General features: G+C 44.3%; 3 protein-coding genes across 6 annotated transcripts; 2 read left to right on the top strand and 1 right to left on the bottom strand.

Moving 5' to 3' along the window:
• The first annotated feature begins 14,912 nt into the window (after nucleotides 1-14,912).
• On the top strand, nucleotides 14,913-32,530 carry UBE2L3 (ubiquitin conjugating enzyme E2 L3). 2 transcript variants are annotated; one of them, XM_053993655.1, is made up of 4 exons: nucleotides 14,913-15,009; nucleotides 23,356-23,451; nucleotides 26,654-26,840; nucleotides 29,830-32,530. In XM_053993655.1, exons 1-4 carry the CDS (start codon nucleotides 14,983-14,985, stop codon nucleotides 29,982-29,984), a joined length of 465 nt encoding a protein of 154 aa, XP_053849630.1. In that variant the 5' UTR covers nucleotides 14,913-14,982; the 3' UTR covers nucleotides 29,985-32,530. The 2 variants fall into 2 exon arrangements, with proteins under 2 accessions (XP_053849630.1, XP_053849629.1); XM_053993654.1 differs by lacking the exon at nucleotides 14,913-15,009 and adding an exon at nucleotides 15,602-15,658.
• An 878-nt stretch (nucleotides 32,531-33,408) lies between these two features.
• YDJC (YdjC chitooligosaccharide deacetylase homolog) lies at nucleotides 33,409-55,032 on the bottom strand. 3 transcript variants are annotated; one of them, XM_053993653.1, is made up of 6 exons: nucleotides 54,915-55,032; nucleotides 46,192-46,364; nucleotides 38,204-38,363; nucleotides 37,398-37,497; nucleotides 36,311-36,488; nucleotides 33,409-34,899 (listed from the first exon to the last, which is right to left on the bottom strand). In XM_053993653.1, the coding sequence occupies exons 2-6, from the start codon at nucleotides 46,347-46,349 to the stop codon at nucleotides 34,590-34,592; spliced, it is 906 nt and encodes a 301-aa protein (XP_053849628.1). In that variant the 5' UTR covers nucleotides 46,350-46,364; nucleotides 54,915-55,032; the 3' UTR covers nucleotides 33,409-34,589. The 3 variants fall into 3 exon arrangements, with proteins under 3 accessions (XP_053849628.1, XP_053849627.1, XP_053849626.1); XM_053993652.1 differs by lacking the exon at nucleotides 54,915-55,032 and adding an exon at nucleotides 46,958-47,094; XM_053993651.1 differs by lacking the exon at nucleotides 54,915-55,032 and adding an exon at nucleotides 46,448-46,754.
• A 239-nt stretch (nucleotides 55,033-55,271) lies between these two features.
• SDF2L1 (stromal cell derived factor 2 like 1) lies at nucleotides 55,272-58,989 on the top strand. Its single transcript, XM_053994202.1, has 3 exons — nucleotides 55,272-55,496; nucleotides 56,227-56,423; nucleotides 57,622-58,989. The coding sequence occupies exons 1-3, from the start codon at nucleotides 55,328-55,330 to the stop codon at nucleotides 57,898-57,900; spliced, it is 645 nt and encodes a 214-aa protein (XP_053850177.1). The 5' UTR covers nucleotides 55,272-55,327; the 3' UTR covers nucleotides 57,901-58,989.
• Nucleotides 58,990-69,775: the final 10,786 nt, after the last annotated feature.

Below are 69,775 nucleotides of genomic sequence, written 5' to 3'. Positions count from 1 at the left end.
CTCGGCTCTGCGCCCTGCTCTGGACAGAGGGACAGGGCCCTGGGTTCATCCACAATGGAAAACAGCATCCCCAAGATGATTAGGAGGAAGTTATAAAATTTACAGAAGGCTCTGATAGCGATCTTTGATAAATATGTTCATATTGCTAAAAGATTCAAACCTAAGAGGTTTTTAATTAAAGACTGCGGCACTCAGAGCTAACTTACCAAGGAGGCAATAAAATTATTGACTAAGTCTCTAGCAAAGGCAACTGAAGCAAGGAGTTTAAATGATTTCCAGAGACTGTTGTCCAAGTGAAGGTTATAGTGAGGGAGCCAGCAGTGCAATTAAACCAAGTGAGGTCAAGCATGTTGGTCCTTAAGGCCTCTGCCTGCTCCTCAGATTTCTTTTGTTCATATAATTCAATTATAAAGACCCCCACACAAGAACCCACAAGAACCATTTAACTGTCTCGTAAACCAGTTTGTAAACTTTTTTATTTTTCTGTAAATTGTCTCCTAAAAGTGGCTTTCAGTACTTTAGGCAGCATGGAGTGTACCCATGTTTCACAGTGCCTTTTGTTCTCATTTGAGCATCACATGCCCCTGGTTGTTCATCCAGGCCAGGGCTCTCCCAAAGCATCCCATGCAAAGCATCCATCACTGGAGATGGTCACAGATAAAAATGATATGATGAGGAACTGGAACAACTATGATCGTTCTGTCTCTCATTCCCTCTTGCTCCATCCTCTTCCCCCCACCAGCTTTTCTTTATCCTGTTTTTGTGTGAGTCAGAAAGAGGGCAACTTGTGTGTGTGCCTAATTTCCTGCCCACAAGGTCATGTATCCCAGCCCTTAACATCATGAATGAGGAAAGTTTCTGCCCAGCAGATGCCTATTAGATCCACTAAATACCTTTAAGGTATAGGGACTTTTTTCTTTTTACACTTTTTTCCAATTATTTTTTGATAGAAATATAATTGTAGAATATGGTTGGGTGGAAGTTAGGGAGCATCCAAATGCAAGACTTTTGCAGACTGCAATTCTGCTGTTGACAGTGTCCACTGACCAGAAGAGAAACTCACATAACTTGGAGATCTCATGGGACTGTGTCTCATGATGCAACTTCTCCTATTTAAAGAGACAAAACCCAGTTACTTACTCCTTTCAAGGAAGAGAGCATTTGAAGTATGAAACCATTCCTGATTCACCTATAGGAAGATTATAGAAATCCTGAAGTGATTACAAATTCTTCTAAGCAATTTAAGCAAAAAACTTTTGTTCAAATCATGGCTTTAGAGAGTCAAGGGTCTTGGCTTTCTGTCTGCATCAAGAGGAGCTTTCATGCCCAGGGTAGCTGTCTTTAAATGAGCCACAAGTGAGATCCTAAACCTCATACCTACAAGTGTTCCCTTGTAAACATTCATACCCACAAGTGGCAGCATTCTTTCTGTCCTATGAAATTCCAAGTGGCAGATCTCTGCTTGGAGATTAATTGAATGCTAGAAGTGACTGTTGTAGTAGGGAGAGAAATATTTATTCCTCATTTCTATTTAATTACAGCTAAGACAGTTTGGTTGAGACACTGGAAGTAGGACTGACAGCTCTGCTTTCTCAGGAAGGTCCTGCAGAGATGGTGTGGTCTGTTCCTGTGGCAGCAGCTCTCTGGCCACAGAGAGTAGGCACAGACTTTCCCAGGCATTTTCCTGGGGAGATCAGAGAAAAGAACGAGAAACAATTCTTATCTCCACTTGCTGCACCTGCTCTTGTGCACATGTGGAATGTGTCATGGAGATTTGTTTACCAAAGGGTGATTTCTTAATTGGCCACTGGATGGTGCTTGGATTGATTGACCAATTAGGTTAAAGCTGTATCGGACTGGCTGTAAGGGTTACTGAGTTTCTTAAGTATAGAATAATATAGTATAGGATGATATAATAATAAAGCAATTGATCAGCCTTCTGCAATCATGGAGTCAATGCTAATTATTATCCAGCTGGTGGCCTGCAGCAACATGTTCCCTCACTGCATATCAGCAGGAGCTGGGGAGCTCAATGGTCTGAAATCTGTCAGCCTTCACTCTGTGGGTCCTCACAGATTGGCCAGCCTCTGTTCCCAAAACTGTACAAAAGTGGAGTTTACTGGGGTGATTGCTCATCTCCTGGAGAGAGGAACACTGACCCTGTTAACAGCAATACTCAAATGACCACTGGTGACAGAAATGAACTTGGAACCCACTCTGTGACTGATCCCTCTTACAAGGTTAACATCTTCTTTCTGTGTTCATTAAAATCTTATGCTTCCTTCCCCAAAGGAGAGAAATGTCAATACATGAGAGAGGAAGATAAGTTAATGCTACATTCAGGTTGCAGAGCTAGAGATTTTGGAACTGCTGAGGTAAGATGCCTGTGTTGGTGCTAGCTCAGCCACATTGCACACAGACTGCACAGCAGCCTTGTTTCACTGGTCATGTGCATAGATTAGTGCAATTACCTTCATCCAAATATATCCCAAAGTAATGCTTCTTGCTAAGCTGTCACACTGTAGGTGGGGTCCATGTTTGTACCATGGTGGCATCTGGATGTGCTCAGGGATCTCAATGCCCAGGACTGCAGCTGCCTTCAGTCACGAGACATAGATTTACTGAGTAGGAGTCTGGAATAGCTGCAAGCTCAGTGGCACTTCCTGGATGGCAAAGGAGATTTTAGCTGAGAAAGTGCTTTTATTATTGTAAAAAATTAATGCAAAATGTCAAATATTTCACACCCAAGCCGATACTGGCAAAATGCCAGAAATATTTGGGTTTCGCTTGGGGTGGGAATATAGTTGATCATCTGTAATTCAAAAGCTTTTATTTCAAAGGAAAAAGACAGTGTGTTGCAATAGACTTTGTAGTGATAAATATCAACTGTGCCACTTCTCTCCCAAAAGGGATTTCCCACAGTTCTATAGTAATATACAGTTCAAAAGGCCACACTGAGATTTATAGAGCTATACATTCAAAAACTGGCATCCGAGGTGCTTTGCTCAGCTAAAGTAGATTTGACTTGCAGCTTTCACAGTTCTGCACAACTCAGAAAGCAGCCACAGGTGCAGGGTGCCAGCAGGCCTGAGTGATTGGTGAATGTGTGGTGGCTGGGTCACTCAACTCTCTACAGGCACTTAATCTAGAGTGTCCTCAGTTGTGTGACCAGATACTCTGGAAGCTTTCAAATGTACTTGGCCAGCATATCTGGTCATATTGGAGTTAATGGACAGAAATTAATTTAAATCAAGAGAGTTAGAGCAACTGATAGCAGCAGTGAATTTAGCCCTCTCCATGTATATGTTTTAATTATAAAATGACCTATTTTTCTTCTTTTCTATTCTATTCCTGTTTATTCAATCATCTAGTCCGTTCTCTTTAAAGCCCCACCCACATTCTAATCCACTTGCATAGCAGTAGTTTTTGCTTGTGAATGTCCTCTGGATGCCCCGAAACACTTTCTGTGAAGACATAGGAAAATTAGAGAAAATTACAAAGAAAAAACACTTTATAAATTTGCCTGAATTCTCAACTTCATATAATGAATATACATTGACCCATTAGTGTTCTGCATAATTTCCATTGTTTAAAGGTTTAGAGATAAATGGAGTATCTGTCTACACCATTTGCAGACTTCCCATCTAATTTTAACTCTGTGCTCTGAAGGACCTTGAGGTGTGGGAATTTGGGAGCCATGTGGAAATGTTAGATTTGTTAAATGGATGGGCAATAACTTTCAATAGCAAATATGTGAATTCAAGCATCTGTAAACAAAAGCACCTAGACTTTCAGTCTGTAGATTTTCAGACATTGGAACAACATGCAGAAGAGCAATAGGAGTTTTGTTATTTAAGAACTTCACAAGAATTTCATACATAAAAAACAAGATATAAACCAGGACTGCATAACATCTGACTGAGAGTTTGTGTTGCCTGCCAAGAACTTTGTTTGACCCATCATGATGCTCTAGCAAACAGCTCTCTCTGGACTGCCTTCTTACCAACATCAACAGCTGGGATGGCACCGAGCCTGCTCAGCACTGGCACACATGGAAATCTGGTAACTCTCAGCCATTTAATTAGCTGAAAATCAAGAATGATTTTTCCTCTTGGTTAGTAGCTGCATGGCATGAAGAGTTGCCATCCATCCCAGACCAAATGTGTCTGCAAAAGGCACATATGGAAATAGGGGGTGGCTGCTCTGCTCAATTTAGCACTTGTGAGACTCGAGCCAGATTGCTGGATCTCATCTGGACTCTGCAGTCTGAAAAGAGCAAAAGTGGGGAGGCAGAGAGAGAGAGCTAAAGAACTAAGAGATTGAGAAAACATGACCTGCAAGGAAAGGCTGAGAGAACTTTCTTCATTAAATTTAGGAAAGTAATGAAGGAAGCTGCAAGACTCCAAACATGTAAATGGTGCTTCTATTTTATATTTGTATTTTAAAATCATCACTCCTTAGGTACACTAACACAGGATAAGAGATAGTGGGCTAATTTATAGCAAAGGGTACTATGTTAAATAGTGAGGCTTCATTTCTGAGTGTGTGGATATTTGGTGAGGATAAACACAATCTCCTGCTTCCATATATATATCTTTATCTCCTGAAACTGGTAAGGTCTTGGTTTCTACCATTATTAATTAAGCCTTTCATGAAAACTCCAAAGAAATGAGACAATTTGTGTTCAAAATTGTGCTTAGAAAAAGACATTTTAGACGCATGTCACCCTCAAACCCACAGTAAGTAATTCTTTATCTGCATTTGGCAGAAAAATCAGATTATCCGATTATTTTATGAGAGTGTCAGTGTTGTGCCATTTCACCTCTCACATATCTATTGGCTGATCTATTCTGATTATGCCCTATCAGAATCACAATAATACCTTGTTTACAACATACATGGCACCACTTGAAAGATACACATTGATATTGGGAATAATGTGTAAAATGGTTATTGTCATAAAATTGAGCTTATTCCCACTCCTCAGCAGCAAACATTGTAAAAAGTACTTTCAAAAAGTCTATCAAACAGCTGAACATTTCAAGTTGGGAATTGAAATAAAAAATAAATTTCTTACAAAATTTGCTTTACAAAAGAAGTCTGGCATTTTTATTCAGTCTTTATTAAAAGCCATCCAGATAAATACCAAGAACCTAGCATTGCAGGATAAATCATATTGGGCACAGATGAGAAATGTGCAGAGATTAAAACCAATTTGCCACTGTTCCAGGCACAGAGGATAAATCCTGGTCTGACTGAACTTGCAAATAACAGGCCCCTGGATTTCAGTGAGATTATAATTTGATCCATGCGATTGCTTCTGTCTCTTTCTTTGATATTTCTGTAATTGCCTCTTCTTCTTTTAATCCAAAACAACTGAGATAGAAAGGAAAAGCCACATATGTTTTTGTAAGAAAAGGGCAATACATAGCATGAAAAAAATGTTTCATCAAAGGTGCAACCATTTAAAATGCAAAACAGAGACTAGAGAGGTGACAAATTCAAGTTCTTAGTGTTTTTATTTAAGATCTTTCAAGTATTCATTTGCCAGGGATACTTGTTTAATTTTTTTAATGTATTCAGTTAGTCATATTTGGTTCTCTTTTATGTCCACTTCTCATGAATCACTTGACAGATGGACTTCTACAAGCACATCCCTTTGGGGAAAGTAAATTTTAAGTGATAATGGGAGCATAAGACATGCCATCCTGGATCAGAGCAAAGGTCTATCTAGTCCATACCCCAGATCCATCAGTAGCCAAGAGCAGTATATTAGATTTTAACAGTAATAACTTTGATCTTTCAGTGAGTATTAAGCAGAAAATCAAAAGAGATCCCAAGAGCAGAACACTCCCAAACTCAGGAGAAAGAGCAGGTGAGGCCATTTCTGGCTGTGTCTCACAGGGAGCAGGCCCAGGCTGGCTGGGCACAGCACAGGGCAAACGTGTGGTGCCCCAGTGGCACCCACTTGTTTTGTTCTCCTGCCCAGCCAGGTACAGGCTTGGGGAACTGGGCAGTTGTTCTGCAAAATGGAAATGTATAATTAAACTCCAGCAACAGGAATGAAACATGGTGGAAAAAGAAATGGCTGGAGGGGGAACAAGGCAGGGTAGACACCAGGAGGCCAGGGCAGGGACAGGTTGATGCTGGCATGGGGAGTAGTTTTACCAAAAGGGACGGTTTGGGTTTAGGAACTTGGACTTGCCCACAGTACCAATATTGGCAATGCCTAAAACCTGTTCTCTCATTTCCAGAGTTAGAGCTCCACTTGTTCCAGTGAGATTGTAGTTAAAAGTTCTCAACATTTAGCTCATCTTTAATTGCTGCTGTCTCAATTAAACTGCATCTGTGAAAACAACAGCCCCCCAGAGCCCCAACAGGAACTTAAACACACTGTGAATAAATTAAGTAATTGTGTAAATTATAAAGTTTATATCTACTGATTATTGCATTAAAAACTATATATAGAGCACATACTTCTTATAAACTTTCTACTTTAGGAGATCTTATAAAAAAGGTGTTTAGCCTGCCAAAAATCTGTAAGGATCACTAATAATTTGTTGATCAGCATAAGGTTCATTACATGCACTTCATTATCTGATTAATTCAGAGGCAGGTTTGTAATCAGTGATGAAATGTTTAAGATTCTACAGCTCTGGCCTCCACAACCTCCTGCAACTCATTAGAAAGGGTAATCAGACAGAATTTTCCACCATGCTGTTTATTGTAGCCCTAATGGAAGACAATCACTTTAAAATTACACACTTAGCAGGTAATTTCTAAAAGCCATAAGCCATGGAATCTCTGTTCTCCCTAGGCTCTTTGTCTTTCTTTAATAGGGTAAGGTAAGCAATGGAGAATTCTGTTAGAATTTGGAGGCCTATTTTGCAATATAGAATACAATGTAAATGCTGCTGAAAAATTATTTTTGACTTTATCATGTTTTTTGTCACCTGGGAGCCCTTTCAGAGATCATGTTTGATGGCTTGATTTAAAACTTAGATGGTTTCCTACTTTGTGATTTGATTATTTGAAGCATTAAGAACTTTCTTCATGTCTTCTTATTTTGAGATGAATAGCATTAATAAAAAACCAACAACTTCTTGATCTTGGGGTTTCACAGATCAGTTATAGACACTGTTGTGCTGGAGCTTTCTGAAGTCACTGGTATGATCTGAAGGAAAATGATGACAATATTTAGTGATGAAGAGCTAGAAATTAACGTGACTTAAAATGTAAAGTATTCTTAAATTTTTAATAATTAAATCTCTGGGAACTATGAGAAGAAACAGCAGAAGTTGACAGTCATCACTTGCTCTGGCAATACTTCTGCCACTCCTGTTTTTCTGAGGGGGAATTGGGGAATGCAGAAGGAACAGTCAACACCTGAGAAACACTGCTGTTCCACCTGTTATGGAAAAGGTCCTTTAGGTAAAGCAAGTGTGAAGAATCAGGGACTGGGAGCCAGATGCAAGGTAGCAGAACAATTCCTCTGACTCGTTCCATGCTTTCTCAATCATGTGGACAAAAGTGCTTTGTCTGTCCTATGTGTTACTCCCTTATTTTAACACGTGAAAGGATGGGCTCCCTGGGACTGGAGAGGCACCAATGGAGACAGGGGCTGGAGGCATTTGTCCCCTTGCACATAGCCAGAATTGAACCTATTACAGAATGGAGGATGCCATTTTGACTGGGGACATGCTTTTGGTCATGTGGGGGAAATAAGTCACATAAGGATTTATTTTCTTTAGTGATTTATTGTAAGATCCAATCTAAACTTTCCCTGCCAAACCATGTTCATCACATCTCTACCTATTAGGCAATAAGGAGTAAAGGCAAATCCACTGAACACCATAAAGAAGACAAGTATCTAATACAAATTCACTCTTTTGCCAACCAGCATGCTCCAAATTTGCCAGCTTGAAGGGCTGGATCCTACTCTGTGGCTCTGTCTTCTTGTCACAGTCTATGAATAAGCAGTGAGTTGCTAATGCCAGCTCTAAGTACTCCTTCTGCATGGATGTGACAGCTTAACAGTTGTGCTTGGGTCACAGGAACAAAATGTGCTGTGCAGGAAAGGTCAGGGGTAAAAGTCATAGCAAAGTGTATCTCCTTCAGTGGGTGACACTCCTGCTTCTTGGTTAGAACAACATTAGGGGGGTTGAAATACTGGAACTATAAAACTAGACTTGGGTTAATGTTACGGTTTTCCACAGGGTCTGCTTTGTCAAACTGAGCTAAGAACAGAGGAGAGAAGGGCACCCATCAGTGCATCCAGCCTGCGTCAGCTTTGCTGTACAAGAGCATTTCTTGCAGTGGGGCAAGCAGGAGTGTGTGGGCTCCGGTCCCGGGGTCACCTCGGGAGCACCCTGTGCATTGTCGTGTGCGCGTCTGGCAGAGCCGCTCAGCCCTGGTCGTTTTGCAGACCTGCGATCCCAATGGGCTGGACACATTGGCAGCAGGGGAAAGTATTGTAAGGACTGGAAACTCTCTAGAATTTAAATGCTGTAAGAAGAGCTGCAGTGTATCACATTGATGAACAGCAAGTGTTTTGCTTTAAGAGTTCCTTTATAAAATTCCCTGAAGGCGACACTGGGGCCATGGAGGAGAGAAGGGACATTGTGGCACGGCCGGACTCGAGGGACGCGGGGGGCTCGTTCCCCGGGCTCTGCTGCCACCTAATGGTGTCCCCACAGCCCCGAGTGAGCCTCGGAAACCGCTCCCTGCCTGGGCTCCGGAACAGCTGCTCCCTTTTCCCCTTTTTCGTTGATAAACAGGGGCTTACGGCTATCTCTGAGACAGCCGGCAGTAAGGAACAGAGAGAAGGTTTATGCCAGCTGTAAGGTGAAGTTTCCTGTATTCTGTACCTCGCTTTAAAACCACCTAAGGTTCACAAAATGAAAAGATTTAAAAACACCTTCTAAATTACTGATAGAGCTTTAGGCAGGCCAGAAGCCAGACCAGTTCCTGGGCAGTGTGAATGTGCAGGATATCACTGGCACTGAAGTGTCCCCCCTCTGGGAGGGACAGACTGACTTCTCCACAGGTATCAGTAGAACCCACACTGGACCTTGTCACTTTTCATCTGCAATATCCCCTTCTCATCAAAGAGATTCATTCATGAGTTAACTGTGAAACTAAACACAGTGCAAGGGCAAGATAACTCACATAAGGTTTTACAAGTTTATCCTTCACTAAATAGTGGAGCAAATGCAAATGCTGAAAAACTACAAGAAATATGTTGCTTTAAGTAAGCCTGTATCCCAAGAAAGCCATCTCCAACATCCATGTTTGCAAAAGCCAAACATGAAAAACATTTGTATCTCAAACCAAATATTGAGATAGATACAAAAACCAACAATGCTTCAACAACCAGTAAATCTTCCCCTGGTCTAAACAAATAAGCATATTAAATAATGTTATTTAAATACTTGAATGTTCACTTATTTTAAAATACTCCATATATCATTTAGCTGTGAGCCACCCTTTATACCATTCCTTTGGAAGATCCTTAGGCATTGTTACCAGCTGATATGCAAAATGTTCACTGATGATGCATGGATGGAGTAACAAATCCCATTGGTGCTGAGTTTTGCTCCTGCTGCTCTTGGTTAATGTGTCATATAACATCTTGAGGTCACACTTCCACTTTTACTCTCTCTGAGGGTTGGGTTGCAAGCTTTGGAACACAAACCAGTGGACCTCTGCCTCACGGCATGTACCTTTCATTAGGGTACACAGCATGTAAATAATTGCTGCTTGGCATCCAAGTGACCTCTGTTGAAACAAGATGATGCTCCTAAGTGTTAAATATTTTGGACCTGTTTAGAAATTTCTCCCTACTAGGATGGTGTGTTGCCTCTAACAGTAATTTCCTTTTTATATTACTCATTGAAGTAGAATTTGGTAGGTATGACTTTTCAAAATCCAAGTCTTCAATCACTGCTTGAGTCTCCAACCTGACTGTCTGGCTATAGAAACCACATTTAATATCTACACAGGCAGCACAAGTGGAGGCTCCCAGCCAACAGCAATACTTCTTCCAAATTGACTAAAGTGAAATTTCTTGGATAAGGTACTGACACATGATTAAGGGGAAGCTCTGTATCTCCAGGTCTATCAGCCAACACAATGACACAGATTTCTTTGTCAAGACCATCCCTTTTTCCTCCATTGCTCATGCTTCTGCTGCAAAATCTCACTTCCTGATCTGCATTCTGCAAGAACTCCCTTGGCTATGGAGGCTCAATGCTCACCATGTCATCCTTTGAAACTTCTGTCACACCAGAGAGGACCTGCTCTCCTCTGCCATCTGTCACCTCTCCCTCAAATCAACCATCCTCATCCAAGTCTCAAAAGCTGTAAGCCACTTCTCCAGTAGTTAGAGGAAGTTCTACTTCAGAGTGCTCCTTAGGTCCATCAAAAGGGTCAGAGCCATGTTGAGCTAAGAATACTCCAAATATTGCAGCCTATTGCCTTGGAGACTCTAGGGTTAAGGAACACTTGTCTGTTTCTGATTCCTGTGTCTCAGTGGCCTCCTGTGAAAGAAGCCAAGACCTAATTGCCTTGAAAGTGATCTCCTGTCACTACCTGTCTCTTTCTTCCAGTTGCTGGGCAGTAGAAGCAGTTCAGTGTCCTTGTGCTGCTTTGCCTCCTGCCTCATTTCCAGAGAGCTTCCCGCCCTCCAAGGCAGCTCTTATTTTGAAGAATACTCCATAGTCCCTCCAGGTCCTTTAGGTCTCTCTGGGGGTGATTGTCCCCAACTACCACAACTGCTCAGGGTTTTTTTCAGAGAGAAATGGTCTTTTTCACTGTGATATTCTGAGTTTCTAGCATCATGGGACCCTGTCTGTGATTCAGGCTGATAGAAGCTAATGAAACATGAATAGAAAGGAGCATAAAGTTCATGGTATTATTCTTGTAATACTTTGTGCATTCCCCTCTCCATCTCTAGACCAGTTTCCAGCATCAAAGGAGAGTTAATGCATTTAGGTTTTGATTAAGAAATATTGCATTCAAGGGGAAAGGCATCTGTATAGGACAGAATCCTTTTAATAAAGTTCATGACACACAAAATGCAGGAGGAAGACAATGTGTTTATAATTCTACAATAGATATTTACTAGACAGAACAAATGTCAGATGACAATCATCATACATAATTAATTGCTTTAAAATGCTTGCCATTAGAGATCTAAGAGACTGAAAAGACAAGAAAATCTACACAAAAACTTTAAATTGTTGGCCAGGAATAAAGGATGGAGGATTGTCAATAGAATAATAAATTATGTCTTCTTTTTTTTTTTTTCTTTTTTTTACCCATTTTATATTTAACAATTCCAATGGAAAGGCATATAATTATTTAAGGCATTAATTATATTTTAATCTTATCTTTTTACCTTTTTCCTTGCTCCTAGAGATTAATTTTGCCCTTGTGGACTACAGGTCCCTTTGATGAATTTTCAAGGTATTGGAACCCATTTGAGATCTGAATTCTGTCTATATTCTGGAAATCATAATATCCAAGGAATCCTAAATATCTGAAGTGTCCAGCTGGACCAGAACCGAGGCCCACCTATGCCACCCCTCTCTCACTGTCCACGGCAGGGGAGGATGGTTTATTTAGGGACCACCGTGCAAGCCTTGTGAGGTGCAAGTGTCACCTCACACTTCCAGGTATCCATAATTATGACCAGGCATCAATTGGACATGTTAGATGACTATTCCACACCTATTCTCTTTTTTAATTCATGTATAGACCTGTAACCCAGTTTGACTAGTTCCTTTTAGAACCTGCTGACTGTTGCCTTTACCACAGCCTGTGGTAGGGAGTTCCAAACATCAATTACCTGCTGTGGAAAAAGGCCCTGTCTTTGGGCAGTTTGTAATGCCTGATCAGTGTCTGTGTGTGTGCCTTCATTCCAGTCTGACAAATAACAGCCTCATATTCATCTCAGCCCCTGCTTTTATGATTTCATAAGCTTTTCACATATTTTCTCAGACTCCTCCCCTACAGGTGGAAGAGCCTCAGTCACTTTAATCTCTCTTAGTACATCACTGTTGCACTCTCTTGATCACCACCTCTGTCCTTCTCTTTACCTTCCCTGGTTCTGCTCTGCTGTTCTTGTGGTGTAGTGACATCTCCCACCCGTAGGCACAATGTGGGGGTACCAAGGTTTCTTACTGCAATCAAATTATTCTTATTCTTTCCTCTTCCCTTCAGTTTTCATGAGGGTTTTTGTTTTCTTTCAGATGGCCATTTCATAGCAGTAAAGTAGCCAAGAGAATTTTTTCTAAAGTTTTCAACAGTTGGGCTCTTGTGGCTCACTTGTTCACAAAGTCTGTTTGCACAATTTTTTTTTTAGAAGTGGAACAGTTATGCTGCTTTAAAAAGTGGAAATGTGATAGAAAGTTCTATTTGGCAGAGGGCAGGAATAAGTATAGTGTCCAATCTTTTGAAGATGTTACAGGATAAACAGTAAAACCTGCATTCTGGACACTCTGAAGTGTCAAGTAAAATAATGGATACAACCTAGAAACCACACCAAAGGCAAGTTTAAAAATACAGAACCATCTTCCAAACTATGTAACAAATGGCCTGGATTTTGCTGCTGACAGAAGAGTATGAGGTATAATTGATGATATTCTGTCTGAAAAGAAATTCCTGCTGCTTCTCCAGGACTGTACAACAGCGTGTCCTGACTTAGTAAGTGGCGCCCAGGTGAGATCCAGCACTGCAGTCCTTGGTCATGCACAAGATGCACAGGAGTGTTGGCACCATCAGATCTGCTCTGGATCCAGCCTAGCCCAGGCACTGAAAGGATCCAGGGTACTGGCAGCAGGTGTGTGAGATGTGCCCAGTTCTGTGTAAACTTCTCAAACACTGCTGTAATAAAGGATTTCAACATTAAGTGTCAATTTGTGAGGACAGCTACACTCAACACCAATTAAGAGCTGGCTGGGCTGTTGTGAGTGTGGGTGGTATTTTGGTCTTGTTAAAGGAAATGCGGATTATCTTATAATTACCCCAGCTACTTCTGACACTCTCTTACAAGCTGTAAATTCATGGATTAAAATTACAGATAGTAATTTCAGAATTCCCTGTGGTGCTTCTAATACTCTCTGGTGTTTAATGGCTCTGTGTCTCAATGCAGGTATAGAAGAGGGACAGAATAATTCTATTTTGGGGAAAAAGTTCTTTAGAGAACATGCGAAGACATATGGTAGTCTTGGAAAACTATGCAGTCAAATAAAGATGAGCTGAAGATATAAATAGAGTTTTGGCAAATAAAGAAATCAAGATAGTATCTGGAGCAGCTTGTTTTTCATATTTGTAGACATCTGGATAATCAGTTGTAAGAACTCTTCTTCCAAGTTACCATGGTATCAGATTTAGATATTTCTACATTTCACAATCATAGAATCTGATCTAGTTCTTTATCAGATGTCAGCATTTTTAAGTCTTCATCACCAGCATCCCACTTGAGCAGCACATCAAGAATCCTCAGAGAGCCTCTGCAGCTTCTGGTTTCTCACAGCCTGTGCCTGCCTGGCACGTGTGTAACTTCACCCAGTCAGCACAGGCTCTCTTTGCATCTCTCCACTACTTCCCCACGAGGGTCTGCCTCTTTCACTTTCCTCTGAGTCCATTTTCCTGGAGTAAAATGAATGCAAAAATCTTTACATAGCTAATAGAATAAAGTTATCATGAACATCAAATATATTTAATAACTATTTACAAACTATTTCATAATATGCATATGAAGTAGGTGAGGATTAAGATGCTTCCTATGGGTGCAGTATAGCTTATTTCATTAACAAATATTGATTGAGTTTTGTAGCAATAAGCACTATATTAATGTAAATATTGATTAGCAAATAGCTTATTCAAGGACTAATTTCAAGATTATAATCCTGTGCTTAATAATTAAAAACTTCTGTTGCGTTTTTACAAGTTTTTGAAAGCCAGTTGTAATAACCACAACATTTCCTTTTTCAGGTTGTATGAGTTTGTAATGTTTATTTTTGACCTTAGAACTTTGTTGGTGACTTGTTCTGCAGAACAAGTGTTAGATCAAGTCAGGACATGAACCTACACAAGGGTGGGGGAAAGGGGAATTGAGGCCATACATCCAGCAGTCCTGGAGTAATTCCTGAGTACATTGGGTCAATGGAGAAGGTTTTAGGAAGCAAGTCAGGTACCTGAACACGGATGTTTGGTGGCATTTTAGATGTGATGTAGTAACTTATGTCTCATGTCCATGTAGTAACTTAAATCTGCCAGCCCTGTGTCTCAGATGTCTGAGGACACCTGCACTGCTGCTGGATGCTGTGGATCAGAGCTGGGGAGCAGCTACAGCAGGAGCTCCGCTAACGGGCTAAACAGCACATGGCAAACGCCAGCCTTGCCTCGTACTGACAGGGCATCTTCTCCTCTTCCACAGCACTTTTCTCGCAGAGATCGCGGCAGGGCGCTGGAAGCAGGGGTGCGGCTGGACTGGGCTGCTCACGGAGAGCTAGGGCCAGGGGGGTTTCATCTGAGACCAGCGGAGCTGAGGATGGATCTGTGGTCAGATGCCTCTTCGAAAATCGCCCTTCCCTCTCCCTCCAGAGTGTTAGAAGAAACTAAGAAGTAAAGCTTCTGAAGGGCTCTGAAGAGGACGTGGACTTGTTTGAGAAAGCCTGTGACTACAGGTGGTTGTCTCTTCCCCGCCGAGGAAGATGGTACCGAATTTGGGGGATGCACAGTAAATAGAAAAAGGCACCGCAACACTTTTAAATCAGTGACTGGCGATTGAAAAGGCACCACCGAGACCTCGGGCCGAGCCGGGCCGGGCCGGGCCGGGCCGAGCCGAGCCGAGCCGAGCCGGGCCGGGCCGAGCCGAGCCGAGCCGGGCCGAGCGCACGCCCCGCCCCAGGAAGCGCAGGGTTTAGCGGCCGGCCCGCGCCGCGATGCATTGTGGGGCGCAGCAGCAGAGCCAAGATGGCGGCCAGCAGGAGGCTGATGAAGGTAACAGCGCCGGGCAGGGCCGCCGGGCGGGCGGCCCAGGCTCCCGCCGCCGCCCCTCCGCCCCGGCCCCCTCCGGCAGCGCGGGGCCGCCTCCCCCGCCGCGCCCCGGCGGAGCGGCCTCCCCCGCGCCCCGCCGCGGCGCCCCGCGCCCGGGCGGCCGGAGCGGGAGCAGCCGGCACTTGGGCCGCGGCCGTGAGGGGCCGCGCCGCCCCCCCGCCGCCGCCGCCCCGCGCTCCGGCAGCGCCCCGCGGACCCGGCTGCCGCCCGGGGCTGGGCGGGGGCGCCGGGCGGGCGCCGCGGGCCGCCCCGACCCCCTCGCTCGGGGGGCTCCAGGGTGACTAAGCAAAGAGGAAGGGACGGGGGGGGGAAGGAAACGCCGCCGCCCGGGGCCGGGGCATCCCCGGGGCGGCGGGAGGGCTCGGCGGCCCTGCCGGGGCAGGGCTCGGCGGGGAAGCGCCCTCTCCTCCCTCCCTGCGTGGGGAGGTTCGCCGCTCCCCCGCGCTCGCCCCGGTGAGGAACCGTCCCCAGGCGCCCGGGATGAAATAATTTCGTGGTTTCGGAGAGTAACCTCTTCCTTGTATGAGTAAGAGGTTTATTGCACAGAAACATGGACCTGGGTTCAGAAGTTTCTTCATTCGCTGCGGACGTGGTAATGTTTTTGTCTTCACTCTTACTTGTTCTGAACCCAGAACAGTGGATGATACTTGGAAATGGAAACTGGGCCCCAGCTGGGCTTAAACCAAGAGCACGTATAGTTTATGGTTAAATACCATTCGCGATTATGTTCCTCGTTATTTTCTTTGAGGAGGAAGCTACTTCTTAGGAGGAAAATAGTAAGCATTACCCCCAAAGCACACAAATTTATTTTATGTGCTGTATATAATTGCCAATTAACATTATAAACTGTAAGCAGCAAGGTTTGCCTAGGACACACTACACAGTGGCATAAAATTTATTCATCTGGAAAATGCTGTGGCAGAACCCAGATTTGCATGCAAAGTGCCTGTGAGGAAATCAATGGACTTTACAGGCCAGTTCTGGGAAATGGAGGGGAAAGACCCTGTAACTGTTGAGCACTGTTTCAGCTTATTTAAAAACCTGCCCCTGTGGGGTGCAGAATAACCCTGCACTGGGATTTAACAGATACTTGGGTGATTCTGTTAAACTTAATCCTTTAATACCAGTTTTACAGCTGGCTTCAAGGACGTGGACCCCCAGTAGGGCTGGGATTTCACCAGGACATGTTCATGGCCTGTCCTGAAGTTGTGTTTCCTTGATGGTGCAGATATATGAATAACCATTATAACTTGGGTATTTTGGAGGAAACCAATAGCTCAGCAGTGCTTCTATAAGACTCATTTTGTTGGTTTACATATTCTGTGGAGCAATTAAATAGTAGATAGATTGTGTGCAGTGTCATTCATATATATTAAAAATCAGTAGGCATAAACCTTTAATTTTCCTTAAGGATCCTGGTGAGATGGAATTCATTTTTTATTTCGTTTTTGATAGCTCTATATTTTCTCAAGGTTTTAGTATCATAATCACCGTGTCTGTTGCTTTATACGCAAATAAGGTTTCACTTAGTTTCAGTTATAAAATTATTTACTGTTTTTATAAGGTAGTTTTTTTGCCTGTTCTGAAATAATACATTAATTGTTCAAAAGCACATCACTACTACTCTCGTAGGAATAATATATATTTCCATTTTTTTTCATTAATTTAAAATAGAAAATGAAAATCTGAAAGGCAATAAAAATTGTTCTTAATATTTTCGGTGCCTCTTGCTTTTTAGCCCCCTCCTCATTTTTACTATACTTCTGAAACATTAGTTAGCACCTCAGGCTTTCACTAAAATACACTAAAAAGGAGTTTTGATAACGTGACCGTATTTTCTAGAAAATTGGTGTGGCAGTTGTTTCTCGAAACTTACCTCTTATATTTTCACTTTTGTTTTTGTTGCCTAATGTCTGTGGCTTGTTCACGTTTGTGTGGGTTTTATGCAGTCCAAGAGCTGTGGGCTGCTGCGTCCCACAGCTTGCAGAAGCTGTTAAATCAGCAGCTCCCTTCCTGCTCTGGGGATGGAGGCAGCCCAAAAGGCTCTGGGTTTGCCATTCATCTGGCAGGAACAAAGTAGAGCTCTCGTAGGGATGATGTCATCGGGATTGCTGCAGCATGATGTGAAGGTCCAGGCTCACGTGTGTATCAACCTAATAGCACTGTTAAAGTCCCAGATTCACAGGTCCATTTTGATTTAAAGTCTTTCATTGTTGAAGTTTTGCAATTGGGAAGAGTCTTTGGGGTGTCTTTGACAGGGTGTTGGAAGGATGAGTAATTATAACTAAAGGAAGTAGGGTTTTTCACTGTGTCAGTCAATTACCTTTAAAATAATTTAGGATAAGCATTAACTGTATCTTCTTTGAGCTAACTAATCAAGCTTGTCTTTGATAAATGAGACTAAACCATAAACCTTTTAAAGTTATATAAAATGAAGCAATTCCTGTTTCCTTAAGGTCTTGCCAACATTTTGAAGTACTGCATTTTTTCTGGACTCAAGTCATGCATCATAGTTATTTGTATTAATCACCATGGCTCAAAGAGACTGGATGCAGTACATCCAGAATAACTCACTGTCTGCCTGTAGAAAACTGGGAGTCGTGTCCACTGTGCAGGTGGGAATGGATGCCCTTTTCCAGTGGGGGAAGCCATTTGCATCTTCAGTTCACAAACCTCTGTGCAAAACAAGCATTACAAATTTTGCCAATATACTTGTGCCATTCGATTTTAAACATGAATTCAAGTCATAAAGACAACAAGATTGGCTTGTCATCTGAGAGTGTGTTTGAGCAGATCGCCTTCCCTAGGCCAAAGACCTTTTTTATGGCCCCTTTTTGTTGAGCTTTATCCCATCAAATAGTGCCACCTAACCAAAGTCTTCTCCCCTGATTCACAGCAGCTCTGTGGAGGTGTGCCCTTCCAGGAGTGCACTTAGCGTAGCAAAAGCGTGAAATAAACAGGGCTAGTGACTCATATTCCAGTGACATCTGAGGTGGAGGTTTGATCTGTGAGCCACCATTACACCTCTTCAAAGAGCCCCAGTTGTTGAATCCTGACTCCTTGTGAAACGTGAAGGGTGGGAAAGAAGCAGTCTTTGTCAAGGATGTGATGTTGTAGACAGTCTCTCAGGGTTAAAACACACAAATATGGAGTGATTCTATTTAGGAGAGGATCTAAGGCTTCTCTTTGAAGGGGGGTACTGGGCTTCATGGCCCTTTCTCATAGAAGGGAGATTGTCTCCAGGCTGTGTGATGGGGAACACGGATCTCCTGGAGACTTCAAGGAAAGGCTTTGCACAGTTGCCACCTACTAATGTTAAAGAAGCTGTTCCTCGTGCTGGATCCGTGGCTGAGTGCTGTGTGGGGAGGTGCAGAGGGAAGGCTGCTCTGGTGCTGGACACTCAGAGTGCTTGCAGGGGTAGTAGCATCTGGTGCTGAGCTGCACCTCCCACAGGGTGTCTGGGTGCTCCTGGAGAAGGCTCTGCTGCCCCAGATGTGGAGCTGGGCCCTTCCATGGTGACTGCCTCAGATGGAGCTCAGCTGTCTGAAAGATCCATGCTTTGGTTTCCTGGTTTTTCGATGTTCAAAAGTATCTTTAGCAACAGAAAATGAAAACTAATTTAAAGAGTAAATAACACTTCACATAGGAAGTGAGATGTGTTGACAATTATTTTAATTTTATTGTTTTTACTCTGCTTCCATAGTTGCATAGTCAAACATTTATGCAACTGTTGAACTCCTCCATGATAAAACACAAACATGGGACCGCACCCAGGTAGGTGGCCTGCAATCTTCAGGATGCTGTGGTCCTGTAAACACTGTAGTGCTCCCAAGTAAACGGGTTTTAAACAACTCTGATACTTGAAAAATAATTCTGAATTGATCCAAACTTCAGTTCTTAGTAACAATGGAAATATGGTTTTGAGCAACGTATGATTGTCCTTAGGCAGAAGTGAGACTATGGAAGCATTTTCCCTTTTTGAAACTGAGAATTGACAAAAGGATTTTTAATTAAATGAAAATACTTTGCCAAAAAGTAGATTTGCTCAGTCAATAAGACATGAGTATACAGGGTTGCAAAGGAAACTTACTGCTGATTCTTAGGAGAACTAAATTCTGTTTCTGGTTGGATTTGTGATGGATTTTTTTTGTGTGGTAGAATCAGATTTTAAGGTGTTTTATTAATACTTCTCTGTACTGTAACTCCAGAAAGTGAAACTGGCCAGTTTCTGTTCAGTGTTTTGGAGCCTGTTTGACTTACAGGGATTTTTTAGAAAATGTATTCATAAACAGATAAATATAAGTTGTAATAATGATTTAGGGTTATTTCAGGAGGCTTTTTGTTTTATTTGTGAATTTAATAGTATTCTGGGCTTTAATGCAGAACTTACTAAAGTCAGTATGAGCTCTTACACTTATTCCCATGTTCTCAGATTGCACTCTTACACATATTTGCCTTCACTGCATTTTTCTATCTGGCTTGGGTTTTTAGAGAAGTCCCAAAACTTGAAAGATGCGTGGACAAAACAGTATCAGGTTTTTTGAAGGATTTAGCTACATTTTAAGCTGGTGCCGCTTTTCTTTCTACTTTAAAATATTTAATGTTTTATTTGAACAGCCCAAATGATTACACAGTATTGAAAATGACAATTTTAAACCTTTAGTGGTTATATATGAGAAGTAGTATGTACTTTTATGACTACCTTCAGCATTATATGCTTGAAGATCAGGTACCACCTCTGAAACAGCGTTTTCTCCATTTCATGTGCTGTGAATAACACTTTGTCCGAACATTTCCAAATTACAAACATCATCTCTCTTGAGAGCCCCATGAACTAAGACATTTCAGTTTTTCAAGTGGATAAACCAATGCACCAAGGTCACATGCAAGGTTGATAAAGGAGTGGGGAATGAAGATTGATTCAAATTCTTACCGCAGTCATCTAACTGGAGCGTTTAGTTACGCTCCTCCTGTGCTGCTTTAATTATGTTACTTGACAAAATTAAGGGGTGGAGGACAAGAAAAGGAATTAATCTATTTACTGTCTGCCTAGACTCATAAGTATTACTTTGAAATAAATATCTGGACTGTATCTTTTTACCTCATAGAGTAATTTTTGTCCCGTTGGAGTTGCTCTAGCCCGTGTTAAAGGTATTGTTAGCTTTTAATCTGTGCTGCTTTAAAGTATTTAGTAGCTCATTCACTTTTTTAACAGTACTTTTACACTGCACTGTCTGCCTCCCTAGCCCTGAGGCAGTTAGATCCTTATTATGGGTTTTGGCAGTTGCCAGAAGGAAAAAACCAAAACAACCTCCCCTCACACCCTTAAATTGTGAATGACCACTCTCGAAAGCGTGGCTTGTGTAGTGTTACACTGCCTTTGTGAGGACAGTAATGGGGAAAGAGCTGTTTGTAAAGAACTCCACCACGGAGTTGATTCCTTTGGAGTGACATACACGACGTCTGAAACACTCCTAGTGTAAGAAAAGTAATTTCTAGTCCAAGTTTCAATCTGTCTAAGGCCGGAGTTGAGGTGGCTGGATTGTCCCTGACCTCTGCAGTGCTGGCTGCGTGAGAGGCACGGAGCTGCCGCCTTTATCCCTGGTGTCCCTCGCGCAGCTGTCAGCTCCTCCCGCAGAAGGGCACGGTGCAGGCCTGACACGCTCCAGGCATTACCACGGCTTTGATTTTGGAAGCGGTTTCCTGCAAAGGCCTCATATGTCATTTCAAAGAGGAAGATGGTCTGAATAATTTTTGTCTAGTTCCTTAGTGGCTCTGTACTGTTTAATTCCCTCTCCCATATAGTGGGCTTGAGAAAAAGTGGGAAACGATTTGCCTATTTATTTTAACTTTTCATTGGTAGGATACAAGGTTTTACAATTTTATAATTATCTCCGTATGGGATTCTTGGACTTCTAAATTCAACATCCAGTTTTTTAAGCTGAATCTAACTATAAAATGTAGGTATTTAATTTTCCAGCAATGTGAAGCTACGCTTTTCTAATTTGTTGTATTAGTTTAATAACATACCTAAATTATAGAGTCATAATCCTTCCTTTTTTTGCATCTGGACAATTGTCCTCTGGGCCAGCAGCAGTACAATACTGTTGTCTGAACCTGGGACAAAAGCTCCTGCATGGAAGCTGCAGTCCCACTGGGCATAATGGGGAAGATTTCTGTCATATGCATAATGTTTTTACTATAGTAACTAGAAAATAGTCTAAAATCATTTTTCTTGCCTTCTTTTAGAGTGAAGGCACTTGTTATGATGCACATTTATTCATGCTTAAATACCTACTGCTTAATTAGCTTATTTTGTCCCCAGTGTTTGATGTGATACATCTAGTGTGGAATGGAATTTATTCCTTTTACATGCTGTGGAGCAGTGGTTTGCCAGGACTTCACAGTTCTGTATGTGATGGGAGTGAGCAGCAAAACTCAGTTCAAAGCAAGTTCCTGACCCTGTCAGGACAGAGTCAGCGCAGGATCTGCCCGGCTCTCCTGAGCTGCTGCTTTGTGCAGGAGCACTCAAAGTAAGGCACTGTGGGGATTTGCACTCTGAGTTATGGTAAAGTGCCACTTAGAGCTGCAATCCTGCAATCGTAAAGGTTATTTTCTTTTGAATATTTTGGTTTGCTCTCTATCCCTATAAATATGCTTCATGGGATTATTTGGGGGGGGGGGGGGCTTATGTTTTCCTGCTCTAAGGAAATGGGATAATCCTCTTAGCTCTTTTAAAAAAACACCCAAACTGTCTGTGACGTTGCATAAATCGAGCAGCAGTGGAATTTGGGGATTAATCCATGGGTCTAGACTAAAAGGTCAGGGTTAGTGTCATGAAGATAGTGTTAGGCATCAATTCAGTATCCAAGTGTCCAAGGTTAAACTGTGTTCAGAGTATGCTCTTGCTTTAGTAGGTGCAGTGGGAAGGAATATAAATGTTCATTTGCTGATATGTGGCTGTCGTGATTTTGTTTCATGTGCATTTGGAATTCTCATTTCCCTTTGGGTTTGAATTTTGTCATGATGCTGAATTTATGCAAGAGGTTACTGCAGGTATTAAATCTGCCAGTCAAGTGCAGAAAGGTTTGATCCAAGATGAACGTAGAGCTATTTTAGAAAACAAACCACAGACACTACAGCACTTGTAGCAGGAAAACTGATCTTTTTTGTTTTCCATTGTGTAGTGCCTTTGCTTGTAATTGGTGGGTTTATCATAATTATATCCAGCCTAATTTTGCAAGACACCTGCACCCAGTGCAGAGCTGAGCTCTGTCAGAGCAACCCCAGTGCTGCTGTATAAGCAACATTTTTTCCTAACCTATGCAGCCACCAGGCATGTGCTGCAGCTTTGAAAGCACTGGGAAACTTTTATGTTTTGCTGTGGATGATTTTTGAATTCATATTTCATTGAATTCTCTTTAAAAATAAAATGGCAGAGTTCAACCACAAAGGACTGTAATTGTTGTGGAGGAAATAAAAGTGGAACTTTGAGGTGTTTCTTTTTAGGGCTTATGAAATACTCCAGGAAACAGTCCCTACAGTAGGGCTTATATGTCATTTTAAATATAAAAATGCTGAAATACTTATTTTAGTGATAACTGGTTCATTAACTGGGTAAGAAGAGTTTAACTGGTGCAGAAAGATAACCTTGCTCAAGACTGATACAGCTTTAAAGAGAGGAATCCTAGTGTGTACTGTAAGCTTTGAGATACTAAATAGAGAGAAAGCTGAATCTTTTCAAGTTACTGCTCTAAACAAGGTTTGATTGATATTTTTCTGGGTTTGGATCAATTTAAGCTGTTCATGCAGGAATTTGCTCATTTTCAGTTGAAATAATTGGCCTGTTCATTGGTTTTATCCCTGTTTAAAACTATTATGAAATAGTTCTTCCAAATCACTGTTCTCCTTCACACAAATCCTAAGATGCATTTTATTTCTGCACCTCTCAGTATTGTCAGTAGTCTGTTACCAAAGGCACTGATAGACATTTCAGATAGAACAGCATTTTTAAATGTAGTTTTTTAATATTTCTGCTTCATTATGTCTATAATGATGTTAATAACAAGACATTTTTGTGTTTTCCTCATATATCAGAAAATAAGGGTCAAGAGTCTCAGAGAATTTTACTTTTTACAGGTGCAAAATTTTATTTCTTATTTGTGTGGGTTGCCACACCACTAACTAAAGAAAACCACATTGACCTTTAAGCATTTTGAAAAAATAAATGTGAGCATCTTGCTTAATACAATTATTAACTTACACTTAACACTTTGCTTTGCTTTTCAGGAGCTTGAAGAAATCCGCAAATGTGGAATGAAAAACTTCCGTAATATCCAGGTTGATGAAGCTAATTTATTGACCTGGCAAGGGCTTATTGTTCCTGTGAGTATAGACTACTCCTTATGAGCTTTAAAATAAAATGAGGATCATTTGTATCTCATAAATCCACAGCTCAGTGGTGCTGCTGGTGACCATGGAAGAATTCGTTATTGTAGGCCTGGGCTGACACATGGCTGGAGCTCCGTGGTGGCACTGGGCTGCTGGGAGAGGTGTTGGAAGGGGAAGCAGTGAAGTTTGGTTTTACATTAAGCCTAAAGTACAAAATCTACATGATCATAGGAAAAGGAAAGGAAATATTAAATACTTTTACTCCTTAGTATGTACTTTTTTTCATTTACTAGGTTTATTACTAGGATAAAACTGAGTATTGGGAAAAACTCGATGCAAGGAAAAGGTTTGGATTTTCTGAAGTGAGCTCTTTAAAAGAAAGTAGTATCTTTATTTAGGCATTAGTTAGTGCCAAAATAAACTTATTTCACTTAATTTTTTTTAGAGCACTGCAGTCTTCTTAGGGAATGCTTGATTGAAGTAGATAACCATTTTATTAGTTAAATAGAGAGGGATTTGTTACTAAGGGGAAAGCAGGAAATGTGATGTGTTGGTTTCTTGGTTGAAAGTCACTTGGATTTTCACCTCTTGTATTTCCCACAGCTGTGGCCCATAGCAGTGGGGAATGGCTGCCTTGGTTCTAAGAGCTATTTTTAGTCTGCAGCAATCGGGGTTGGGCCATGGGGGTAGCAGTTGTGGTTTTCTGTGGGTGGTGCCAAAAAGCCTCCCCAACCAGTGTAAGTCTGTCTTTTTATTATATGAGTAAGACTTTGAGACATCTCTGTAGCAGTGCTACATTAGTCAGAGGCTGCTCTGGAGCTCACATGGCACAGGCTGAGGTAATGGCTGGGCGTTTACACTTTAAATGCTGTGGAATATATCAAGTTTGCTGTTTACTTACGTGCCTGCAAGTGACTCCTTGGAGTGGCTGACACTACTCCTGCAAACAAAGCAAGTGGCATCTGACACTGAAATTTGACAGAGCTGAGGAACAACTGGCTTTAATCAGTCACTTTGTGCTTCATGTATAACAGTTTAGTGCTTTGATAATACTTTGAAGCAGTAGAAGGTTGGTAAATATGACTAATAAAACAAAATACTTGTGTGCTCCTGTTAAGATCAGGAATGTGTGGTGTACAGCAGCTATTTTTAACAGTTTCTGCTCGACAGAGGATGAGCGTGGTGTTTGTTTTGCAAAGCTTTGCAGCATCACAAGTGTTTAAATGTTGGTGGAGTGAACTGTGCTCCAGACCCACCTTTTGATTTGTAATATGTCCTGTTACAGGGGAAATAGCCTCAAATTCACTGCTGGTATAGTCAAAGGAGAATTTTGTTATGAAATTACACTTCCTATAGTAATTTCAAATTTGTTCTTTGTGTTCAAAGAGTAGTGTAAGTTTTTATTCTGAGGTTATGCTATAGATGTTTTAGTGTTAGAGTTGATGGCTCATAAATGCAATACACGAGCTCAATGAAAGTTAAACTTCTTTCTCTGTGTTTTTGCTTCACATGCTGTTCCCATTTTAGCAAATGTTCTTACTTAGGGTTTAAAGACACATACTTCAGTAGGACTAACCAGTTACTGATTATTAAATGCTATAACTGGGCATTTTTTGGTCAGCTGCTTAATGAAGGTGTGAAAGATAATGCATATTATTTTTAATAGTGTTCATACAGAATTACTTGAAAGATAGGTGGCAGTAAAGGTGGGCAGTAAAGCTTTAAAAGCTCTTGTTTGTAACATATTTGGTTCTTCAGAACAAATGTTAGTTTTTAAGGGTGTTCACTCAATTAAGAAGCAAATTAAAGATACTTGGTCAACTTCTTTTCCTGTTCTAAATTGTAGAATGAAGTAGTTTGTGTCCTGTGGGTGGCCAAGGTACACTATTTGTTTGATTTCAACATCAAAACAAGACAATGTAGCCTGGGCTCCTTGTTCATGTAAGAGGCACAGTGAAGAAAATGGAGGTTTTTAAGGCAGGTCACTTCTTGTGTCAGTTCACTGGACATCCTCACAAATTACAGCACGTGATAGGGGCAAGAACAATTGAGCCATGGGGGTAGAGGGCAGTGACTGCCTAAGTTGTCACCACCACCACCACTGCTGTAGTTGCCTCTCCCCCTAGGAGAAACTGTGCTGTATTTCTTACAAACACACAACCAAATTCTTCACATGGATAAGCCTAAAATTAAATGTTTTCTGTCAACATATATTTTAATAGAACACTCCCCACCCCCAAGTATTGATAAATTATGGACTGGAATTGATTGCAGGGAAGGGTCTGGTTGCTAATGAAGAATGTGTGCGATTATACTTTACATCAACTGGAAACTCTCATCCTTTGATTCTTGTTCTCAGAGTGTTTGGAAAAGCTTCATTCTATAGTTACTGTTTTCAGTGCAGAATAGTATTTTCATAGGCTTTAAATGTAGCAGTGGTTTATTTTTGTTCTGCCTCTCTTGTGCAGTATCTGAAGCATCAGTATCAATAGTCTAACAGGTTTTTCTAAGTGAAATTCTGGGCATTGTTTTTTCTCTTTCAGCCTGAAGAACTGCTTTGCTCACTTCACAGTTCTCTCATCCTGCTCCTTCAAAACTGATCTGATAAGAGTGGGTGCTAAAGCTGCATACAAATTCAGAATGTTCTCATCAGCAAACACAGTGAATATCTATCTTTAGTACCAATGAATGCTCAGCAGATTTTTGCGTAGTCAGCACAAAAACGTTCTCGAAACATTTAGGGAGATCTGACAAACCAAATTGCTTTGCTGTTCATGCCACCACGTTGTGAGACACACAAAATAACTGTTCAGAAACCCACTTCCCTTGTCAGGTTTGCTGTTTGTGTCTTGGAAAGGTTTTACTATGTTTTTTGAAACACAAAGCTGGGAATAAAATTACTTACTAGAGAGGGCCTTGGGTTGGATGTAAATGGAGCTGAATGCTTTCTTATCCATAGAAATGTAGGACAATGGCAACCTGCTTTATCCAGGGTGGATGCAAACGTGCAGGATGTATTGCCTCTCACATGGGTTTTGATGTCTCCTGACACATAAACCTGGCAGTAGTGTTGGTAGAAAATGCCTTTCAAAGAGGTCATTCAAGAGATCGATGAAATCCATGTCTGTACTATGCTGCTTTCACTTGTGTCCATTAGCATGTGCCACACTGTTGACATTCTGCCTTCTTGTTGCAGGACAATCCTCCATATGATAAAGGAGCCTTCAGAATTGAAATCAACTTCCCAGCAGAATATCCATTCAAACCTCCTAAGATTACATTTAAAACAAAGATCTATCACCCTAACATCGATGAAAAGGGGCAGGTTTGTCTGCCAGTAATTAGTGCTGAAAACTGGAAGCCAGCAACCAAAACTGACCAAGGTAGGACTCCATGTGGAGAAAGAACTGGGTATTGAGAAACTTTGCAGAGTGTTTGACTTTAAAACTAATAATGTTTCACTTGTCAGTTTCCCAGTGCTCTGAGGGTATATTCATTGTAAGGTTTGTGTCATGAATCGCGTGTGTTGAGCACAGAGTACAACTTGTGGAATCTCATTTTGTTACTGGAATGGGAGGTACTGGCACTGAAGTGGCATTTCTGCCTCCAGGAAACCACAAAACTCTTCATGACTAATGAGTTTATTAAGGAAGTGTCCTCAGCATACTTGAAAATTTTGCTGGTAGTATGTGTGGGGTTTATTCTATGTTTCTTTTTAAACAGTGACTTTAGAATCCAGAGGTGTTCAGTAAATTCCTGGATGTTTGAAAGAAAGGGTCTAAAACCTCCAGGTTTTGCATATTTTATAATCTGCCATGTGATTTGAACATATGGCTTGAAATACCATAGGAGTCATAAACAAAATCTGAGAAAATATTACAGATTAACTTCTACGTCTTAAAAGATCATTGCTGTCGGGCTTGCTGTGTAGAGTGTCTTTGATAAGAATGTAAATATTGTAAAGAAAAATTTGTTTGTCAGGGTCTGTGGCAGACTTAAGTGTAATATAAGTACGGCTTTTTCCTGTTGTTGCTTGCATGAGTTGTTGGGGTGAGAACTTTGTGTTATCTGGCAGGTAATGATTAGTTGAATATTAAGCTTTTATTATTATACATAGAGAAAGCAAACATCCTTGCAAAAAAAACGCTTATTTTTTAAGAGTATTAATTCAAATGAGTAGCTGTTTAGGGCAGTGCTAGAGCTTCAGTGACAGTGAAGTATCTTGTTCCATAAAAGAAAATACTTCTCCCTTCCAGGCTGTTCTTAAAGGTTATTTTCACATGATATGTGTTCCTGATAGGAAACAATGCTGTACTTAAGATATCTTTTTTCTGTTTATTCCTGCATGCTAAAAAAAGTACTTCTAGTTGTGTGATCTTGCCAAAGACAAAACAGAAAAATTGTAGTTGTTTTAGAAAGAGATGAAGCAGCTGAATGTTGGTGAACATGGAGGTGGCAGCAGAAAGAACCTTTGAAATAGGACAGCCGAGATCTTAGATTTGTTGTAGATTTATCCCTGATTATACAGGACAAAGACCCTCAGGAGAGATGAGATGGAAAGAACATGTGGAAGGTTTCTGTTCTGTTCCACACCTGAGCAGCTGTCTTGCTGCTATCAGCCTTTGCTAGTTAACTAAAGAACTTACATGTCTCTACCCAGCTTGAAAAACAAGCTGTCATTAGCTGGAACTACTGAAACACTTGTTTGCATGCAGAAAATAGTCAGTGTCTCCCTGAGAAGCAGGGAGACTTTTATCTGAGAGAGTGAATAAAAGCTGTGCTAAAATCAGAATTCTGAACCAATCCTGGCTATCAAAATACTGCAAATCTCACATGTTCTGCTGTGTTGTGGTTTTTTGTCTTAACTCTTTCTTCAAGTTGTTTTAGTGTCAACATCTGTTGCTACTACATGGTTGTATGAACCTGTGACAATGTTACTAAAACCCTACTTAAATGTCTATTCTTTTTCCTTCAGATTTCTTCTTCACTGAAAAATCACTCCTAGCTTTTCTCAGTGCACAAATGTGACATCATTAGTACAGCATCAAAGTGATTGGTTTTGTTCACGCAGGTGTCAAAAAAGTGAAGCAATTAAGTTCATCATAAATCACTAACTTACCTTTTGCATACTAAATGTGCATCATACTGCTGCACTTTTTGTTAATTTATACTTAATATTAAAAACAACTGTTAATGGCAGGATAGTTTTCAAACTCTGTGGCTATTGAGGCAGTTCCTCTTCTGCCAGGCCTGTTTTTTCTGGCTTGTTACTTGTTACTAAGGTTATTGAAGACACATTTTCTCTGTAGTGTTTTTGCATGCTTTGCTTAGTGAGGAGGGATTGCCACTCAGTTTTTTCTGCTGGTTTCTGCTGTTTTCATCAATGTGATGGCACTTGTTGTAAGGCCAGGACTGGTGAGTTACTGTGAAGGAAGCTGGTATCAATTCTACATTCCTTAGATAGTTTGTTGCAGTTTAAACTTGGATTTGTGGTAAGAAATGCTCCTGTTTAGCAGTTTAGAGACTAATGTCAGATTTGAGCATTGCTTTGAGTATTTGTTTTGAGGTTTGTTCATGGGTGGAAAAGACTGAGATCAATGCCCCAAAGTCACTCTGGTGTTCCAGCATCTGCTGGAGTGACCATGATTGTCTGAGCTTGCATTCCTGCCCAGAGAAAAATGTAGCAGTAGATGGCACTGTGGGGTGTGAGGTTCACTGTGTAAATGTCAGGTGCACTTCCATTTCCTGAAGAATGACTTTTCTTCGGAAAGTGACAGGGACATTTGTGACATTGCTGTGAGCTCCTTGCCACTCTCACCCCATTGTTTACCCAGTTCATCTCCACTGGTGCCTGCCTTGGGAAGTTGAGAGTAAAGGGAAGACATGCCTGCTGTTCATAGGAGAAGTAAGAATCATAGGGAAATAAAGCTGGGAAAAAGGGTTTCCAGAAGAGGGTCTGTCGCAGCTGCATCCCTGTGACAGGTGTTGGGAAATGCTTCGTGGTGCAAATTCCATCTTTACCAAATCCCTTCAGTGAACCTTTCTTAGAACTTTGATTCGTTCTCAGCTGTAGGAGAGGATTTTAGATGGGATGCCAATTACAAGGGAAATCATTTGTAGTGCACTTTGGTCTCTATTCATGTTGATTTTATTTACAAATACAATTTTCTGGTGTTCATTCAAGGTCATTGAGCTAAATCTTGGCATATCACTGCAGCTTACTCACGCCCTGCGCTTGAAAAGGCCTGAGATTTAAGGGGATGTATTTAAATGCAGTTAAAGCTCTTTCCTTACAGGGGAATTTTGCTTACAGTTTGATTTTTAAAAATTAACCATCGAAGTGTCTGACGGTATTTATACTTCTTTTGACAGTAATCCAGTCCCTCATAGCACTGGTGAATGATCCACAGCCCGAGCACCCCCTCCGGGCTGACCTAGCTGAAGAATACTCTAAGGACCGTAAAAAATTCTGTAAGAACGCTGAAGAGTTTACAAAGAAATATGGTGAAAAGCGACCAGTGGACTAAAATCTGACACAAGTGCTGTCAGCAACCTATGATAGAAGATCGGAGCAGTGCATTTGAGACACCCCGTAAAGCAGGACTCTATGGAAAATTGACAAGTGCCACCTTTCGGTGTGAACTTGTGGCTGTTACTAACTTTCTACAGTTTTCTTAATCAAAAGTGGGCTAGGTAACCTGTAAAGAAAGGATTAAAATTTAAGATGTTCTAGTTCTGCTTTCTTTGTTTAAAAATCACTGCTTCAATATACTTTAAAGTATGCTGTTTTCTTTTTCTTGTCAGAATTTATCAAAAATATCTTAGACTTATATTCTGCCCTTAAATTGAAAAGGTTGTGGCTGTCATTTCTTATTTTTCCTTGCAGTTCCCACTATCTTGAGTTCATTCATCGAATTTTAACCCCCTCCTCAAAGTGATGTCTTAGGAAAAATATCCCAGTTCCGGCAGAAAATGATTGAGTGTTTGGCAGTTTCGTTTACTTTTCTTTCTAAATGTTGCACTGTGCTTTGTGGGACTTGTTGCAAGTTCCCCTGAACGTCAGTTTGTAACATAATAAACAAAATCCAACCCACAAAACCAATCAGAAATAATGTCTGGGTCTGATGTAAATCTGGCCAATGTCTATTAAATGGGGAAACCCAAGTTTTTGTGTGCATCATTGAATTAGAATATGGCTTATGTTCTGCTCTTGGAAAACTTCAGAAAAAAATCTGTAGCAAACAAGTAGTAGAATGTGATTGCAAACTTCCTTCACTTCTATCTTTAATACCTATGCAGAGTAGTGGGAAACATGCACAGAACAACATTGCAACCAATCCAGGAGAGTTCCAGAAATTGGGGACCAAGAGGTACCAAAGTGACAAACTGTCTTCTGAGTTTAAAATCATTATTTTGGAAGCGTTAATTTTGAATTCAAGAACTAAATCTGACAGCACTGCTGTCCTCTCTGAACGTTTTCCCTCAGAATGCGTCAGGAGCGTCTGTGTTTGTGGGACGGCCCTTGAGCTGTTGCCAGCCCCAGCACCGCTGCGAGGCCAGGCCTGAGCAATAAGGTGTGACAGAGTGTGCTTGGCTGCTGCTGTGTTCAGCACACGGCACAGGGGATTTAGTGGGTGTTCAGTGTCAGTGGAGCTTCATCAGCCTCATCGGGCAGAGCCGTCCTGCAGCTGCCCCAGGGCACTCCTGCGCGTGCTGAAGGAAAGGAAAGGGAGCCCTTTCTGTTCAGAGCTGAGCATCCTTTGCTGTGTCTCTGCTGCTTCTGCTGCCTTTCCTCCCCAGCCCAGAACGTGATCCTAGCTCCACAGTCAAACTGCCACACAGTCAACCTGCTGTCTCCCCTTCTGCAGCTGGGGTCTGCTACTGAGTGAATGGATTATTTCCAGAAATCCATCGGTATCTGGGAGCACATATCATTTCAATGTGCAGGAAGCAGAGTTGAAAAAACCCTGACACCTAGGTGGTTGCCTGTACTCTTAAATTCAGTTTTAATACAGCCTCTGCCTTTGCAACCTTTCAGTACTAGTGTGTCAAGCAGTAGATCTCTCTTGGTTTTGTCTTGTGTATTCGCTATTTCCTTATTCGTCCCTCTCCTCTGGCTTTCATTTCCAATTTAGTGTAAACAATGACAGCCCAGTACCTCACCTTTGTTGAAAGTAAATTTTTTTATGAGTTAGGGAGCTAAGAAATTTTATGTTTAAGTGTTCTTAGACAGATTCTTTGGCAGGTAAATAAAGTTAAACCACATTCACCTTATTTACGGAAACTTGCATTTCCTAAGTGTTTTCAGGCTTGTGAGAGCACTATTACCAAATTTTCACATCTTTGTGTCTTCATTTGCAGAAAGTTGGTACTGATTTTGTTTCATTTACGCTCACTCAGATTCATAATAAAATAATGCCAAATTATCTGTCAAACTGAAGTGTGTAACTTCTGCATCACCTGAGTCACTGTACCTTTGATCATGTCTGTTGGCATGGAAACTTACCATTCTCTAAATTTTATTTGGAACAAAACTGTAGCACTAGTTTGCTGCCCTCGTTGCTACTCAGTAGTTACTCTGTGGTTGTAAAGCCTCTCAGGTCAAAGACTGCGCCTGTCTGCCTGGCTGTGATCGGATGCCGCGGGAAGGGACGGAAGGGCTGCGCGATGGCAGGAACTCCGGCTGAGCCGCACCAGCCGCTCCCATCCAGCTGCAGAGGTCACACGAAGACAGATCTCGCTATCAGTTCTCTTGGTGTGTTCTTCATAGTCCAATTGCTAAATTGTGAGACGTGTAAACAAAGTGCTGGCGCGTGTCTGGGGCAGCCTCTGAACAAAGGGATCCGGCACCTGTGTGGCTGAAGGCTGAGGAGGAGAAATCAAAGTGTGAAGTCCTATGATAACTCAGGAAATCAAGCTCTTGTTCTCTCTGGTTCCCTAAGCCATGCTGAATTTTAAACGTGCAGTTGAACATCCACAATGAAAGCAGCGCACTGGTGAAACTACACCCAGGAGTACTGGTATAGGCTTTCTGCAAGTCCATTCTGCTACCCTAATAAAAATTGCTCTCAAAGGCTTTGTGGCATGGTTTTATTTTCACAGAGGTCTGGGAATTAACTGGGATTGTAGTAGTGTTTTAATTTCAATTTGGGTTGTCTTTAAAGCTTTCACAGAACTACTGAGAAATTTCCTTATCTCCCTATATTTTATGCAATTGAAAGGTTCCCTATTGAGTAGTCTTTTAGTAGTTCATTATTCATTTTTCTAATTAAACGTAAATTTGGGGTTTAATGCTCTTCATTTAAAAATAATGAATTTACAAAAACTGTTTTTCACAGTACGGTGCTTGGGTAAATGCTGCCCTCAGGTCTTCAGTGCTCAGCTGCAAGGAAATGCATGCAAAATTCCACAGGTGTGTAGCATCCTGATGGGTGCGATCAGAGCCAATCCAGCGCTTAGAACATGGAGCAGTTTAAATGTTTATGATAAGGTTTAAAAGTATCCGTGAGGACGCGGTGACAGTTCCGTTCCCGATGGAGCTCTGCGTTCCGGCAGCGGCTGCAGTGCGGCCCGGCGGGCACGGGGTGGCGCTGCCAGGTGCGAGCGCTCCGGGCGCGGGCCTGTCCCGGTGCCCCCCGGCAGCAGCGCCGGCAGCGGCTTTGGGGCCGGGGCATCCCCAGGGGTAACACCTGCCCTGCTCCCACCCGGCCCCGGCACACACCTAAGGCATTTTCTATAATATAGGCAAGAACCGGGAAAAATACCTTCTGCAGCATCCTTGATGTTTTTCCTACTTGCACAGGACAAAAACTTCCTCATGTGTTACAGGAAAGGTCAGACAGTTCCTATTAATGACAGAAAGTGAGATCCTTCCAGCGGTGTGAGAGCAGATAGGTGAGTGGGTTTAGTGCACTCATGAGATGTAATTAAACCCAAAAGCCTCCTGAAGCGTTGCAGTAGAAAAGGTCTGAGTTTATTTTTCATTTAAAAGAATAATGATGATATTGATATATTTTATATTAAAAAATATGGTTAACAAAACCACTTACGTTAAATAGATCACTCTTGTGCAGAGAATGAGTATAAACAATTACAATATTTTTTCTCCATGTGAAAGTCCTTACAGGAATGACAGGGCTGCAGTTAAGAACATATCAGCACTAGTGGGGCTTGTTGGAGTTTGAATGCTCTGGTGACAGGAATAGAAGAGACAAATACAGGGACCTTCTCCACTCGCAGCCATGCTCATGGCTGGCACAGCTCATGGTTGTCCTGAGGGGCAGTAGGTGGTGCAGGACCAGTTGCTGCTGCTCTCATACACAGCAGTTACTGAAATAGCAGATGGGTCAACAGTTGCTGCTCCTGCAAAGTCATCCAAAAAATAAGAAGCCTCTCCTAAGGGGCTACAGCTGATGTTACTTTCCTAGGTGGAGCTTAACACCAAGAGGCAACGTAAACAGGCAGACACAATTCCTGCCGGCTGAGGCGGATCCCGGGAGGTGGCTGCAGACCCCACTGGGCCACGTGTGACTCGACTGCTCTGACCAGAGGAAGGCTCTGAGGGTGACGTGTCCCTGCACCCCTCACTGCCGGTGAGCAGGTACAAGTGGAGGGGCAGGGACTGGCTGCTTTCAGAGAACCAAATGCTGAAGGTGTCCGGGTCTCCTGTGGGTGACCTACACTGAGTGGCTGCTCCAAAGCAGCACCCGCTTCCCGGCAGGGTTCTTGTTTTGCCATCAAGTCTGAAAGGAGAAATGATCAGACCCTTCAGAGTGCTGTGCTGCAGTGTCTCACAGCCAAGTCTGGCCCCGTGCTGCTCCTTTGCTGGCAGGAACTGAGCCCTGGGAGCATGTGCTGCACTGGGGCACTGTGGAGGGGATGTCACAGAAGGAGTTTGGCACATTTTGAGCAGAGGTTGTGGCCTTAAAACTGGCAGCTGGGGCTCTGGGGTGCTGCCTGGAGCTGCTCACAGAGTGGTGGTGTCCATTCCCAGGCTGTTCACAGCTCCTGTGAGCTGTACCAGGGCCTGTGACACTGATAACAGTGATCTGGCTTCTCTGGACATCAGCAACTGCCTGTCTTCAGAGGATGGATGGATGGATGGATGGATGGATGGATGTCTGCTCATTTATTTAAAGATCTTTGAATGAGCACAGCTGAATGTTCCTGCTTTTGTAATGGCTCTGCAGCTCTGGCTTAATTAATGTCTGGAGTTCATGGAGGCGTTCCCAGGACTGTGAGAAATCATCTGGTCCTTCCCCACAGCCACCGACGGGTGGGACACTGGGGTAGCCTGGGTGCACCATCAGCTCGATTGTCACTGTGCTGCTCTGCGGTGCCTTGGCCGTGAGCTGCAGGACGGCGCTGTCGATGGCACTCCGGATGCTGCTGACAGACATGTTCCTGCCCATGGTGCTCAGGCCTATGTAAATGTCTGGCCACCTGCAGCCAGAGGAGGGAACACTGCTGTTAATGCTAAAGAGGCAGGTAGAGACTGTGTTACATCCAGTGGATTAGGAATCAAAATTTACCTAAAATTTAAGATAGAAAATTGGGAGGAGTTTTAAAAGACTTTTAACTATAAACAAAAGTAAAACCAGAACTTTTCCTGATTGAAAGCAGGATGCTATTTCAAGCAGCGGTTCTGCAGGAACAGGAAGGCCCAGCACAGCCCCAGCACTGTGTGACAGCACGTGGGGTGTTGGGCATCTGTGAGCTCACAGGTGCATTTTATTGTCCCAAAAGGAAAGAGCAGTGCTAAACTGAGAAATGCCACACTATCAAAATAAATTAAGCCTGAATAATAACCCTCAGCTAAGTAGAAACAAAAGTGACTGAAATAAAATGGCAACCAACCAGCTAAAGAAGCCTTCTGCCAGAATATATGAAAGAGCCATAATAACTGGACAAAATGTTACTCCTAAAGGACACCACCTACACGCTGTTTCTTAGCTTCACACAATTCTTTGTTCAAGTCTGGCTGCAAGTGTCAGTTCTAAGTGTGGCCTGGACAAGTCCAGGAGAGCTGAGCCACTTCATGTGAGGGCAGAATGAAAATGTTTTCAGAAGAAATCAAGGCTGGAGTCTTTACCTGAATGATCACAGAAGAGCCCAGCTCAGCTCTTATTGAGAAGGGAGAAAGACCAGCCTGCTGCTGGTGTTCAGAATCACTGATACAAAGGAAAAAAAAAAAATCCCAGAAGATAATGTTTCCAGTGGACTGAGGAAGTAATGACATCTGCCCCAAAGGACAAGTGACTGCAAGGGTCTCTAGTGAAAAGCCTTTAACCCATAAAACACTGTCTAAGCTTTTAAGAGAAGGATTTTATTGGGGGAAGGGCTGAGCTTTCAGGGTTTGGCCCCTGAGATGCAGGACACTGACAAGGCTGTTTGCTTACAGCTGTGGTACTACCAGCCCTCAGAGCCTATTGCTTCCCCTTAAAAAATACCTGCTTCTGATTAGTCTCATTCCTGCTGCTTAAAGCCCTTTACTAGGACAGGAAGATGAAAATTTAGTTGTTGAAAGCTTTCCTTAGATAATACTTTTAAAATTCCAACATTGATGCAGCATCTCTCCTGGAATTCCAGATGCCAGGCTGATGCAGCTTTACTAGAAAAGCTGAAAAGCATACCCTGAAAAGAGCATTCCTTTTCAAATGGAAAGTGACTCATCTCTGTTCAAACAAAACTTCCTAAGCCCTTGTGCCCCTGGCACTTTTGTGCTCCTCCTGAACCTTTCTCAAAATCCACAGAGAAAAGAGAAAGGTAGTGTTCCATTTTTGAAAGATACTATCAGGAATGGATACAATCTTAATGTTTTACTACAAAAAAGGATGAGTAATACCTGTCTTACCTTATTCCATGCTTTGTAAACACATCCACTGTGTTAAAAGAATCTTCTTCTACTCCCAGGTAAAAGTCCATCAGGGATGGTGGAATCCAGTCACAGTTATGAAGGCCTGGCTCTATGGGGACACGTGTGTACTTAATCCCATATTCCTCTAACACCTCTGCAAATACATGCCTGACCTCTGCAAGTAAAACCAGAGACTGCAGTCAGGAGTTGGATAACCAGCTTCTTGTGTCCCCTGCAAGCTGTTAGCACAGAGGCTTCTTTCCTTTCTGTGTTTAAGAAAATAAAATTTCATTTGGTTTATCTTCTGCTGAAATCCATCTGTATGGGAGTTACCTTCTATGCTGGAAAACATTTCTCCCTGAACTTCTGCTGTAGGTGCCTTGTCATTCTTCCTTTCAGCACTGAGCCTTTAGTCCAGCCCCCTTCTAAGTGAGTGACTCTGGTCTTAGAGTGCACCAGAGGTGACTGCACTGTCAGGAACAAATTCTTCAAGTCCTTGTACAGCCAGAGCAATGTTATCTGGAGGCAGTTAGTACTGGAGTGGGAAAACTTAGATTCTTTTCTCACTCCATTTTCCATCTGTGTACCACAATGACTTTATTTGCAAAACAAGGACAAAAGATCCTTGCTCATCTCTAAAGCTGAGACCTGCAGGAGGGGACTGGGGTGGGAACACAATGGACAGGATGGAGTTCTTGTAGCATCTGAAAGAGCCACCAGCTGCAAGCTCCATCATTCCAATTTAAACTGGCCAGTCTGCTGCTGGCTTTGGTCTGCCTCCTTCAGTGTGGGTGAGAACATGGAATTAGGATGCTGAGGAGAATTATTGGTCCTTGGAGGAAGAGGTGTAACCTTGGCCATTTGTGTCATTAATGCCCTGGTGCTGCTGTGGGAAGGTCCAAGGCTCCATGCAGAGTTTGGGTCTGGGCAGAACTGTGGGGTCAGGTGGGAACATTCAAACTGCAACTGCCAGCAGTGTCTTGTGGTGGGGCTTATTGCCTATACAGGGAGCTGTGGCAGGGAGAGTCCCCTCTGAGCTGAGTCTCTTACCTGCTTGGTGCTGGGAAGAAGACTTCCTTCTTACCTGGGAGTACATGGACGTGCTGGTGCCCATCCATGTGAGGAGGTAGGTGACCTGTCAGCTCATGGAACAGCTCCACCTGGGCCTTTAGCTCCTGCTTCACCTGTGCAGCAGAAAAGGGTCAGAGCAAGACCTGGCAGAGGCTGAGAGCAGGGGAGTGATGGGGCTGCTGGGACCTCACTGGGCAGGAGTCAGGATCTAGCTCGGGGAAGCAGCAGGTGCTGTGGTTGTACAGGGATGTGCAGCACTGCTGGGCTACCCAGAGCCTCCCTTGGGCACGGGGCTCTTTGTGGTACTGCTTATGGGGATGGTGCTGATGGGGATGCTCTACCTACACAGAATATTTGAACACCCATTTCTGCTTAAAATGGATGCAGTTTTGATCACCTGAACATGTTCATCCTTGCTCATGGGGCAAAACCAGCCATCTCCCTTGAGAACCAAAACTTTTCATAAGCTGATCAAAAGCCTGGTACTTACTTAGGACTTTTCTGTCATTTGCTCTTTACTGATCTCTAGGTTCTTTGTAAATACCTGTTCCAATGTCCCCTCTACCTCCTCAGATAAACAGTTAACAGTGTATACAGGCACTGAATCAGGGAGGAATGGGTTCTCAAAGGCTGCAGAGCCTTTGACAGAGTGAGGCCCAGAACCTAAAAGCCAGCTCAGGCTGCACAGGCAGAGTTCATCTCTAAGCCTACTCACAGCTGGGATCTGGGAAAGGTCCTCAGCTGTTACATGCTGGGATAAATGCAGGCTGCTTTGTATCAGAAAGGCAAGTTGTACAGCTGAATGTGGCCTTCTCCTACCTCTGACATATTCAGGAGACCTTTTGATAGAGCTGTTCTGAATCCCATTTTTCCATGGAAGAATCCATCTTGGTTGAGCAGAGACGAGTTTGTCTTGAGCACCTCACATACAGGGGAGCCCTCAGAGAGGTTGGCATGCAGGCCTATTGGGATGTTATATCTGTAAGAGAGTGAAATGTCTGCCAAGCTTTGCACCTCCCTCACTGTGGTCAAAGAGGGGGAGATTAAAGTGTAAGAACCACACTGATCTTAGAGGTGTTGCAGTACTCACTGGAGTACATCTTTGTATCTCTGCTCTGCCAGAAAGGATGACAGAGTGACCCCAACCAGAGTAGGACATCTCCAGGTAATAACCCTGAGCATTCTACCCAGGGGCAGCCTGTGAGTGCCCCCAAACCCTGTCCCCATCCTGGCTCACAGCACACAGTGTCTTGGGCTAAATGCTGTAACTGCACTCCAGGAACTGCAGTCACTGATAACCAACTGAAAAATCCAGATCCTGCAGCTTTTTCTAAAGTGCTCCATTAGCCCTTGCTAGGTATGCCCTTGAGTTGTTCACCCTGTTAAAGATGGTACATTTATGAGACATTCGAGTTTTACTTGAAGTCTCCTAAAGCTGCCCTTAAGTAGAATCCAGTAATTTAGATATAAACAGTGCCCAAGGAAGCTGTTATGGCAACAGCACAGGCTGCAGGTGGAAATACAAGGGGCTGCAGCTGGAATTGCCTGCAGTGACCAGGCTTCTGTCTACTGGAACAATCACTCGGTGAGTGGCAAGGATGAGCTGTACAGAGCAGCATCTCCCTAGCACAGCCAAAGAAGGATTAGTGCAAGGAGGCCCAAAGTGATGTGTAGAGCCTTGCTAAGGAGTCCCAGGGGTATGCCTGATTACCCAGTTGCACATTTTAAGAATGCTGTAACATTCTTAAAAAAAAAAAAAAAAGGAACTACGGAGCTGGTGTGGCTGCAGAGCTCCCCTCAGGGCTTAGCAGAGTGCTGCTGTTTCCTTCTTGGTCTGTGCTGTGGATTCCCCTACAATGAGAACAGGACTTGTGCATGCTTGGATTTGTGCTGGCTCTCATTAGCATTTCTGGAAATCCTCAGAATCAGTAGCCAAAATGATGCTTTGAAACTTTTTCCAAGACAACCCGTGGCCTCTGGCTGACCCAGTGAGTGGATGACAGAACTGCAATGTTCCATCTGTGCTGCCCAATCTGAGTCATGGTGCAGAGTGAATTTCAAGGCAACAAGTCTGTGATGTTTTAAATCCTTCTTGGAACTTCTGCACGGAGCTGTTAAAAGTGGGTGTGGTGTGTGTCCCTGGTACAGCCCTTGTACCACAAGGAGAAAACAAAAACCATCTCCATTGAGGCAAAGGGTGCAAAACCGAGATCTTCCCCTTGTCTGATATCTGAAGCTGACTGGTGAAGCACCAGCTCACTGGAGACAGGACTGTGGATGGATTAGACCAAGTCAGAGTCATTTAGCTCATTCAGATCCTAAGGCTTTGGCCCTTGAAGGACTGAAATTCTTTTTTCCTGGCTCTTCCCTTGTCTTGTGATCCAGGCAGATGGTGCAGTCAGTTGCTAGATACTACTTCTCAAAGACATAAATGTTAGGAGTCAAATAGTATGCACAGCTCTGTGAAACAAAATTAGTCCTTTGTGTGATTAAGAAGCTTGAATGTTTGTTTAATGGAGCAAAACAGCTTGTGGAGAAAAAGGTCCTCTCTGGCTTCTCTGATCTGGTGATTTCTGTGCAGCAGGGCCTGATTGTTTCACCGATGATAAATGTTCATCATAACGAGGGCCTGAGCACATGTGCACAGCAACTCCTGGCTAGAACAAGAAGTGAAAGGTGTGTCACTGGGGGTGACAGGCTGCAGGGCAGCACAGGAGGCAGCTACAGTGCAGAAGGGCTGCTGTGGCAGGAGGGCTTCCCCTCCATCCTGTGACCAGATGGGCACCCTGCACAAGCCCAAAGGCAGAGGGGAAGCCTGTGGTTTTGTTTTGGTTTTCTTTTAGAAATCCACCCCAAATTATTTATTGTGTCTCTGGGAAGCTCTTACTGCCTCAGATGGAGTATTATTTGTACCACAGCCAGTGCTGTTTGCAAGAAAAAAAGGATTCCTGTGTTACCATGAATCAGCAGATGGACTTTTTCTGTTGAGTACTCTCTTTCTCATGTGTTGTGGGAGGGCAAGAAATGAACAGCTGAGCCTCTCAGTGCTGTCTCCCAGGAGCATCAAATGAACTGCCTCCAATTGTGCAATGCCTCAAATGCTGTGAGAGAGGCTATTTCCAGGAGAAGGCAAGTCCCTCTGACAGGTGTGGGACACCAAGGAGCCAAGGGCTGCACTGAGGAATATGAGAGCAGCTCCTGGCCAGAGCCGAACCCAGCCCCAGAGCTGGGGAATGTGCAGAATGTGGAAGTGCAGAGAGAGCTGGCCTTGTCCTCGGGTAAGAGGAGACCCTGACTGTAACATTAGAGCGTGTTTCAGAGCTTTGCCTAACACCAACTGAATATCTTAATAGTTTTCTCGTGGAGTCAGTCCTGGTTTGACAGACTGCGCATGCTGAGACGTCTGGAGAGGAACTGCTTGTGTTTAATGGCTCTGGGATAGAGGCACTGAAAGCAAAACTCAAAATGCTGCACATGAGAAACTTGTTCAGAAATATTCATCTATAGGAGGTGCACAGAAGAAGGCATGCTGGGAAGGTTGTAAGGATATAGGGAGAACGGCAGATCAGTAGGTACAGCAGAGTTCTACTGCAAGCTCACAGGGAAAAAAGTCAAGGTGCAGGAATATCCTGAAAGGGCCCACTTTTCAGAGCACATATGATTGTTTCTGCTACAGAAATAGACTTTGCAGTTGCCCACATCTTTCAAAAGACTGTAAAATAGCTGCTAATTTGTTGGCTGAAATACTGAAGCAGAGACCAGCAGCTCAAGCAGCTTACATAGCATGTGATGCTGCCCTGGGACCAGAGCTCAGCTGTTGTGGGTTTGGCCTCATATTCCTCTGCCCAAGCCGTTTCCAGATGGGACAGGATGAGCCCTGCTGGTCACTGTTGGTTATTAACTGCTAATTGCTCACACAAAATGAAAAAAAAAAAAAAAAAAAAAAAGGATTGGCATTGGGCTTCAGGCAACAGTTTAGTTTCTGCACACAGCTACCATTGCCGAAACAAAATGATGTGAAGAATCTACTTGGTCTCCCTAAATCCTTTTTGGTGACTATTTTAAGCTGCAATGACCCTTCCAGTCTGTTTGGAGAGGCCCCTCTGTGTTTGCAATTCTGTCCCAGTGCCCCAGGGAATGCAGAGATGAAGCAGGATGCCACAGGACATTGGCTACAAGTATGTGCTCCTACAGCAGGAGCAATATTAGACTGAGATGCTTGGGAACTTATGGAGAAGAGGTTCAGGCCACTGAGGTCAATGCACTAGTGAGCTGTTTGCACTGAAAGTTGCTGTTACCTCTGTGGCTCTCTTCTCAGCATTCCCTGTAGAGGTAGGGGGGGGAAAAGGAGAGGCTTGTGCAGGAGGAAATATCCTTACAGCAGGTGCTAGAAGGAATTCACCCTGGAAAGATTTCTGAGTCAGCAGGCCCAGTCCAGTTATCAAAGAGAAAGGAAATACAATCAGTTAAACTGCTTAAACTGCTTCCTTTTCAAGTACTTGCTTGTTTTGCCACACAAGTGCTCTGAATAAATGTCTCTGCTGAGGCAACGTGCAGCTGCAATCCCTGTGCATTGGCCCTGGGGATGGGCACTGCACTGAGTCACTCTGTGGTTGGTGGATGAGTAACAGTGTCCTGGGTCCTGCCTGGCCATGCCACAGGACAGTTGCAATGGCTGTGGGAATTAGGAGATTTGCCAAGCACTGTTCCAATTGCCTTGCTGAAGGCTGGATGCTCTGGCATAAGCATGGCACTTTACCCTTTCCCTTAACGGGCAAACAGATTCCACCTTCAACAACCTATTTGTATCATCCAGGAAACTGCTGATCATCAGGTTCAGCCCAAGTGTCAGCCAAGTCAGAGCCTCATGTAAATATCTGTATCTCAACCTCTTGCTCCAGTGAACATCCAAGTGTCTGAAGCCAGACAAAGCAAGACTTTGAGTAAAAATGTGCACTTCTTAGTTTCCTTATGTTGGCATTTGTATACTTCCTCACACACACTTTCACCATTCAGTAATATCTGTCTTTCATCAAATAGCATATTTTCTTGCTCTATTACTGCTAAAAACCTATTTTTTTCTGCCAGAAGTGCTCTAAAACCTCTGCAGTGTTGAGAGCTGGTGCTGTAACATAGATAAGGGACCCAAGTTTCTGTTGTAATTACATCTTTGTATCAAGTGCAGCTCCTGTGTCTGTAGCCTTACATCAATAAAATGGGCTGTTGCCAGTAAAGTCAATATGATCTGGGATTCTAGTGTCAGGCTTCAGATTGGGTCCCACCCCTATCCAAACAGTTCAGCAGAGGAACTGTCTGCTGTGTGATTAACAGTCACATACAAGGGTTGATGAGAAAGCATGAGAGATTTCTAGATTAGTCAGATGTTAACTGGGAGGGTCAGAATTAAATCACAATTTACACACACATTTTGCAATTAGTGTTGATGGGAAAGAAAATAAAAACAGAGAGAGTGACTAAATGTGGCTTTCTTAGATTCCTCTGTTACATGTACCCAGACGTTGTGGGGGCTTCGGCTGATGTTCAGTATTACATTTTTAAAAACACCCAGGAAGACTGAGGTTGTATTCTAAAATATGTCACTCTTCATAAGCTATTTGGACACAAATGGAAAAATGTCCTAAAGCTCAGTGACACCTGAGCTGTTTGATGTAAAGGGGAAGGGGTGGGGGGGATATAGCAGCAAACTGTTAGGAGTCTCTATTTCTATCTCTGTATTTCTAAGGAAAAATTAAGGCATCTCTTCATTTCAGATTACAAAACAACCCTTCCAGTTTCTGGGAAAGGCTCTGGAATAATCATCAGGAAGTCTGGCTGACTTCAAGGCAGGGCCTGTTAAGTAGAAAATTGAGATTATATTATATGGATAAGCAGGAAATCACAGTCAGTCAAGGCCCCATAAAGAGGAAAGTTTTGAATTACTGAAAAAACCCTCAACCCACAATGGCAGTCTGTTCTCCCACCTGCTGCTCTGGTTATGTTCTGCTCTGGCAGATGCTATCAATAGGTTTGTCATTTGGTGATGGATCAGGCCTCTGTTGAAACTTCTCTGTTGCCAGAAATGAGTGTGCCCCTTCTTTCAGCCCAGTTGTGACAGTGGATGAGGAAAGCCCAAGGTGCTGAGCCTGAATGTTAAGGAAAGTGTATTTTTTTACTGCTGAGTTCTGCTGTTCTGCAGTTGGCTTGTGTTAGAGCTGATACAAAGATCTGTTGACTATCATCACATGTCTGCCAAGGCTTTTAATCAAGATTTGGGGCAACAGATGGTATACCCAGAAACTACAGAATTATTGTGAAAATGAAAGGAAGAAAGAAATTTCAGAGGAACTGTGTTCCTTTCTGAAGGATGCACATTCCTAACATTGTAGGGCAGCATGAGGTGCTTAGGAAGGAAAAGTTGTGTACTTATTAATTAGCTCTGCCTGTGTCCAATTAACTTAAAACCAGGTGAGGAGTGACAGCCTAAGACTTGCAGTTACAAGCAATCATGTAATAGACAGTTTATCAAGACGCCATAAGAGCAGTCCATCACTGACAATCCTGGCACCATGTGTGTGAAAGACCAAATTCCACAGCACTGGAATGTGCCCCAGGAAAGGACAAGCTACTTGCTTTAAGCCTCTTCTCTCAGCTGGGGATAGATCCACTCTTCCTGCTTACACCACTGGTCAAGGCTGAAGAGGGGAAGACAAACATGAGGAGAAAAAGACCAACAGGCAGACTTTCATCCCATAAAAGAAAAAGCCTCAATATTTACGGTGGGATGGGAGATGTCACCAAGCAGGGGAAAGATGGGATAATATTGGCAAGGCAGTCAAGCAAGTGATACTTTCCCATTTCTGCACCGAAGGATGAGGAGGACTCAATGACATTTCTAGCAAGCCTGACCTATTTGTCATCTGTGTAGAAAGAGTTTGCAGTCAGCCTTTGTAACAAGAACAAACATCTCAGGGATGACATGGGGTTTGTTTACACACACAGGTGCCAATTAGCAGCAGCTGAAGCTGGGCTTGCAGTACAATGAGGAAACCTCTTCTCCACACCTACTAATGCTCCTGCCATGGCTGGGTAGGGCTGAATACACCTGCAGAGAGTTACACAAATGAGGAATTGTAGAACCTGTGCTGTTGATTTTCAGAGCTGGCAGATATTCCCAAAATCACCCTGCCTGTATGCTCAGAAACAGATTTAAATCCATTTCATTCACATTGACAATTCAAAATTACATTTCCCCCATGCCCACCCCCCCACCACCACCAAAATCAAAGAATGTAATTGTAGCAGCAGGCTGCAGCCTCTGTGGTCCCCTGCCCTCTAACCTGGCTTTTCACACCCGTATCAGCTGCCAGCACCAGTGTCATGACCTGGATTCAAAGATGCTTTTTAAACCCCTGATTACATGGCCTACTTCCTGGTTATGGAAATGAGGCCAGGTGGATTCTATTTTAAAAGCCTGCTAAAGACCATGGCTAAAATAGCTGACAGTATTACCAGACCATTGGGGCTTAAAGGGTTTCACAGTGCCTCTGCGTCTGAGAGATGTGCTGGTTTTATCTCTGTGTTTTATGTTTCATTTACTAATAGGATTTTAGGAACCTTACTGGTGTTGTGCCTCTCCCTTTCTCATTCCCAGGCAGTTCCTCCCTCAGTGTTTGTGGGGAATCTCTAGCCTTTTTACAGACCAGATTGCCACTAACACGGCACCCTGGCTTTCCTCCACCACCCTACTCCAAAGAAGCTACAAGCAATTTCCAAGTACTTCTGAAATCACAGCAAACTGAGGAGAGATGCTCAATGAGAACAAGGTCAGCAGGACTCTCATGAAACTCTTCCCCACAGCAGCTGCATTTGAAGCATAAGGTCTCAGTTTATTTAGTAGCAATACAGCTCCTTTCCTTTTCTGCTTTCCTAAATTGTTTCTCAACCCTGATGTTCTTTCTTTCAGGACATATTCTTGCATCCAAGCACCTGCCCACACCAGAGTTGAAGGATTAGCTGGGTTTTACCTCCTAAACACAAATAATGCTTCCTATTAAAGGATTTGCTGGACTAGACTATGAGACTGACACGTAGCATTTGATCCACTGCAGAGCTAACTGTGCCAACAGCCTCTGAAGTTGGTGAAGAAGTGAAGGTGGTAGGTACAAGGTATTGTCCCTTTCTTTATGTATGCATTTTTACAGATATGTTTTAATGAGCCTAGAATTAATAGAACTATTGATGTGCTTTTTTTAAAGAGGTTTACAGGGTGGGGAAAAAGTCAAGCTTTCCACTGCCTAGTTTTATAAATAAGCTTTTGCAGAATCACACCTTTGCCTAATTCTGCAATGAGCCTGGCTGACCTTGTGTTCAACCTGGGTGAAATGGATCAATTAAATGAGCTTTAAAGACTTGTGCTTTTATGCTCTTATACTTTTAGGGGTAGCAGATTAGTCTGAGTATATAATGTGCACCTTCCTTCTGATTATGCATTTTTAGAAGTGGGGAAGGAGAAAGTCTGACAAACCCAAATTCTACTAGTCAAATAGTGGAAATGACTTCCTATCCTAAGGGGGGGGGGGGGGGGAGAAAGGAGCAGTGGCCAATACTAGAGAAAGACCATTACTGGTATTAGTTAGCAGACCACTAGTTTTACTATGAAGAGTCTTAGTAAATGTGTCTGAACACAGTTTTCTTATACCAGCCTGAGCTTTGATACAGTGCTTATTTTGGGGCTACAAAATACTAAATTTCCCAGGCTTGTTTTTTCGTGGAGACTGTCCACAAAGGAGCTAAAGAAAGTAGCTTACCTCCTTGCCAGCTTGGCTGCATCTGCTGCAGCACTTCCGTTGACTAGAAGGGACACGTTAGATACCGCACCAGCCAGGAAACAGTCCACGATGCCTTGGTTTCTCCGAGGGCAATAGCCGAAGTCATCTCCAGTTACTATTAGCTTTACCTGAAGCATCCTTAGATGTCATCCCTGGGAAAAAAAAGTAAAAGGAGGTTAAATCGGAACACTCGGCAGCCTGCAGATCACAGGCAAACAGGAAAAGACAGGCTTACCGCGGGCAAACCCAGTCGTGACTCAGCCCCTGACTAACTCCTCCTGCTCCACCTCAGCCCGCCGCTGTCTCGCAGCTCGCACAGCGGTAGGATTTGCGCGTGGCCGGCGGGCTCACACCATCCCTGCCAGCTCCTTCCGGAGAGCACCAGCCGTGCCCTCCCCTGTGGGGGCAAACCCTTGCGTGCACTTTGTACCTCTGCGATGAGGAGCGAAAGCTCAGGGACTCGGTGGAATGATTTAATCGATCTAGGGTGCGTCAGAGGGTCAAATTCCATTCCCGGGCACACCCTCGCCCGCGGTGCCCAGTGAAGTGGCACGGGTGCGCATCACCTGAGGCAACCGTGCAGCCGTGACGTCTTTGCGGCCACCGATCCCCAGCTCTATCGGGCGCGGCCAGAAGGGGTGCGGGCCGTGCCCCTGGGGAGAACCGGGACGGAGCAGCCTCCGGCGGCCCGGCCCTGCCTTCCCGCTGCGGCCAGCCCCCCTCCCGCGCCCGGGGCGGTGCGTACCTCCGCTCCGGCCCGATCCGGGTCCCAGGGCCGCCGCCAGGTGTGGGCGGCCGCGGCCGCCGCTGCCCCTGGGTGGACGCTGGCCCCGGCCGCGGAGCTGTGCCCGCGCCGCCCGGCCGCGCATCCCCCTGCCCGCGCTCCGAGCGGCCCCAGGCGGGAGCTCCCGCAGCGAGGCGAGCACGGGGCGGCCCCGCCGCAGCGCCGGCGCCTCGGAGCGCGGCGAGCACCGGGGAGGCCCCGCCGGCGGCCCCTGGCGGCGGCGGCCCGCAGCGCCGCACGGCCCGGTGCGGCCCGCCCCGGGGGCACCCCCGCCGCTCTCTGTGGCGGTGTCTGCTCCAGATTCCAGAGGTGAGATCCGCCTGTGGCTGAGGGTGGGACGAGCAATTTAGTTCGTGCTTTGTGCTGGCTTCAGCGCAAAACTGATGATCCCAACGACGCCACGGATATATAATCCTGCAATCAGTGGCCGTCACAGCAGCCACTTGCTTGTTTCCCCCCCCCTCCCCCTTGGTTTGCTGGCAGTGTACGCTCAGTCTGACTCCAGAGTCGCAGGGCAGCAAACCCTGGCCAGGAGGTCCCATGGCTCTTGGTGCTGGGCTAGAGAAGGGCAGGGAGAACAGATGAGAGTTTCACGAAGGGCAGCTTCTAACATGCTGTCATTCAGTGCTGGATGTAAGCCAATCCTCCATCAGGCTGCATGTAAAATCTTATTTGTCCTGGCATTGAACTGCTTTTTCTTACTGCAGAAAAGCTATTCTGGATCTTTCAGAATGAAAGCAAAAGTGCTAAGTACTCAGTACTTGAAATGGAGAGTGGAAGATACTGTTAGCCTGCATTTTTCACCTCTGGAAGAGGATGAAGTTCTATCAAAGCAGAACAACCCCCTTCTTGGTCTGTAGTGTTATCACGAAATATTCACCCACTTCTGATATTGCAGGAGAAACAACAAACTCATGTTTGAGGTAGGGAGAGTGGCAGCTCAGAAAGTGTCGTGGTAACATGCCCATGGATCCAGGGTAGCTGTCTTGGTGTTTGCTGTAACTTGTTCCAGGAAGCAGGGATCACACTGGGACTGGGACTCTTCCACGGATGATGGTGATTTCCACCTCTGAACCTGTGCCAGCATGGAGGTAAGTACAGAAATAGCTGACAAGCCAAGCACTGGCTTCTTGGAAGAGCAGCTGGAGTGAAATGGGTTTGAAAAGGCTTTAAGGGCCATTTCTGTGGGAATGGACTGACAATCCTGCTGCTTAATTCATGTATAAAGAATGTATAAAGAAACCAAAGCCTACAGGTGTCTCCTTTTTCAGCAGAGTTCAGTTCCTAAAAGACAGCCAGTGTTGCCCATGCCCCAAAGTCAAGGACATGACTTGTAGGCACAGCCAGAGACTGACTGTCTTCAGCAAAGCAAGGACCATCAGTTCGGAGACAGAAGCACACTTCAGCTGAGGAAATTGCGCCCTTTTCACACCTGAAGTTTGAAACATCTGTGTGGGGGCATGAACACCTGTGGGAGTAGTGGTTTTCCAGGTCTGTCTCCTAACCAGGAATTTGGAATCACTGAGTTGAGGTAGGTTTCACCCCTGTTGATCTTTAGGCTCTCATCAATTGCAGTCCACTTAGCAAACTGCTACAAAACTTTGTTTCCATTAGCCTGAGGACACTTTGAGGGGCAACTAAGTTTTGGATGACAATTTGTAAGTTTATTTTGATACTTTGAAGGATAAAAATAAAATCAGAATGAGTGGTAGCAATATTGTACATGGTAGAATTTGGTTCCTAGGCTGTGCTCTCCCTATAGGCCCCGAAATGGGCAGCACTGGGAGCATGGGAGACTTCTGCTGCATCAAGAGGGGACAGCTGTTGTCACTTTCTTACTATTTCTTGTTCTTTCCTGCTCATGTAAATGAGCAATGACTACTGGAAATAATGGTGAGAGCTGGAAGACAGCCTTCTGCCTCTTCAGTGACATTTTTTCTTAGGAAAAAATTATATGAAATGAAATTCAAAACAGATGATGCTAAAATGCTATAGACAACTTGCTAAATCTTCATTCAGGCAATTCCTGTGAGCTTTTCTGTCATTTGATAGTTGTATGGCTCTGTTACAGAAAAGTTTTTGATGTTCTGTAAAGGTTTCCAGTGCCCTTGGCATTTCAGAGGAGATATTTGTGCACCTGCCACTTGCTTCCCCTTCTGGGAGATGAACGACACAGCCTGCCCACATTCCCCAAGAGGCTTCACTTACTGATGAGTGCTGTTACTGTAACAGCTGAAGTCAGCACAATTCTGAAGTAATGTCATGAATCATAAAATAAGCACCTCCTTTCTTTGCCAATGCAAACTCTGGGGTTTTCTGCCTCTTTCTGGAATTGCCAGTGCTCTCTGCCTCTGCACAGGTGAGAGGCACAACATAAGACTCTTAGACAAAGCTTGGCTTCTCAGCCTTCTTAGCCTTAGTATGCATTTAATGCTATTAATGGTAACATCCTTCTTAAATATTTCATGCACTTCCTGGAGGCTTTTCTTTTCTGATTACATACCTGTTTATCCAGCTCTCCTTCCTGCCACTGGAAGCAAATGTTCCCCAGCAAGCAAACCTTGCCCCTGTGGCACATCCCCTTAGCAGCAGTGCTCTCTCTGCAGCCTGCGCTCACAGCTGGCTGCCAGGATTGCCCTTGCAGCTGAGCCTCACAGAGCCCAGGGGTGAAAGGCCCTTACAAATTCAGCCTGGAGCTGAAAGGCAAGGCAGACTTCCTCTGGACAGTCTTTCCTCTGCAGTGAAGACAGGCACATTGGCCAGGATTTCTGGTGGAGCTGCATAAACCAGGACATGGACTAAGGAGAGGCTGCATCTTCCAACTTAACTAAAACAAAACACAACCCTACATCAGCTTAGCTGCAAAAGCCAGCAGGAGCTTTCACCATCCTCAAGTGCTTCACTGCTTTTGAGCTTGAATTTATTTCCTGAACTTTGAGCTAATCAGTAGAAATGTTGAGGTTTCCTGTATTTCACAAAAGTGTTTTCCAACAATTACTGCTTCCAGTAGTACATGGTCTGTTTACATGTTGACATAAAAAATGTGTTTTCTTTTTCTTGTTCCCTTGGCTGCAGTTAGTTAGTTCATCTGGGATTACAATGGTAGCACAGTAGGACTTTGTCTTTTCCTTGAATGAAATTTTGTTGAAAGTGTAAACTGTAAAAGGCATTGAAATTAGACAAAATAAAATCCATTTTTTCAATGAACACTAACATTTTCTTCTCTGTCCCAGCCTCAGAGGTTTTGTAAATCTTTGAAGTTCAGTGGCTTCTGTAGAAATGCTTAAACTACAGGTTTTCATCCATAGAACAGCTTCCTCCATCCTGCACCAGAAAGGGCTGAAACCCCCAAACTCTGGGGGATTTCACTCTGCTAAGAGTGAAACGCTTCCCTGGTTACCATGTGACACAGCCAGGCAGTACCTGTCACCTTCCTTCACCCATGTCTGAAATACCTGAATTTACACCAGCTCAAAGTAATGCCTGGCAAGGTGTGTGGTCCTAGCAAGGTGGCTAAAAGGCAGAATTTGCCATTGTGACCTTCTTATTAACTTGACACTCAGCATTAGATTATGGAGGAGTGGTAAAAGCACCAAACTCAAATCCCTCCTGATGCATCTAGCAGGCCTCTGGTCCTTGGTGACACTGGAGCTCATGGATGGTGAGTTTTAATCCACTCTCCCTTTTTTCAGAGGGTTATTTTCTCTCTGCTGCATTTCGTTACGTGTCTAATGTGTGGTAAAAAAAAAAAAAATTGAATATGAACTAAGCTACAGCATCTGTGACTTCTAACTGGGGTTGAGATGATGTAAAGCCTGCACATTCCTTTTCCAGATACCTCTTTGCCTGATGTTGAGGTCTATTAAAATATACAAAGACACCTGGTCAAAATACAGTTGAGATGGGGAATATTTCCCCTAGACAATTAAATGATGGGTCCAAAATAGGTACTGCTTAACTGTGCTAAACCTAGACTATCTGATTCCATTAACTGTTTGATTGCATCAGTAATTCAGTTTGACATCTCTGAAAGTTATTATAAAAGATGCATAGGTGTTCTGTGGAATTTTTCAGAATTACATTAATATTTACCTACCACTGAAACAGATGTCTAGAGGTTTTTCAAATCCCATGAAGAACTAAGTTATTTTAAAAGCTGCCTGATGTAACATACATTGCATTTTTACATTCTTATTCTAAAATAGAAGCTAATCATCAAAACAACAATTCCAATCCATGCCTACAAGTTCTAAATAACTTCCTCAGCTTCAACTTACACTGTCTAAACAAAAGCAGAGTTAGGGCTGAACCTGATTATTGCAAGTGTTGATCAGGAGTCATTAAAACAAATTAAAGATACCAGAGGCAGATCCTTATGTTAAGGAGGGGAAAAAAGAATAATGCAAACATCAGTAACACCTCAGCAGTGTTACTACACAGGAAAGTTAATCTGGCAGATCACTTACAGTGATTGTTGTTGCCTCCCAGCATGACTGAAAACATGTGAAAAATCTCAGTTGATCAAATGGAAATGCAGACTAATTCCTTTGGGGTTCTGAGGGGAGATCCCCTGCTCTTGAAAGACAAGCATCAGGCAGGAGAGTGGCTGAGAGATGGTGACAGTGACAGACACAGATCACCAGGACTCTGCAGAACTTCCCAGGAAATCCTCTCTACCCCAAAGACCAGAAATAGAAGACAGCAATTAAAAAACATCAAGTCTTCTCCCCCAGATGAAAAAATCTTCAATTTAAATACAAAAATATGTATATGTTAATACTTTTCTTGTCAAATGTCTTCTGCTTATTTACTTACTCTGCTTATTCTTACATTATGTTTATATCTACTGAATGCAAAAATCTGAGTAAATTATTTTGGTTATCTAATCCTTAAACAACTTAGGCTGAGTGATAAGAAACTGGAATTCTATAAAATTTTGGCAAGCCATTTTTTATCACTTGGATTTCTCCCAGGTTGACATATTTTATCATTATTACTCCTGTTCACTGTTTGTATGAGGCTAAGGGGTCACAGTTGGAAGAGCTCTGTTGTAAGGCGTGCCAGTGGAGACAAATGTTTCATCTGAAGTGAGGTTTATAACCAGCTGTTCCTCAGTGTGGAGTGAAAGAAGGAGACAGAAAAAAAGCACACAATCTTTGCAGACCTGATTGCCTTCAGCTACTCTGTTGAGTTCAGTACAGTTCATCTTTACTGACATCAGAGAAGGGACCAGATGCAGAGAAAAGTCAATGGAAGAGCTCATGTGGGCTTGTTTCTGTATCAGGTACTAATGGCTGCAGAACTGTCCCTGTCTGTTTTGCCTACGGTTTGTGTTGGTCTGAGAAAGAGCCCAGGTGTTGCTGCAGTGTTCTCCGTAAAGCAAGGGCTGTCTATATCAAAAGATGCAGCAGTGTGTTTTGGGGTATAGATCATGCTCAGGAGTTGCCAGTTCTGCTACTTTAGTTGTCAATAACTGCTCCAGTCATGCAAAGGAAACAGAAAGTTTAAAGCATTTTAAACAAAGGCCAATATAAAAACGATATCATTTTTCTATAATCCGTTGCTTTGGGTAAGCATACACCTTCTGAAATTTTCTTGTGCCACAGATTTTTCATTCCTGCATGTTAAAAGCATTTGGCACTGCTCAATCATTTTCTCAGGGAGGGCCAGTTTATACCTACAGCTGCACCTGGGTGAAAATGGTAGGAGTTTCCAAAATGCTTGAAAATCAATTGTGGATAAGGTTGTGGGGGGAGGGTGTGTTTGAGTGGATGAAGGCTTTGTGGTTACATTTTACATCCTCCTCTTTTACAGCACTGTTGAATTATTTTGTTTCTGTGCATAAACAAGATTCATAAAGAGACTCCTATCAAAAAAAGCTGATGTTCCCATTACCAAGGTGAAGCCCCACATCATTTCTGACGCAATTTTACCGGGAGCTTACAACAATCTACCAGAAACAATAGAGGGTCCTGTGGCAATGAGATGATTGTTAATTGCCGTGGGTGTTAGGCATTGATGGGCTTTTTGTTGGCAACCGTTCTAACCCTATTATGTTTCTAAAGTGGGACTGAAAAGCATTGTAGGGAGCACCATGTAAACGGCACTAAAGGCACTGAGACTGAGCGACCTCCCAGAAAGACAGACAGGTGCCAGCTAAAGCCCCATATGATTGATTTTCTACGGCTAAAATGGCAACCACAGACATCTGGTTCTGCCGCAGTTATAATAACAGAAGCAAAACTGGGGTGGTGAGTTTTGTTTCCCACAGAAAAGGGCCAGCATTCGCGTCCAGGGGCCTGCACCCCATCCAGGCGCCTGTGACCCCGAGTGGGCTGCCACCTCCCAAAATTCTGAACGGCTCAGGACGGCTCCCAGACCCAACCTGCCACCACCGAGGATCAGGGCTGCCCTGGCAGTGCCAAGCGTCTCCTGCAAACTGACATCAGGAAACTGTTGTTGTCTTAGTTAGAACAGCAAGGCTGCTTAGAATGACGTAAAAATATGATATTTGACTATCAGTGGGGGAGCTTTTGCTTCTCTGGGAGTAAAGCTTTATACCTCCAGCACTAGGAATTGAGTTTTAAGTCCTGAGAAAAGCACACTCTGTGTATGTGCATATAGACACACATATATGTGACCTGTGTTTAGTACTTGGGCTTGTTTTAATGTTGGCCTGCATTTAAGCCAAGAGATTTTTCTCAAATGTAGGTATAGCTATGAAAAACAGGCCAAAGACAGCACAAAAAAACTAACCATTTGATTGAGTGGTATCACATGGGCAGGAAAAAGCCTTGCAGCTTCAAGACTGGTGGAAGAGAGAGTCAGCTGAGCATCTTATGATGTTTGTACTACCTAGCAACACTAATGTGCTTTCTAAATCATCTTGTAATATCAAGTGCAGTGTTTTAGTTCTTTGCTATTGCAAGGACGAAATGCCATTATTACAAAGATGTAAGTCAAAGATGGGAGCCCTTCTACCTGTTTCCTTGCCACTAAGATCAAAATCTGTTGCTCTTTTTAATTACTTTGAATTATTCACAGTTTTGCGTGGGACTCACACAAGGCTGTGATGTGGTACATGGGTCAAACCACTGAGCAGTTTCAGAGGTAAAAGAACTATGTAGGAGTTCAAGTGTCCTTTGTCATTGGCTGCCTCTTATTGAGATGTTTTTTTTTGGAGGGGGTATTTCTTCAGTTTGCAAAACTATGCAATAAAGGACAGTATGTATGTTCATTTATGCATATTTTTTTTCTACAGAATAGAGCTTAATAATTTCTTAGTTATAAGAACTTTTCAAGAGATTGAAGCACAGAAGGTGAATTATGGGATCCAAAAGCAAAGATGTTTTGTTATTGCTACAGCTTAATGCTACAGCAACCATTGCTAGTTCTTTGTGTAGTGTTTATGCCCTATAATTAGAAGCTCTAATATAATCCAGAATTTACTGGAGCTGTAACGTATTATCATCCAAGTCACTTCGCAAACATGAATTCCCTTTGTTTTTCAACACTGTGTTACTTTTCTCTGTAAATTCCCCAAACGGCTAGATATTTACTCCATTCTAAGAGCCAGGAATGCAGGGAGGAGTAGACCTAAATGTGCCGCCTGCCAGCTCTGAGCTAGAAGCGGCCTGAATGGAACAGCAGGGGCTGATTGACCTGACAGCGCAACTGCGGCTCCCCGAGGCCGGATCGAAACACTGCCCGTACCCGGGCTGTGACCTCTGAGCCGGTTTGTCTCTGACACTGCTCTCGCTGTGAGGACATTTGTCCTTCCCTGGCTCTCATAATAACTGAACGGTCCTGCCCACAGCGCCTTTTCCGCCAAGGCCCTTTAACAATCCCTCAGCCTGATCTGGCTGTAATTTTTCATACAGCCCAGACCACGTCAGACGAGAGGGTACCAGCGACAGACCTGGCCTCTCCTCCTACGTTCTCAGCAAGGGCAAACAGCAGAGTCGTGTCAGCGCTGCCCCGGGGTGCCCAGCAGCCGGAGGTGGCCCCGCTGCGGGCCCGGGGCCGGAGGCGCAGCACGGCCCCGACCCGGCCCCGTGAGGGAGCAGCGCCCGCAGTTCTCCTTCGCGTCCTCACCTGAGGGGGGGCCGCCACGCCGCGCTCTCTGATTGGCCACTTCCCTCCTTGCCGGTTCTCTGTAGCCCAATGAGAGCGCGCGGCGGGGTGGGGGGCGGGTGGGGATTGGCTGAGCGCGGCGGTGGGCGGGGCGGTCGCTGGGCCCGCGCGGGGGAGCGGAAGCGCCGCGCTGAGGGCGGCAGTGGCGGCCGGGCTGAGGGGCCTGAGGGGCCTGAGGGGCCGGCCGGGTGCGGCGCGATGCGGGGCGGCCGCCGCCTCTTCCCGCTGCTGCTCCTGGCGCTGCTGCCCGGGCTATGCCACGGCAGGGAGCCGGCGCCGGGCGCCGTGACTTGCGGCTCGGTGCTGAAACTGCTCAACACCCGCCACAGCGTACGGCTCCACTCGCATGAGGTCAAGTACGGCTCCGGTGAGCAGGGCCTGGCCGGGGAGCTGGAAAACAGTGGGGCACAGGCTGTGAGGGGCCGAGGAAGCGCGGGCGACAGGTGGTGCCTGACAGGGAAATGGCGGGGGTAGGCAGGCTGTAAGGGTTGTGGGGAAGGTGGAGGAAGTTGGTTTTTCCCGAGGTTCATATCCTTGGTGCAGAGGGAAGCGGCAGGCCAGGGATGGGGTTTAGGGGTGGGCTGGAGGCACGGCAGGGACAGGGGGATGCTGAGGCTGTGGGACAGGAAGATGTGTCAGCTGCTTTGTGAGCCCTGGAGTCGGGATGTGACAGGGGTGGTTTGCCCTCATCCCTGAGATAAGCCCTGCTCAGTGTCAAGGCCCTCAGCAATACTTCCCAGTGTCTGTTCTGGCATCGAGGGTGCTGGTCTGTTGGGGAACACGAAGACCTTGATAGTATTTTTAATAAAGGTGGGATGGTGTGAATAGTACCTGTCATGGATCAGATTTTTTTTCTTGTGTTCGCCATGAACTTTGACAGTTCGCATCTGCTAACACATGCTGTGTTTCGCTGCTTCCTTCTGAAAGATGATTTGGAACCTGCATTCCTTTTACAGTCAGTAAATGGACTGTGAAAATTAAGCATCTCGTAAACATGAAGGCATGACAACATTAAAGCAAACTTCTGTAGTTTTCTCATGTCTTTTTGAACTGGGGAGGTGGGATAAGTCTTGTGTCATTTAATTCTATTCAAACAGGAAGTGGGCAGCAGTCAGTGACAGGAGTTGAAGCTTCAGATGATGCCAACAGCTACTGGCGGATCCGTGGGAAGAGTGACAACAGTTGCCAGCGTGGGACACCAGTGAAATGTGGGCAAGCCATACGACTTACCCACGTTAACACTGGGAAAAACCTGCACACTCATCACTTCCCATCACCACTCTCCAATAACCAAGTGAGTTGGTTTAAATCTTAAGCTTTTGTACAAGTAGTGCATGCTATTGACAATAGTCTCTCCAGTTACTTGGGTTTTTGGAGAATCAGAGTTGAGTACCAGCTACCAGAAGCAGTATGTTTGTGCATATCCAGATTCAAGTATAGGTTTTTCTGCATCTTAAAATGATGTATTTCAGTTCTTGACAGAGGTAATACAGTATGTGCCAGCATTGGTATTTCACAGTACTTTTAACAAATCTGCTTTTTTTTTATTTTTCTGCACTGCTGCTGCTGGGAAGGCTGTTCTGAAATGTTTGGTGTTTTCTAGATGCAGGAGGATTGAGTACCTCCCTCAACATTGTGAAGATTGCTCTAGAGCCAGGCAACTAGTCATGTGTTAGAACATTAGGCATTCCTATGTCCATGTTCCTTGGTGATCCAGTCTGTTAGTCTCAGTTGTCTTTTTGCTATCGCTATTGCATTACACTTCATATTTTTCTGTCCTCCTTCCACAGGAAAACTGAACTGCTCTTGCAATCATACTTAAATATAATTTTGTACATATCTAGAAGAGTGTAATTTCTAACTGTAATTCAGCCCCAGAACAAATACTTCTCCAAGATGGAAGATCTCTCATAAATAATGCAGTTGTTGGAAGATTTTAGTTGTTAGTCATGTCAGTCTTCCATCAGGCTTTGTAGATAGGTTGTTACATTCAAACTTGGAAGGTCTGACTCTTTGTGGAGAAATTTTTCTTTCACCATGAGTAAAGTGGCTGAAGCAATAAGGTTCAGCTTTGTGTAGGGTGTCTTGATAATTTGATCATTAAAAGTGATGGAAAAATAACATTTCAAAAGAATTGTTTAAGGGAAAGATTTACTCTGAAACCTTCCCCTGGGTTTCATTTTTCAGTGTAGACACTTCATATCTTGTCATTAAGGTAAGAATGTTCAACTATCATTGTGAGGTTTTGTTTTGTTTGATGTTTTTTCAGCACTTTTTGCTCAGATTACAGGTTGGAGTTTGTTGGCACTGTGTGATCAAATTGTCTGGTAGAACCTTACTGCTTCTGGCTTTGGTAACTCTTGACAAAGCAAAACAACAACGCTTCTTTGCCCATCCTTGTCTTTGAACTCTTCTGAGTCTGTGGTTGATGTTTGTGTGTCCTGGAGGTGTTTGCTTACACTTTCACTTCAGGAAGCTTGTGTCTCTAACAGGAAGTAAGTGCCTTTGGGGATGATGGCGAAGGAGATGACCTGGATTTCTGGATTGTGCAGTGCAGTGGGACTTACTGGGAGCGGGAGGATGCCGTGCGCTTCAAGCACGTGGGGACTGAGGTGTTCCTGTCCGTCACGGGGGAGCAGTACGGCCACCCCATTAGAGGCCAGCGGGAAGTTCATGGCATGCCTGCTGCCAACCACCACAACTATTGGAAAGCCATGGAGGGAGTCTTCATCAAACCCAGTCTGGACCCTGCAAAACATGATGAGCTCTGAACTGACACAGGATCCAAAATGCTTTGTTTGACTCCAGTGTTTGGAGATGCTAGTTCTTGATTTCTTCTAAGTCCTGCCTTGCCTAAGTGACTGATTTTCTGTGTTACTGAAGGGCATTAGTTCATTCTAGGAATGCAGCACTTCTGTGGGGAATGGCTTCTGCCAGATTCAGCCACTGACATTTATTTGGTGAAGTCCTTTCTGAATTTCCAAGCTTTATTGGTGAAACTAGTTCATACATCTGTTAGGTTTTGTTGTCATTTGTTTGCTTGTTACTTTTTCTCGAATTCAAAGAAAATGAAAAAATGAAAGTAATACTTTTCTCTAGTCCCAAGTAATAATAAAACTTTGTATTTTGTAATCTTTTTCCAGCTATAATTAAATATTTAGAAACTGATTTCTACATCCTAGTGAAGGAATGTTATTGATGAGGAGATGGATTGAGTGTAGAAATGGAAAAATGGCTATGAAATGTGGTGTTTTTTGAACGACTTGCAGTCAGCTATTCAGTCTTTGAGTTAAAAAAAATATCAATTTGAAAATTGCATCCAATGTCTTATGAAAGTTTCATTCTGTATTGTATTGGAAGACTTGAAAATATTGTGTATGTTGGAGTAAGAAGACAAAATTTTAATAGTTGTACTTTGTCCAAGAAATTCAGATGTTCTAGTAGTGCTGGTACAGCTGATTGTCCATTGGTAAAGCTGCTCTGCTCTATGAACAGGTGCAGAAAACTGCTGCTTGCTTAATTAATATTAGAATTTCACAGAATTTCTTGTGGTGTAAAGGAATGGTTAAATTTGGCTTACTTCTGTGTCACTCTACAAGATCAGTATGACAATCCAGGTGAATAAATAGTGAGGCATACACCTATGTGGGGGTTTTTATGTGTGAATCCAGAAGAGCAAAAAAAAATCTGAGACAATGGTTTGGTCATGGATTTCTGACAGAGTGGTACGCACTGGAGTGCTAGCAAGGAATCTTCACTGAACAAGTTAAGAATTTCTGTGTTCCTCTGTGAAAAGAAATTAATTCTTTGCATTTTTTACACAGTGTTACTGGAAATACTGATTAAAATTCAAAATACCATGTATTTGTGATTTTGTCTCAAACTGAAAAGCTCACTGGATGAGTGAGAAAAGTCAGAACATTCAGGTGTTCTTGTTTCCATGTGCAAAGTTTGCTGATTACGGTGCTCATTAGTCAATCAGTCAAAGAAGCAGGAAACTGATTTACTGCTCTTACAGCTCCAGTCAGGAGCTGCAGTGTTGGTGTTGTGTTGAGAGGGTGCAGTAGGCACTTGAGCTCAGCTTTACAAATCCAGTGGGCTGCTCTGTGCACCTCATGTTGGAGTGCTGCCCAGGCTGGCTCCAGGCTTTATTTAAGGATTTCCTGCTAGGGAAGATCTGTCCAAACCCTGTGGAACAAGGAACCTCTGTAACAGCATTTCTGGTGTACCTTGCTATTTTTCTTCAAAGGAAAAGGTAAGAATGTTTTTTTTAGTAATTTTAGTTGCATGTGTGTATTTGGGATTGCAAGGCAATGTAAGGATTGCAGGCATTTTGGAGATTAAGTAGACTGGCTTTTGCTGTTTCGTATTAGAAGTAAATTTTCCTGTGATTAATATTTCAGGTTCACTGATACTCCTGACTAATTGGTATTGAGGTTATAGCTATAAAAGGATAAGTATTTAAAAACAAACCAAACCTGCATAAACAAGCTTTTCCCTTTTTAAGGAGGGCTTTTCTTTTGAAGGTGGTCTATACATAAACACAAAAAATGTGATGGCATTTGACAGGAGGAAGAAATAGTCTTGGCAATGAGTTCTCTAAGTTCACTAAGAGCTAAAATGCTTTGTGCCTGCACCATATGGGCTTAGTGTTTGTGCACCTGTGGAATACCAAATTGGCTGAGAAGGGGTAGAGCTGTGGGGCTCATCTTGCTCTGTGTGCCAGGTATTATCCCCACCCAATGATTTTCTGTGCCTGGATTTTCTGTCCTTGGCAAAGGTGGTTTTCAGTCTTATTTATTATGCTTGAGTGGAATCTCACTGGGCCTTTGGCTTTCTGTTCTGGATTTGAACCAAATTGATTTGGTGAGGCTGCAAAGAAACTTTTAGTCTTTATTGCTTACTTTATTATGTTCTGTTCTGAAAAAAATTTGTACCTTTTGTTCCTAAAGAACGAAGTTGCCACACAAAAATATACCCATGAATGCCTTATTTAAAGACATGTTCAACAATATTCCTATGAACTGTTTCCTCCATTTCTGATTCTGACCAAAGTGTAAAAGTCGCTTAGCCCTAATATTTCACTTGGGAATGTGTCACAATAGTTGGGGGCATTTTGTTTGGTAGGGATTTTTTCTCCCAATTTTTATCACTGTAAGTGGTGGCCTGAAGGACTCTCAAGGCTGGTTGAAGTACACCTTACTTTGGAAAGGTGTAATATAGTACTCCAAGAATTACTGGTACTCCTAGCATGCTGAATTCTGGCTACAAAAGTCATATTAATGTAGCAAGTGCAAAAACTATAGCTGTGAAAAATGATAGCTTGTGCTCCTGTGCAAGTACTGAGATTTCAGAGTGTGATTCAGGTATTTTTATTTACTTTGGCTGCTCATAATTCAACTTTTAGTCCTGCCCCCGTGGGTGAGGATTAGAGACTTGGAGAATCTGTTTCTGTATTGCTGTGTGGTGGTGTTTGCTTTCCATATGATTTTATCATCTGCCTAAAATTCTTGGGGCTCTAGGATAATGAAATGTAGATATACAAGTTGGGAATGCTGTTTGTTTCTTTATGTTCCTTTATTTTCCTTTAAGACATTTTATGCCTTCTACCAAAATTCTCTGTATTTGACCTTGAAAGGTTAAATGAAACCTGTTGATTTTGACTTCTGATGCTAGCAGGAAAGAATTCTTTCAAATAACTGACAGTTGCTTACCTGTTTCTCGCTTTTTACTACAAGAACTCTCTGAAAAGGTGCACCAATGTTACTTTGTACTCTTCCTTTAAGAAACCAGAAAGGCTTTTGGGGAAAGAATTAGAAGGCTCTGTATTTATAATTGTTCTCAGTGGGAATAGTTGCTAGTCAGTCTTTGAAATCTGTCAAATAGTGCATTTTACACATATGTATATATCTAGTTCAATATGAAATGACAAAGAGTTCCTTAGATATGTTAATTTTGGAGGCAAGTGTGTGCCTGCAGATATTTTTATTCTATTTCTGGAAACTCTTTAAAGCTCTGTACAACTGCTCCGCATATGAACACTTGCCACACATTTTGACTTCTTAGTCAGGATGAATGAAACCTGGATTTAGTTCTTCCAGTGTGCTGGAAGGGATGTGTTGCTCACTGATTCTTCATACTGAATGTTGAGGCTAAATATAAACCAGTGATTGTATTTAAATGGTATAACCATAATTTAATTTATTGTGTTTAGGAATACTAATTGGGTATATCTGTTCTTATTAGGTTAAATTAGCATATCTTTTTAAAGAGAAAAAAATACAGTCAAAGCAAGCCTGTAACAATGACCCTCGCTCAGCAGTATTTGTAAGCCTGTTAGTTTTGCTGAATCTTCTCTGTCTTCTGCCTGCCTTCCCCAGCACTGAAGCAGTAGCTGACACTGGAGATGCACCACATTTCACACCTGGCCTAGACAGAGGCTGAACTGTAGCAGTGTCTTCTTCTAGCAGTAGCATCCTGCTGGTGTCTGACTCCCTTGGCATCCTTGCTGCCTCTTTGCTAAATTCCCTGCTGGCAGCTGAGAACTGGCTGAGAGCCTATCAGAGATTTGTGTATGTAGGGTGTCTGATGCTAATGCCCCTCTTTATTAGTTTTGAGTTTGCATTTGTGCCCTTTTGGTTTTGCAATTTTCTCTTTAAAAACATCTCCTGTAATCCAGCCCTGGGCCACCAATCAATTATCTTTGATAATTAATTGCTTCATAACATGGCTGTTTCATCAGCTGCCTTTCAGGAATTCATGTGTTTGGGGTTACAAGACAGCACTTGTAGTTGTGTCATTTAGCTTTTTAAGGAAGGAAGAAAAGAAGTTAAACAGGAATATTTGAAGCTATGGAAGTGCTTTCCTCTTCACTGTGCTTGGTTCTATCCTGTGGGGTAGGAAGCACAGGACATGGTTTTCTTCCTCAACGAAGAATAAAACATTCAACCTTACCAACCTGGAGTTACGTGGGAGACACAAGGCAATTTGAACATTACCTTAGGGTTTAATATGCATGCAGGTCACAAACGGTAATAAACTTTAAGCATTTTGAAAAACCTTAGGAACCTAAAGGAATAAGTATTTCATACCTCTTCCTTCCAGGGATATTCTAAGCATCTTCGTGCTCCCATGTTTATAAATTCTTTGATAGGGTGTGGGTATTTACACATAATAATTTATTTTTATTTTCTGTGCAAAAGAGGGAAACCCAGCATTAGCTCCTTCTCATCTGTTTCCTGAATCAAAATTACTGTAATTGCAGTAATGCGTGGAAATTGATTTGAGACATGGTCAGCCAATTCCTCTGGGGACAGTACTGGTTTATTTTGGGTGTGTATGAGCAAGGAGGGAATATAGTGAGCACCTTGAAAAGTAGCCTTCAGCAGCTGCGCTGTTCAATGCTTCTTTCTATTTAAATTGCATCAAATTTAACTGATTATGAAAACCTTTTTACTACATTTGGTATTGTGCTAATTATAAATTAGCATGAAGTTCATAGTAAAATCCTGTGATAGCTCTGACACTGATTCAAGCTGCTGTTCTGTGAGGGATTCATCTGTCTCCTTTCCTTTGGGAAAATGGTGTCCTGCTTCAATAGGATAAGAAGTGTTAGAAGCTGTATGACATCTCAGGGGTCCCAAAGCCTTACAAAATACATTACAAATTAATCAAAATGTGTACAAGCTGTAAAGCTGTGTGATTACTTCCAATGTGCTTTTTTTTAATTGTAAAAATAATGTGTGGATGCTGGCTTTGTGTGGAGGACTGTCGAGCTTCGGCTCGGATCTGTGGCTCTTTGCTTGATCTTCGTGATGGTTATGTATTTATCCACCTCGGCTTCATTTTCTGTGAGTACTCATTATTAGTACAAGTGTGTGCTGTACTGAAAATCAAAGTAGGTGGGGTGAATCTAAGTGCAGCTCAAACCACAGCTGAACTTAAGACGCAGTAGGTGCCCGATGTTGTTATTTTTCTTCTGGTGATGCCCTCACAGCCCCATCTCTGCCTGCCCAGCTGCCGCAGCGTGGAAGGGTCGGCGCCTTCCCGCGGCTGCCTGGCTTGGCAGGTGCCCGCAGACAGCCCCTACACGAGAATTTCTCTTCTGTGCGCTTAAATGCTGGTGGCTACTCTGTCCTGCCTAGGGAACAGCCCTGTGGATGAGCTGTATAAAAACTTGCGTGGCGTGAATGCGAGCAGGGCCGTTCTGAGGAGAAAGGGGCGGGCGCGCCTCGTTCTCTCGGTGCGGGAGCCGTGGCCGCTAGTCAGCGCTGCTCCTCCGCCTTCCGCGCCGCTCCCCAGCGCTGCCTGCTGCGAGCCGTGAGCCTTTGGCAGCCCGGCAGGGTTTCAGCAGCGCAGCTTTGATCGCCGCAGATTTATACTCTTCGGGGGGAAACAAATAACATCCGCTTCCCCCGCGTTACACTGCTAAGGCGATCAGCTGCTGCAAGACCGCCCGTGCAGTCGTGCCTCCTTAGGTGCGCTCTGCCAAGTCATGTACTGCTCGGTTATTAGAAGGGAAGTTTAAGACATTAGCATAAGCTCTGAAGCGGTGCTTCAGGCGTTTCTGTTTACTATTTTTCTTTAGGATCGTTGAAGTGCGGCCAAGGATGAAGTCTGTTTGCTTACAGTGTACATTTAAGGCAATTATCTGTATTGTAAAATTAAATACCGGTTTCTGCTCGGTGGGGGAAGAAAATGCACAAAAGGATCGTTAAAAAGGGAGCTCTCCTTGTCCTGTCATGTATAAAAAAACGCATTGCATTTCGCAAGATCTCGATAGTAAAAGCTAAAACGAAACGATCTGTTCCTAACTAGAATAGGCTGCACGTCAGTGGTAGTTACAGGAACACCTCTTCTCCCTAACGTAGCTCACCTGGCTCTCCTGGGCTCTTGCTGGACCGCTTCCCCTGGAGTAGATCCTGTGCCATCCGCCGAGGATTCCCTTTGGCATGAGGATGAAAGCCGAGCTGCCATCTCTTACCGACACGGTATCGGTTTGCGAGCCGCTGCGAGACTTCTGCCAGCCATCCTGCGGGGATGGAGCTCCCGCTGGCTTCGTGGGTCACCCACATCGCGCCCCATCAGCTGTCCTCAGTGGGGACAGCAAGCGGCGGGTCCAGCTCCCCTTCCTACCAGCGCAGTTATTGCCGAGGGCTTTGTTCACGTGCCAAAAGAACGTGGTTTTTTGGTCTTTTTTGGTTTTGTTTTTTTTTTTCCTGCATGTATGCCTGGCGGTGCAATTTGGGTTCCTCAGCATCCGCCGCCTGCCGATATTCTTTCATGTCTAGCGGAAAGATGCTCTCGCACAGGAACCTTCAGGGATTCCGGATACCAGTATTTGCGTGCCAGCCGCTGCTAATGGCGATCCTTGGGTGCTGGCAGGAGACCCTCATTCTCATAGCGAAATTGTTCTCACGGCTCACTCTACCCCCATCCCACCCCTCTTCTCTCTGCTGGGCACGATCGGCGTCTCTATTCAGCCTCGCCCGCCGCAGCGGGGCGTGGAGGGAGCGGGGAGGTCCCACGGTGTGCGCCGGCCCCGCCGGAGCCCCCGGCTGCGGGCAGAGCCCGGGCCCCGGCAGAGCCTGGGCGCGGCGCGTCTCCAATGGAAGAGCTCCGCGGCGGCTGGGCGCGGCAATGCTCGGCCCCAGGGCCGACGCCCAGGGACGGGGCTGAGCTGGGCAGAGCTGTGTCCGCTGGGTCGGCGGAGAGGGCGATTCTTCCGCTGCCTTCACCCGACTTCCTCTGGCCGGGCGGCAAGTTTAAAGCCCAGTAGCTCAAGAGCCCAAAAGGCTGCAAAACCGAATCGTTGTGCCTTCCTGTGCCGAGAATACATAGCGGCGACTCAGTCAGTACCTGCCCGGGAGAGGGAGCTGACAGGCTCACGGGGATCCTGATTGCTTATCCCACATCAAGGACGCCCGGAGGCCTTCGTGCTTAGGGGTGTTCCAATCGTACTTTTATACGGCTTGTGAGAGGGCTTCCGGCCCTGTCCGGCTGCTGACACTGCGAGAGAAACACGCCATAAGCATTCTCAGCAGTTCCCATCCTAGTACAAACCCATCTAGCTCAGTAACTGGCTTCGGCGGGCACACGGAATGTGATGCGGGAAAATAATCGCATAGGCACTTGCTTAATCACCTGTCTACTCCGCTTGTATCCTCCCGACTTGTTCAAAACGGGAAGGGTCATGACGTGTGCCAGCAACATCCTATGCTAGGCTAGCGTTGAGTGTGCTTGTGACCCCATTGCCAAAGAAAAAAAAATATCAAGCTCTTATAGCATTAAAGCTGTGCGGGTAAAACAGACCTCAAGAAGTGCAGAATGCAAAGCTTCTCCTGAAATTGGACCCAAGGGAGTACCATCTGCTCTCTCTTGCAAATATTATACTTTTGAACACATTACCTCTGCCTTTGCTGGGTGCGGATGTGCAGATGATTACTGTCAAGCTGCAGGCAATTTTCTGTAAAGCTGCACAGCAAAACACGTTTATGTTGTGCTGCGTTTCCTCAGTAATACAAGCCCACGGTGAGATTGGCTCTCATACGAGCTTAGAGACTTCAGTCTCAAGGGCAAAATAGTTTAAAATGTTAAAATATTTGTCTGTCTCTATGCGCTGTTTTCCCTCATGATATGGGTGGCTGTTTATTGTGAGCAATTAACTGAAATCTTGCTTAAGAAATCCCAGCAGCCTCGGGGCCCCTCGGTCTTGGCTCTGGGAGGAAAAAGTGCTTCGTGACGCCCCTTAGGAAAACTGCCATTCCCAGGGCTAAAGCCGGGTGCCAGAGGACAGGAGGGATGCTTCTCGGCAGAGGGCGGGGAGGGGCGATCCGATCGACGGGAACAGATTCGGTCTTTAAGCGGTAAATTCGCAATTCGGAGGGCACAACTTCCCTACTCAGAAAGGTAGAGGTATTTGTGATTTTTTGGAAGCGGCAGATGGAGTTGAAGAAACACCGCTCTCCGGGAGAGCCAGGAGTGGGTGGCAGAGAAAAGCCTGAGAACCCTCCCAAGACTGGAAATTTGGCATAGCAGCTTTTTTCGGCTTTCTCCCAGCGACACCCGAAAGTCGGGCCGGGGAGCGAGTGAACCCCGCAACTCTTGTTCTGCTGGGACGGGGAGGTGGGGTCCCGAATGTGGGGAACATCAGAACAAAGTGAATATGCGTGTCAGTGACGGAGAACGAGGGTTTCCAAACCCGGCGGTGCAGAGCAGGGCAGGGGCGGGGGCTGCGTGGGGCAGGGCGCAGGCGTGGAGCGGACGTACAATGGGAGCTGGCCAGGGGAGGTGGTTCAGCATCCTCAGCACGAACCTGCCGCCGGAGCGGCTCCTGCTCTGCCCACAGCACGCTCCTGCTTGGGACCCCGCGGCGGAGCTCCGGCAGCGGAGGTTGCGGCGGCTGCGTGCCAGGGCACTGGCCTCACCGGGGAGGACATGCTGCGCGAGGCGGCGCTGGGAAGGCTGCTGCTGAGTGGGATGCTACATTAAAAGATGCTTTGAAGGGAAGATAATAATAAATGCCGAATGTTAGTTTCCCTTCCAACCTGCTTTCTGCGCTCTTCTGCATAGGAAAGTTGCCCAGTCTAGATCGTTCTTGTCAGAAAAGCACCTTGACACTAGATCATATTTTCTTATATCTGGTGCCTTAAGAAACCGAAGGAAAAGTGATTGTTGTTCAGTCGGAGACACTATGGTTTATACTGAAAGAATTCCTTAGTATTTAACCTAAAATAAAATTCCATCCTTATAAAGCGTTAGCTGAAGTCCAGGGATCTTTTGGAATGAATAGGTAGAGCTATACTTAAGGTACTGAACTGGAACTGATGAGCAGTACTCAGTTTGTAGCTGCAGAACTGAGTGATCCCAAAAACGTGTCAGTGCTTCTTCGTCCCATCTGGAAGAGAAAATTATAGGCTTTCTTTGCCTTGTCTGTGAGCAGTGCTCTGGGTCCCAGGGCAGGTGTCCAAGAAGGCAGCAGGAATACAGGGTGACATGCCTAGGGCTGCCCAGGTGAACCCCTGCCCTCCCCAGTATCCTTCTCCCGCAGAGCGGGGGAAGATCACCCGCTACCTCTCTGCCGTGGGCTGCTCGGAGCAGGTTAAAATGGCGACGGCCACCCTGTCCCTCGAAGGTAGGGACTTCTGCCCGTCCCTGTCCGGCTGTCCAGGGGCTGTGGAGTGACCAGGCACGGGTGGGAGCCTGGGCACAGCCGCTACCGCCCGGCTGAGGGAGGCTGGGTGTTCTGCTGGAGCCAGCCCCTCTTTGGCCCGGGGTGCTGTGGCCTCTGCTCGAGCCTGCGGGGTGACACGGGTTCCCCACGCCTCGCAGCCCTTCTCCGCCCGCTGCTTTCTCCGCCGGGACTGACCGGCGGCAGGTGCGAGACTCTCACTCATTTCTTTGTGAAAAATGCGGCGAAACACACTGTGGGGGCTCACCCCCAAGCCCCCCGGAGGGCCCGGGAGGTGCTTTCCCGACGGCATGGTCGGAGCAGCAGTGGGCTCCCTCCAGGCTGGTCTCCGGGGCATTTATGTGCATCAGTGGATTTAAACTGAATAGAGAAGAGCCTCTATAGAGAATATAGCCTCGTCTATGTCGAGAAGTGGTTTTAGCCGGTGTCCCCTTTGCCCCCGCTCTGAGCCTGTCCTCCCCGTCTCTGCTGGGACTGGCGGACGTGACTTTTCGCGTCAGCCTTTCACAGAGGGTAAGGCAGTGGCTTCAAGCACACCTTCCCGACGGATGGGGGGCCGCCCTCTGCCTCCCTATGTCACGGTGGGGAAAGATCCTCCGGCTTGAAGCCTTCCTTTTGATCAGAGCCTGCGAATAAAGCGGCGGGACCGACTGTCAGCGGGGTCCTCTCATGAGCCGCGAGCCAGAGGCCCTCGGAACCCCCAAACGATCCGTTTGCGGGGGTCGGTTTCACCCGGCAGCAGCTGTGGGGCTCAGCCGGCTGCGGTGCACTGGCCTTTGTCGAGCACCGAAAATGAGCCCCCGGCACCGAAACCCTCTCTTCCTGCCGGTGGCAGCGCGTCTGCAGCTGCCCGTGCCGCTCGCCGGCCGCACGGGTGCTCGCCGCGCCGTCGGGGCAGCGGGCGCGGAGCGAAGCCCGGGCCGAGCCTCCCCCCGGCCCGGGGAGCCGCTCCGCCGCCGGAGGGGGAAGGCAAGGCTGGGGCTTTACCCCACCCGCTGTAGTGCCGAGACCCATTCATTCAGGTAGTCCAGGCTTTAAAGACCCCTTACCCCACTGTCTTCCATAATACGGGGTGCAAGTGGGAAACAGTTCGGCTTCGCTTCTCCCGATTTAAATATTATCCTGATTCTCCCGCCCCTGTTTAAGTTATCCCCTACATTTTTCTTATTTTTCTTATTTTTCTTATTTTTCTTAATTTTCTTAATTTTTCTTTTTTTTTTTCTTTTTTTTCTTTTTTTCTTTTTTCTTTTTCTTTCTTTTTTTCTTTTTCTTTTTCTTTCTTTTTTCTTTCTTTTTTCTTTCTTTTTTCTTTCTTTCTCTTCTCTTCTCTTCTCTTCTCTTCTCTTCTCTTCTCTTCTCTTCTCTTCTCTTCTCTTCTCTTCTCTTCTCTTCTCTTCTCTTCTCTTCTCTCCTCTCCTCTCCTCTCCTCTCCTCTCCTCTCCTCTCCTCTCCTCTCCTCTCCTCTCCTCTCCTCTCCTCTCCTCTCCTCTCCTCTCCTCTCCTCTCCTCTCCTCTCCTCTCCTCTCCTCTCCTCTCCTCTCCTCTCCTCTCCTCTCCTCTCCTTTTTTCTTTTTTTTATTTTTTTTATTTCCCCCCCACCTTTCCTCCCCTTTTTTTTCCTTTTTGTGTGTGTGTGTTTCGAGGGATGGGAAAGAGATTGGTGGTTGTTTGTTTGATAAGTTTTCTTCCTGTAACTTCCTGTAAAAAATTACCTTTTGGTAAGGTTGTCTGTGCATGAACAGGGAAATGAGGGGGAAAAGGGATCTGATCAGAGAATTCAGAGAGACATTCAACCAAAACTACTCTTTCACTTGTACCAAACACTTCTATAAATGTCCTAAGTTAATCACTTGCTGTTTGGGGATAGGCAGCGAGAAATCCTTAGCTTTGCTCCTTTTTGGTGTCTGCAACAGCTTGCACATGAAGGTGACCTCCATACTTCTCTAGGGTTGGTGAGAGATCCCCTTTTCCTTTAGAATGGGAAGGTTTTGATTTTCTCCTTCTCTCAGAACACAGCCTCCCTTTTGTGTGAATTTTTCAAAATAATTTAGAGATGTGTAAAAGGTGTAGCTGCTATGAAAAGAAACTAAGTAACAGATTCTTGTGCTGGAGGGCTGTGTAAACTCCGATGGCCATCACCCCAACCTTGTTCTGAAATATGATAGGAATTCACAGTGGTGGAACAAACCAGTTTGTTTCTAGCACTGTGTGATGGTGGCTTTTGTAGCCAGTGTAACTCCCCATAGATTTTAATTGGGCAAACTGCTCACAAAGACATAGCAGCTCCTGACGAAGGTGTTACTTGTTAGTATATCAGTATTTGAGGAAGGCAGGGCTCTGCTATTTGTTGCAGTAGTAGCAGGGTGACTCTATAAAATATTTGACTTATTACATTCATGCAAAATGATACACAGCAGCTTATCCCTGTCATCTGATTACTCTGTGTCTCAAGATGT

This window comes from Vidua macroura, chromosome 18, assembly GCF_024509145.1.
Source record: "Vidua macroura isolate BioBank_ID:100142 chromosome 18, ASM2450914v1, whole genome shotgun sequence".
NCBI lineage: Eukaryota > Metazoa > Chordata > Aves > Passeriformes > Viduidae > Vidua > Vidua macroura.
Note: the sequence above shows the minus strand (reverse complement) of the source record. Positions and strands in the feature narration are given on the sequence as shown.

What these genes read in the sequence shown, in the direction of transcription:
- UBE2L3 (XM_053993654.1), top strand. Translation starts at nt 15,617, where the DNA reads ATGGACCTGGGTTCAGAAGTTTCTTCATTCGCTGCGGACGTG. An exon ending in CTTCATTCGCTGCGGACGTG is followed by an intron (nt 15,659 to 23,355) that starts GTAATGTTTTTG and finishes TTTGCTTTTCAG; the next exon opens with GAGCTTGAAGAAATCCGCAA. An exon ending in AGCAACCAAAACTGACCAAG is followed by an intron (nt 26,841 to 29,829) that starts GTAGGACTCCAT and finishes TTCTTTTGACAG; the next exon opens with TAATCCAGTCCCTCATAGCA.
- YDJC (XM_053993653.1), bottom strand. Translation starts at nt 46,349, where the DNA reads ATGCTTCAGGTAAAGCTAATAGTAACTGGAGATGACTTCGGCTATTGC. An exon ending in GTCTCCTGAATATGTCAGAG is followed by an intron (nt 37,498 to 38,203) that starts GTAGGAGAAGGC and finishes TCTGCTGCACAG; the next exon opens with GTGAAGCAGGAGCTAAAGGC. An exon ending in GCACGTCCATGTACTCCCAG is followed by an intron (nt 36,489 to 37,397) that starts GTAAGAAGGAAG and finishes TTTTACTTGCAG; the next exon opens with AGGTCAGGCATGTATTTGCA.
- SDF2L1 (XM_053994202.1), top strand. Translation starts at nt 55,328, where the DNA reads ATGCGGGGCGGCCGCCGCCTCTTCCCGCTGCTGCTCCTGGCGCTGCTG. An exon ending in TGAGGTCAAGTACGGCTCCG is followed by an intron (nt 55,497 to 56,226) that starts GTGAGCAGGGCC and finishes CTATTCAAACAG; the next exon opens with GAAGTGGGCAGCAGTCAGTG. An exon ending in CACCACTCTCCAATAACCAA is followed by an intron (nt 56,424 to 57,621) that starts GTGAGTTGGTTT and finishes TGTCTCTAACAG; the next exon opens with GAAGTAAGTGCCTTTGGGGA.